We start from the raw sequence: 72,089 nt of genomic DNA, 5'->3' as shown, positions 1-72,089 counted from the left end.
TCTGAACTAAGATGATACCAGGGAGTACTCCTGGCAGATTGTTAACTCTTACACGACAGAATCTTGACCATTCCTTTAAGACCAGATGTTAAAAGTCATTCTAGGGGGCCAAACTTTACCACCCAAAAATGTGTATCTTTGGCATGAAAATTAATTTAGGCTGGTTATACTTAAGAAACAGAAGACTCAGGAATCTCTTTTTGTTACCTCCCTTCTAACAGCCTAAAATAATTTAGATAAAGGTCCTGTTCCCAGAATAGAGCTGTCACCAGAGATCTCTGCAAAGAATATGGGCTGGAAGTGGTGAAGAGAACTAAGGAGGACCTAGGATCAGAGTCCACTGTGTGTCCCAGTTGTGTCTGCATGGTCCAGCAAACAACTGTTTACCAAATATTTGCTTTTCCATCTCCATGTGATTTGCTTTCCTCTCCTTTGATGTCCCAAACCACAACCCCCAACATCCTCTTTTGTCTTTAGCTGAAGATGGTATTTAGATGAGGATTTCAGCCATTTTGGCAAGTTACTAAGTTTTCATGGGTCTCTCCCATGTATACATATTACTAAATTTTGATTGTCTCCTGTTAATCTATCTCATGCCAATTTAATTTTTAGACCAACTAGAGAACCTAGAAGGGTAGAGGAAAATTTCTTCCTCCCTGACATCATCATCACATAGATTTCTTTGGAAACTTGAGTCTCTTTGATTCATGCACATTTACATTCTCCCTTTTGACCTTTGTTTTTCTGTTTTCCTATTTCAGTTCTCTATTTATCTATATCTCCCCCCACCCCTCCATCTCGGTTACCCCACACTCCAAGTGCCAGCTCCTTAAGAAGGGAACCATCCTGCAAATTACTGTATGCAGCTGGGTCAGCATTATCACCCTTTGTGTACTTAGTAAATGGTTAATTAACAAGCACATGCATACATCATTCTGAATGGCAGAATTGGGTCAGGAAATCAGTGGATTTTAATGACTGACATTCAGAATCTAACATGTAAATTATCTCAATTTATATTTAAATGTAAATATGTATGTCTCATATTTAAATATATTTACATAATGTATATTTATTATATTTACATTGACATTCAGCTGGGAGTGAATTCAGAATGCATAAGTTGCTGACATTTTTATTTTCCTGGCTTCTCTGTCTTCTGAAAGAGCTCAATGTCAGTGAAAGAGATTGAATTGTATAAAAAGGTGACCATTTCTGCAAAGGCAGAAACATGCTTACCTGGAAAGTGCTCTTATTAGGATCATAGCTATAGCTTCCTTTTATTATAAATGTGCACATATTTTAGTTAAGAATAAAAAATATTTACGATATCAATCATCTTGTAATTCAGCCTGTAGGCAAGAGACTTAGAAAATGGTACCTGTAACCTCCAGGGACATATTCCATCATTAGATTAACAATCACTGAGGCAAACATACATCATTAAAACAGACAAGTGCTGCATCGGTGATGCAGGAATAATAAGCAGAACAACGTGTGGTATCACTTTATATAGGAAAACTGTAGACATTTTGTAGATGTGAGAATCTTGTTTGCTTTGGATAAAATACAATCACCACTTCTAGAGATAAGAAAAATTAAAGGATGAACCAAAGCTATATCCCAGGGATATACCTTCTTTTATTTTGTTTGTCTGTACCGATAGCACAGAATGGAAATTAAATGCATTGAAGTTAGTGACTAGATTCTGCATAGTCAGTAGTGCAAAAACTGATTTTTCATTCATTTAACCTAAACATTACACTGTTATCAGCATCAAAGAGAGCCTGTCTATAAACCTGATTTCACTTGCAGAAAAAAATAGACTGGGTTAAATAATTTGGATTCTGTTGAAAACCTATTTTTTCCTTCCCCTTATCACATATTTCCATTTCTAAATGAGGATTGTGAACACACATTTCCCATTGCCTGCCCTTATAAACTAAATAATTTACCATAATCTCCCAGAATTGATTTAAAAACTGTGTGCATTTATCTATAAAATCCTGGGAGATGTGGCCACCCATTGGATCTGACCTATAGGTAATTATGATGTGCATAATTATGTTATCTGAAGCAGAGCACTTCTGATGTAATCAAAACTGTTCACCTTTAGGGCTTTCAAATAACTACCCAATTCACCTAGCCATTCACAACACGGTGAAATTCTACAAGCATCAAGTTGTAAAACAGACAGGTTGTTATTAATAAATGAAATTTTTCCATTTTCAATGTTCTGCTGTAAATTGATACATCACAATAGCTAATAGTTGATGTTTGGATGTCAGAAAAACCTGTAGCTTCTCTGTACTTCAATGTCCGGATATTTAAATTGGCAATAAGAAAAGATTAAATTTGTAAAATTTAATTTTAAGTGTTATTGTATCATATTGTGAAGATTATTGTATTATAAATATTACATGTATGTAGATCATTTAGCACAACATAAGTGTTCCTAACTTGATTGCTAAATTCAGTGAAGTTTTGTCTGACTTTAGGACACTGGTAAATATGTCAGATTGTAGTATTTATGTTGTTCAACAGAAGTTAAAGAGATAAGGTACAATGTAAGTAAATAAAACCCAAAACTTTATTAGTTCACTTTTTTCAAGGTTTATATAAATCATCTTGATTTTTCACTCTCAAATTCAATGGCTTAGATTGTTAGCAATTAAGCCAAAACTTCAACTGAAAACCTAACATGGAAATTATATTTGGTCCAGTCCTGATTCCAATCCTTTCCTATTCTATTTCATATTACTCACATCCTTTTCAATTAAAAAAATATATATACTGGATACGTTTTGAAATATTAATCAAATTAATTCACGATCTTTGTTCAAGTGAAATACCAAAGACCAGAGAAATTTAAGTCAAGTGCATTTTATGTGAAGTAAAGTAGTTTTATTTTCAATCTGTATCCAAATTTTCTATCATTTAACTAACATTTTAGCTATTCATTTAAGTAACTATGATCTAACTTTGCCAAATAATAATCATAATTACATTTTACATTTTGATGGAGAATTCCAAGTGCTAATTGCTCCATATTAATGCACTCATTAAATGTATTTTAGTTATAAACACATTTTCATGCTGTCAAATTCAATTTTGTATAAAATAAAAAACTCAGGAATAATACTTAAAAATTCAAATCATAATTTAAATTCAAAGTTAGAACTTGGCAAATTAAAAAATACTGAAACAACATAGTCAGAGAACGTGAAAGGAGAAAGTTTTGAAAAGCATGTAATCAGATTTTAGTTATCTTCTTGAAATCTAAGATTTAAACTTTCATGTCATTCTCCTAAACAGAGATATCAACAAAAATTTCACTTGTATTTACCTTGACATTGGTAAGAATTGATATTTGCTATTAATTTTGATATAATTTGGTCTGATTTCTAACCTCAGCCAAAGAAGTTAAAGATCAGAACAGTGAAAGTCACACCTAAAATCAATAGAGTGAAGTATTTATTTGCACTAAATGCACCATTTTGATTTATTGACAAGCTACATGGAAATTTCTGGAACAGTCTGAATAAAAAAATAAATCCACAAATCAATAAATGAATTAATAAATTAATGAAAGATACATATGTTTGTATTTATTGTGAATAGTTGGCTCTCAGGAGCAGTTATAGCTTTTTGTGTATATCTTTTCGATTTTTGTATATTTAACCCTGAGGGATATAACATATGCTTAATAAATTTTGGTAATTGGGAGATAATAAAGGAGAAAATAAGGGGAAAAAGTAGAAAGGGAGAAATGAGGGGAAAATACAGAATAGTAGATAGGAAAAGGGAAAAGAAAGAAAATTTATCTAGCTGAAATAATTAAAATTACTTATTGTATATTGATATTCAGATCCCCTGTTATTATACTAACTCCCATTTTTATTTTGAAACAAAATAAGGTTGCAAACAGAAAAAATAAAATATTTATAATGTATAAATATTTAAACAACAAAATCTAAAAGTTATGGAACATTAAAACAAAAACCTTGGCTACAAAAAGTGTATAGTTAAAATCATTCATTACATGTATTTTTTCTTCTATTATATTAATTTAAAATCAAAACAAAAATAAGGATAATAAAATGAGACTGGAACACAGAATACGCCTTTCCTGACACCTAATAAAATTTATTTTAAAAAGAAGTAAAGGGGGGGCAGAGTCAACATGGCAGACTAGGAGGACACAGAATTGTCTCCGCACAACTAGGGCACCTACCAGGCACTGGTGGGGGACCATGGGCACCCAAGGGATGGGAGAAACCCCCAGCCACCAGCTTGTGGGATCTTGGTTCCCAGGCTGGAGGTCAGGCCCGAGCTCCTGTGGTGGGAGCTCCAAGTCAAAACCACTGGACTAACCAAAAACCTCAGACCCCAGGGAATATTAATCAGAGTGAAGCCTCCCGGAGGACCTAATCTCAGCACCAAGACCCAGCTCTATCCAACTGCCTGCAAACTCCAGTGCTGGATGCCTCAGGCCAAACAACCAGTAAGACAGGAATACAGCCCCACCCATCAAAAAAAAAAAAAAAAAACCAAACAAACTGAAATGATAAAAAAATATGTTACAGACGAAAGAGCAAGGTAAATACCTACAAGACCAAATAAATGAAGACAAAACAGGCAACCTACCTGAAAAATAATTCAGAGTAATGATAGTAAAGATGATCCAAAGTCTCAGAAACAGAATGGAGAAAATACAAGAAACATTTAACAAGGACCTAGAAAAAATTAAAGAGCAAACAAACAGTGATGAACAACACAATAACTGAAATTAAAAATACTCTAGAAGAAATCAGTAGCAGAATAACTGAGGTAGAAGACAGGATAAGTGAGAAGGAAGATAAAATGGGGAAATAACTGCCAGGGAACAGAATAAAGAAAAAAGAACTGAGGACAGTCTCAGAGCCCTCTGGTACAACATTAAACATATGAAGAATCGAATTATAGGGGAACCAAAAGAAGAAGAGAAAAAGAAAGGGTCTAAGAATATATTTGAAGAGATTACAGTGGAAAACTTCCCTAACATGGGAAAAGAAATAGTCAATCAAGTCCAGGAAGCGCAGAGTCCTATACAGGAAAAACCCAAAAAGAAACATGCCAAGACACATATTAATCAAACTATCACAAATTAAATACAAAGAAAACATATTAAAAGCAGCAAGGGAAAAGCAACAAATAACATACAAGGAAACTCCCATAATGTAAACAGCTGATCTTTCAGCAGAAACTCTGCAAGCCACAAGGCAGTAGCAGGACATATTTAAAGTGATGAAGGGGAAAAACTTACAACCAAGATTACTCTACTCAGCAAGGATTTCATTCAGATTTGATGGAGAAATTAAAATCTTTACAGACAAGGAAAAGTTAAGAGAATTCAGCACCACCAAACCAGCTTTACAACAAATGCTATAGGAACTTCTCTAGGCTGGAAACGCAAGAGAAGGAAAAGACCTACAATAACAAACCCAAAACAATTAAGAAAATGGTAATAGGAACATACATATTGATAACTACCTTAAATTAACTGGATTAAATGCTCCAACCAAAAGACATGGACTGGCTGAATAGATACAAAAACAAGACCCATATATACGTTGTCTACAAGAGACCCACTTCAGACCTAGGGACACATACAAACTGAAAGTGAGGGGATGGAAAAGGATATTCCATGCAAATGGAAATCAAAAGAAAGCTGAGGTAGCAATTCTCATATCAGAAAAAATAAACTTTAAAATAAAGACTATTACAAGAGACAGAGAAGGACATTACATAATGATCAAGGGGTCAATCCAAGAAGAAGATATAACAATCATATATATTTATGCACCTAATATAGGAGGACCTCAATACAAAAGGAAAATGCTAACACCCATAAAGGGAAAATTGACAGCAACACAATAATAGTAGGGGACTTTAACACCCCACTTTCACCAAAAGACATGTCATCCAAAATGAAAATAAATAAGGAAACACAAGTTTTAAATGATACATTAAACATGATGGATTTAATTGATATCTATAGGACCTTCCATCCAAAAACAACAGAATACACTTTCTTCTCAAGTGCTCATGAAACATTCTCCAGGATAGACCATATCTTGGGTCACAGATCAAACCTTGGTAAATTTAAGAAAATTGAAATCATACCAAGTATCTTTTCCGACAACAATGCTATGAGACTAGATATTAATTACAGGAAAAAAACGGTAAAAAATATAAACACATGGAGGCTAAACAATGTGCTACTAAATAACCAAGAGATCACTGAAGAAATCAAAGAGGAAATCAAGAAATACCTAGAAACAAATGACAATGAAAATATGACAACCCAAAACCTATGGGATGCAACAAAAGCAGTTCTAAGAGGGAAGTTTATAGCAATACAATCCTACCTCAGGAAACAAGAAAAATCTCAAATAAACAGCCTAACATTACACCTAAAGCAATTAGAGAAGGAAGAACAAATAAAAAAACCCCAAAGTTAGCAAAGGAAAGAAATCATAAAGATCAGATCAGAAATAAATGAAAAAGAAATGAAGGAAACAATAGCAAAGATCAATAAAACTTAAAGCAGGTTCTTTGAGAACATACACAAAATTGACAAACCATTAGCCAGACTCATCAGGAAAAAAAGGGAGAAGATTCAAATCAACAGAATTAGAAATGAAAAAGAAGGAACAACTGACACTACAAAAATACAAAGGATCATGAGAGATTACTACAAGCAAAAATATGCCAAAGAAAAAAAAAAAGGGCAGCCTGGAAGTGATGGGCAAATTCTTAGAATAGCACAACCTTCTGAGATTGAACCAGGAAGAAATAGAAAATATGAACAGACCAATCACAAGCACTGAAATTGAAACTGATTGAAAATCTTCCAACAAACAAAAGCCCAGGACCAGATGGCTTCACAGGTGATTTCTATCAAATTTTTAGAGAAGAGTTAACACCTACCCTTCTCAAACTCTTCCAAAATATAGCAGAGGTAGGAACACTCCCAAACTCATTCTATGAGGCCATCATCACCCTGATACCAAAACCAGACAAAGATGTCACAAAGAAAGAAAACTACTGGCCAATATCACTGATGAACATAGATGCAAAAATCCTCAACAAAATACTACCAATCAGAATCCAATAGCACATTAAAAAGATCATACACCATGATCAAGTGGGGTTTATCCCAGGAATGCAAGGATTCTTCAATGTAGGCAAATCAATCAATGTGATACACCATATTAAAAAACTGAAGGAGAAAAACCATATGATCATCTCAATAGATGCAGAAAAAGCTTTCAACAAAATTCAACACCCAGTTATGAGAAAACCCTCCAGGAAGTAGGCAAAGAGGGAAATACCTCAACATAGTAAAGGCCATATATGACAAACCCACAGCCAACATCGTTCTCAATGGTGAAAAACTGAAACCATTTCCTCTAAGATCAGGAACAAGACAATGTTGCCCACTCTCACCACTATTATTCGACATAGTTTTGGAAGTTTTAGTCACAGAAATCAGAGAAGAAAAAGCAATAAAAGGAACACAAATTGGAAAAGAAGAGGTAAAGCTGCCACTGTTTGCACATGACATGATACTATACATGGAGAATCCTAAAGATGCTACCAGAAAACTACTAGAGCTAATCAATGAATCTGGTAGAGTAGCAGGATACAAAATTAATGCACAGAAATCACTTGCATTCCTATACAATAATGATGAAAAATCTGAAAGAGAAATTAAGGAAACTCTCCCATTTACCACTGCAACAAAAAGAATAAAATACCTAGGAATAAACCTACCTAAGGAGACAAAAATCCTCTGTGCAGAAAACTGTAAGACTGATGAAAGAAAATAAACATGATACAAACAGATGGAGAGATATACCATATTCTTGGATTGGAAGAATCAACATTTTGAAAATGACTATACTACCCAAAACAATCTACAGATTCAATGCAACCCCTATCAAATTACCAGTGGTATTTTTCACAGAACTAGAACAAAAAATTTCACAATTTGTATGGAAACACAAAAGACCCCTAATAGCCAAAGCAATCTTGAGAAAGAAAAACAAAGCTGGAGGAATCAGGTTCCCTGACTTCAGACTATACTACAAAGCTACAGTAATCAAGACAGTATGGTACTGGCACAAAAACAGAAATATAGATCAATGGAACAGAATAGAAAGCCCAGAGATAAACCCACACACATATGGTCACCTTAACTTTGATAAAGGAGGCAAGAATATACAATGGAGAAAAGATAGCCTCTTCAATAGTGGTGCTAGGAAGACTGGACAGCTACATGTACAAGAATGAAACTAGAACACTCCCTAACACCATACACAAAAATAAACTCAAAATGGATTAAAGACGTAAATGTAAGGACAGACGCTATAAAACTCTTAGAGGAAAATATATGTCACTGTATGACAAAAGTCACAGCAAGATCCTTTTTGATCCACCTCCTAGAGGAATGGAGATAAAAACAAAAATAAACAAATGGGACGTAATGAAACTTAAAAGCTTTTGCACAGCAAAGGGAACCATAAATAAGATGAAAAAACAACCCTCAAAATGGGAGAAAATATTTGCAAAGAAACGACTAACAAAGGATTAATCTCCAAAATATACAAGCAATTCATGCAGCTCAATATAAAAAAAAAAACAAACAACCCAATCCAAAAATGGGCAGAAGACCTAAATAGACATTCCTCCAAAGAAGATATACAGGTTGCCAACAAACACATGAAAGGATGCTCAACATCACTAATCATTAGAGCAATGCAAATCAAAACTATAATGAGGTATCACCTTACACTGGTGAGAATGACCATCTTCAAAAAAATATACAAAAAATAAATGCTGGAGAGGCTGTGAAGAAAAGGTAACCCTCTTGCACTGTTGTTGGGAATGTAAATTGATACAGCCACTATGGAGGTTCCTTAAAAAACTAAAAATAGAACTACCATATGACCCAGCAATCTCACTACTGGGTATATACCCTGAGAAAACCATACTTCAAAACAAGTCATGTACCACAATTTTCATTGCAGCACTATTTACAATAGCCAGGACATGGAAGCAACCTAAATGTCCATTGACAGATGAATGGATAAAGAAGATGTGGATATAGCTGATTCACTTTGTTATACAGCAGAAACTAACACAATATTGTAAAGCAATTATACTCCAATAAAGATGTTAAAAAAATAGAAGTAAAGAATATCTAGAATAATGTAGCTTCTAATTATTCCTCCAACCCACTCACACAAGGGAAATGGCAGAACAAAAGTAAGTAGGAAACATCTTGAATATTACTATGAGCATTAAATTTAGAGAGAAGTTCATGGAGGAAGCAACAGGCAATGTGAAAGAAAAATGTGATGGGGTGGAAAGCAGACTTGAGGAGGAAGGGACAGTGGCCATGCAAATGTGGAATCTCTATCTCTCAGTCCAGTTTTCAAAGAAGTTGGGACCCACCAGCAATGCTCAAAATGTTTATTTTAATTGTGTAGAAAATCTAAAAGAAAGAAAGAAGAATCACAGTATTAGAGTTACCACTTCCCCTGGAAAATGATGGATTCAGCAGACACAAAAACAAAAGATGTATAAAGGAGCAGCAATCCAGGGGAAAATTCACAAAGTAAGTCCATTTGAAGTCTCCTCTATAGCACTGTCTTGCCCATGGAACCAATTAACACCATATCTATGCATTATTCATCACTTGGTTCTCCCTGCTGATTCTAGGAAGAGCAGAATGGAACCGCTAAGTGCATAATCTGACCTGGCTCTTTGGTCTCAGCAACTCTTGGACATGCATGCTGCATTGGAGCAATTGTCTGATGCTCCGAGTTAGTACCTTAGAAGGGAAGATACAATCCTCAAACTACGTGCAATAAATCCTGGTACAGGACATATAACAGAAGGAACAGCAGCAACCAGGACCTTCCACAATGCTAAACCCTCTTTCCCACACTAGCCCTCAGGCTACAGAAAATACAATAGAGGGAAAGACTTAAATCTCAAACTGTAGCTATGAAATAAAGGGTGGGAAGAAACAATTCACATGTCCAATATCAAAACAAGATAGGAGTTTGGCAGTGTCAGATCTTTCTATAAGATTCTTTGTAAATAGTCTGATCTCTTCCTAGATGTACTGCACTTAAAATGTTACTAGTATTTATCAGAAATATATTAGTCAAAACTACTGATTTTTAAAAATTCTTACACTGAAAATCGTTATATTTATCTTCAATTCATTATATCCATCTCCCCTCACCCCCACCTCCACAAGTGTGATTTCACCTCTTTGTATTTTAATTTTTTACATTATTCCTTGACATGCCTTTAATATCTCTTATGAAATAGCTTATCTTTAATTCAGTGAAAGTCAACTGCCAAGATAGCAAATACTATCACAAAAATATTTGAAGTTATAAATCATGCCTTTTTATTTTCTATAATCATATGGAATTTATAACTGATTCATATAAACCCTATTAGCACTTGCAGATTTTGATTACCTTATTCTTAAGAATCAAATTATTATCTAATTGCCATTATATGGTAAAAATGATCTGAATCATTTTGTTAAAAATTGGAAAGATAATATACAACTATATACAAAATTTATAATATGGTAATATTCATAAAAAAATAAAGCTGGTTAAAAGGGATAGAGAATGCAGCTGGGGTGGATCTAGAATCACTGGGGTGGGGCAATGGCAGAGGAGTCAGAGGTACAAGGTGATAGACCAAGGTGAGGAAGAGAAAAGCAGTTCCCAACTTCGGAGCTGAAGAGGCACTCTCAGGTAGGTCATGGTGCTTTCCTGTTGAACATAAACAACTCCACAGGACACTAACATCAGTCAAAGCCACTCTGACCATGCTAAGACAAAAAGACCATTTGGGAATCATTTCTAAACATACAAAACATGAATATGGTTCAAACCACAAAAATATCCAAACATCTCCCTGTCCTGGATAATATGTATGACAGTAGCTCCTTACCAATTATACCTTTAACCTTGTTTAATTCTTCCTGCCTTGTAGATAAGATTGATTTAGATAATCAGTCATAGAATGCCCACACTGCCTGACAGCATCCAAAAGCATAGTAAAGTCCTGCTTCCTAAACCCTTCCTAAAATTACCTAACATGAGACCAACTCCTAAGAATTAGCCTCTTGTAACAGACTTACTCAGATACTAGATGGCTCCCCAGGATGTGCATTGTACTTCCTTGAAAGGAACACTAAACCCAACTTGTTCAACTATAGGTTTATTATTCCTGGTGTTTTATGGCTGAAGGGCATTGACGGTGGGAAGCAAGTGGCAGTGAAAAAGGTGATAGGACCAGTGGATTGAAGGGTCTTAAAGAAAAGAGCTAGAATGAGAGGATGTGAAAATCAGAAAGTGGGGTACTTGAAACTGAGTCTGTGAAGGGGATACAGTTATTCATAATGCCAAGGTCTGGATAATGGCCATGGGAATAGAGAGAGTGAATGTGGAAGGGAGGATACTGAAACGGATCTGGGAACTATGAGATCAGAACATTACAAAGATCATGCACAAGGACATTGCAACCATTAAGACTTAGGACAAGAGTACTGTTAGAGTGACAGGAGCCCAAAGTTAAAATATTTAATTAATGAGTCTGTAGATAAGCATAACATAGAAGTATATTATAGACTGGGAGCAGAATCTTCAAAGATAAGAAATTTTAGGGAAGAGAGAAAGAAAATTAGTTTGAAATTAGCAAGAAAGAGTAGGGAAGACATCAACTCCACCTACAAGCCACGTACAGTGTGGAGAGACAAGAGCTATTGGTTGAAAGGGTCACAGGGAAAAAGAATCCTTCTGAGGAATTCACATTTCAATATAGACTGAGAAGGTGAAGAGGACATTTAGGGAAGAGGAGGGTATAGAGGATTTTCAAATGATGGACCAGAAGTTCAGAAGTCACTATGAAAGAATCACAGATTAGAAGACATATGAACCCTCTTACACTGTTGGTAAGAATGTAAATTGGTGAAGCCACTATAGAGAACAGTATGGAGGTTCCTCAAAAAACTAAAAACAGAATTACCATATGATCCCACAACCCCACTCCTGGGCACATACCCAGACAAAACTATAATTCAAAAAGAACAAACACCACTATGTTTTTAGCAGCACTATTTACAGTAGCCAAGACATGGACACAACCTAAATATCCATTGACAGATGAATGAATAAAGTGATGTGGTACATATATACAATGGAATATTACTCAGCCATCAAAAAGAATGAAATAATGCCACTTTCAGCAACATGGATGGACCTAGAGATACTAAGTAAAGTAAGTCAGAAAGAGAAAGACAAATACCATATGATATCACTTATATGTGGAATCTAAAATACAATACAAATCAACATATCTATGAAACAAAACCAGACTCACAGATATAGAGAACAAACTTGTGACTGCCAAGGGGAAAGGGGGCTGGGGGAGGGAAGGAATGGGAGTTTGGGATTAGCAGAGGCTAACTGTTATGTATGGGATGGATAAACAACAAGGTCCTACTGTATGGCACAGAGAATTAATTCAATAACCTGTGACAAACCATAATGGAAAAGAATATATATATATATATGTATAACTGAGTCACTTTGCTGTACAGAAGAAATTAATACAACATTGTAAATCAACTATACTTCAATAAAAAATTTTTTAAAAGAACACATATGAAATCATATGGGGATGTGAATCTCTATGATGAGTACTAGACTATAGTTGTGGAAGAGAATGACATTTTCTAAATATTAAATATTTCATAATACTCATGTCAAAAATGTGAAATACTTCATTTAAAAATCATATTTTTATAATAGAGATAATGTCCCACTAATTGACTTTTAGTCATGAAATAGCCTTTCCTCTGAAGTATTATTACTATGTTCTTTTCTGCACGTAAATTATCATGGGGAGATGAAAGAGGCTTATATTCTAAAGGTTTTTTTTTTTTGTCTGTGTCCCTTAAGTGAGGGCTTCCCTTAGTGTGCAGGGAAGGAAAATTTTTCCTTTTTATTTTTCTAGGTTCTGTGGCTGGTCTGAGGATCAAATCTGATGTAGGACAGATTAACAGCAGAAAAAAAAATGTAATTGCATGCATACACACAGGAACGCCACAATGATATGAGACTGAAAATGTGGCCAGGCAATTAAGACTTTTATGCCATCCTAAGCTGAGGAAAAGGATAGGGCTTTGGGGTTTCACGTGGGGGATTGTTGGGGGAGGTTACTAACGAGGGAAGGTAAGAGGAGGAAATTACGGTAAAGTTTGCCCAGCCATGCAGGTAAGTTTTTCAGGTATAAAACTGATCTCTGGGGATAGCTCTCTCCCTATGCCAAACATGTAAATTTCCTCTATAAATGTATATATCTCCCACAAATAGAGAAATGTATACTTTCTTTTAGGCAGTTAATGGGGAGGTAAAGAGCTTTTCCTGAGTCTGCCGGATCTCGATTGCCTTCAACTCAAAATAACCATCATGCCAAAGTAGCATATTTTGGAGTGGTATATTCTGTACCCCTTTAAGTGCTATTTCCTCAACATTATTAAATCTGAGTTTCCAGTTACCATTTGAAATTACATTCAATTTTGCAAACAGATTCTTACAGACTATTTTCAATAAAGATTCATTTTCTACCTTTCATAATTTAATAAGCAACAGTGAATTTGCCAAGAATTTCCTTTACACTTGGAAAGAAATCAACTTTGAAAAAAGTTTAGCAGCTGTCACTAATGAAATAAAATTGAATTAACTCAATGAGATTGAATATATTCAATAAAAATAGGGCTACACAATAGCACCAGTGGTCTCCTTACAGAAGTAATGTAATTTTGAAAATATGTTCCACTTTTTTTTTTAATCCTCAAACATCAAATTGCATCTTTTTGTTTTTTTAATCCTCAAACACCAAATTCCACTGAAAAACTAGCATCTCAATTTTTCAGAGAAAATAAACCTTGGACGAAAGAGTATACTGCTAGTTTCAGGAATGCTCTAAGCTATGTATTGGTTTATACTTTCATCTCATGTCATTTTACTGAAATGCCCTGCCACATATTTGGCATGCAGTACCCGTCAGGCAGTAGGTACTAATAGCTTACATTATTGTAAGCTATTAATATTACAATGTAATAGCTTACATTATTGGCTTACATTATGCCAGCGAACAACCAGGTATTTGTTTGGTTATGGTTCAAGATGTCTTTTTTTTTTTTTTTTTTTTTTTTTGCGGTATGCGGGCCTCTCACTGCTGTGGCCTCTCCCGTTGCGGAGCACAGGCTCCGGACGCGCAGGCTCAGCGGCCACGGCTCACAGGCCCAGCCGCTCCGTGGCATGTGGGATCCTCCCGGACAAGGGCACGAACCCGCGTCCCCTGCATCGGCAGGAGGACTCTCAACCACTGCACCACCAGGGAAGCCCTCAAGATGTCTCCTTATACCAAAGAGTCCATAGTTGTAGGACTCTGGAAAGTCAGTTCCATTTTTTCTCAAGACCATCAGATGTACACTGAAAATTTTTAAAGATTGAAATTTTTAAGAAATAAGACTTCTGCTTTATTCACTTTCATTCATCACTTACATTCAAAGCACTATATCTAAAGTAAACAGATATGTCCAGCATCCTTGAAGAGATGGAGCTAATTTCACTTTAATAAGAAATCATCCAGTCAGAATCCTGGGAAGAGTCATCATCTCCAAAAGGTGGAACAAAATGAACAGCTTAGCGCTATAGGAATTTTACTTTTAAGCCAAATTTCTCTGTCTTTTTTTTTTCATTTTGGATGAATTCTTGAATAATTCTGGAATTTGGGCAAGTTCAGCGAGGAAACTCTTCTCTGCCCTATGCAGCATCCACTGGGTGACTCAACTGGGGGTTGGAGGATCCACTTACAAGTTGACTCACTCACATGGCTGATCAGGTAGGTGCTGTTGTCAGGGAGGTGCTCAGATGGGGCCAGAGGCCTCAGTTCCTATCCAGGGACCTCTCCCTGAGCTGCTTGGCTTTCTCAGCGGCAAGATGGTTGCATTCCCAGAGAAAGTGTCCCAAAAGAACCAGGCAGAAGCAGGATCACATTTCATGACCCAGCCTTAGGAGTTACAAAGTGTCATGTTCACCACAGTATGCAACCCATCCCAATCCAAGGACATAGAACATGGAGCCCCGAATTCAACAGAAGAAGTATCAGACTCGCACTGTAATAGGAACATGTGGTCAGGGAGATATTTTGATAGCCATTTTTGGAAAATACAACCTCAGAGTTTGTCTTCTGACCACAAAAATTCAGTCCCCTCCTACTTGCAAAATATATTCTCCTCTTCCCCAAGACCCATCCCATTACAGAATCAGCTTGAAGTCCAGAATCTTTTATCTCCATCAAGCCCAGGTGTGGATGATGATTTGGGGTAAGGTTTCTCAAATATAATTTCTTAATTCCCTTTCTTTTGATCTAAAGAACTGAGAACTGAAATAATACATGATTTACCCTCCATGCACATACAGTGGTGAGATAGGCAACAGGGATAGGATAACTGCTACAGACACTCTCATTCAGGAACGGGGGAAATTTGAAGGACACAGCAGCTATTCGTCTATAAAAATTCTGAAATACAAAGGGGTGTGGGTTGTCAGTTCCTTGATTAGGGCTAAGATTTACTGCCTGGAACTTCTTTTCTGTAGCCCTTATCTCCACCCTTTGGACTACTGATTTTGTTCTCTGAGTCTCCCATCCTTTTCCACAAAAAACAATCTGTGTTTACACTAGTTTTCTGGGTCGGCTTCCTGCCCACAGTCATTTGGGAGTTCAAGGCATCTTTTTATCATGTACTTTTTCTGATATTTCCAGTCTAAGCTGGTAAATTTCTACAAGAACTTTGAGGCTTCTTGCCCATCAATTTATAATCCACGTTATTAGACAGAAACCGTACCCATACTTTAAGGTAAGTCCTTCTCTATATTCTGCTCCACGTGAAATTTCTGTGGGACAATGGCTTTAAGATTCCTAGAACACCTATTGTTTAATAGCATTTGTGAGACATACTATTAAATCTTTCTGAGGGACTCTTTGAAAGGGTTTATGATGGAACATTCTGGATGTTTTCTTCTGAGGTCTTCCAGGATCTCATACGTCTACTCTGAATGAGATTTTTACCTGGAAGCCATTTCTTAATTTCAGAACAATTTGCCATCTGGAGCATCTGGAAATGAAAAACAGTTTTCTGATTTAATTTCAAAATCATTAAGTCCCAGTTCATTTTATTTCCTTGAAATTTTCCTTAAAATTTAACAGTTTTTTTTTTAAGTTCATCTCTCTCTTCTCGCATTTTCCTATGTACAGCCATAAGCAACAAGTCAGCACTCCAATATTCTGTCTCAAATGTTTCTTACCTACATCACTGAAGTCACTAAGTACATTTTCCAGTCTCCCCTACTGCAGGTGACAGTGTTGCCAAACTCTCCACCACCACATGAGAAGGGTCCTTTTTCTTTTGGACTCCAATAACATTTTCTGTACATTCTTTTAAGCTCTCACTGCAAACACTGCACGGAAGTCTCATTAGGCTTTTATTAATAATTTATTAGAAATTCTGTTGGGCATCACTTACCAGTTACAAAGCCAATGCCATTTCCTTAAGTTGTCATGGCAGTATGCCACTGCCAGTACCAAAATCTGTTTCATTTATTTATTTCTGTGAAACTAACTGCACCCAAATCTTAACAGCTTAAAGAAACAATAATTCTTTGTTTTGCTTACAAACAGGCAATTGGGCAAAGCTTGGTGGGAATAGCAACCAGGTGCTAGCAGACAGCTGGGAGCTTACTCAGGGCTATAAGACTTGGACCGATGTTCCTTTCTATGCATATTTCTCCCAGACTGCTTGGGCTTCCTCACCGCCTGGTGACTGAGTTTAAAGAATGAACGTATCAAATCAGGAAGAGAAATGATTGCATTTTATGATCCAGTCTGAAAAAATCATACCGCATCACTTCCGTTGTTTTCACTAGCTCACCATTGTTCAAGGGTAGGAAACATAAATCCAACCTCTTGAAAAAAGATGTGTCAAATTCACTTAAAAAAAAAAAAAGGCATGTGCAATGGGAGATATTGTTGCAGTCACATTTGGCAAATATGTCTGCACATTGCGTGAAATTGTTTTATCTACCACAAATGGTATATTAGAATGATCAGTATGTTATAGATATAATTACACAATAATAATTGTTAATGCCCTTCTGAGTAGAAAATAGTATTTTTCTTCAAATCTATTTATTTTGGCCAAGTTATGGGCCTACTTTTTCTGTGGGTTTTCCCCTTTCCACTAAAGAATATCAACTTTAACTTATGTCAAGAGTTTAGGTAGAAGAAACTTTAGTTTCCCCCTTATAAAAAAATGATTTTACTTGATTTTTTTAACACTTGTCTAAGAAGACCTAAAAGTGTTATCACAAATTTCTACTCTACAAGATGCTAAATTAGGAGAATGGTATTTGATACATGGTATCTGCAAGGGTTCCTTCTCTCTACTTAAAACTGCAAATGATTTTTATCAACCTTCCTCTAAAAAAAAAATAGGTATTTAAGCTTAGCATATTTCTTGGAATTTATCTCATTCTTTCTTTTTTATAAGTTTTAAAACCCATAATTCAAACCTAATAAATTCCTGTTAAATAGCTGGGTTAAGCCAAAATTAGACTTAATTTCTTTAAATTGATTTCTCTAAGCATGGTACATTTAATTTAAAGAAAAAATTTAAACTGATTTTAATTAAAGATATTCCAACATGAAATTTTTTTTTTTTTTTTTGCCGTACGCGGGCCTCTCACTGCTGTGGCCTCTCCGGTTGCAGAGCACAGGCTCCGGACGCGCAGGCTCAGCGGCCATGACTCACGGGCCCAGCCACTCCGCGGCATGTGGGATCCTCCCGGACCAGGGCACAAACCCGTGTCCCCTGCATCGAAAGGCGGACTCTCAACCACTGCGCCACCAGGGAAGCCCTAAAAAGTGTTTTCTTGAACTAAAAATAAAGAATGGAATTTTCTTCAAAATACAAGCTAGGTGAGAACCTAGATTGTATTTTGCAGCACTAGCCCTCAATTCAGGATTAAATTTGATATAAGCACAGAGATATTTTCAACTGAAAGCGTTTGATTCTCGAGGCTTGTTAAGCATGGAAGACCTCGCTGGTACATGGAAGAAGTTGAAAACAAAATGTACACTAAGTAGTGAATGGCAGGATACTTGTCTTTTATATAATTCTGAGTTTTTCTATAGGAAGAATAGAATATATCTCATCTTGAGTACATGATCAGACTGTAGCTCATAAATTCTACTCTTTTCTCCCCAAAGCCAAATTCTCAAGTTTAACAGAAAATTCAGAGAAAAGACCACTTATCCAATCTCATATCTGTGTGGAAAAGAAAAAAAAATACTATTTAATTTTGATCTGTAGTTCTTCAAGGAGACTTTTGATGTCTTAATAGTCTCCCTTACTCTCAAGACCAACCAGCAATAAAGATATTTCGAGATTTTCTTCTGCAACATGATTTTTCCAGAGATTCTGCTTTCTTTTAAAACCAAGAGTCTTCTCACTTGAACTGAGCAGACATGGAGAATTTCAAGAAGACAGCTCACATTTTCTCCAGTCTTGCAACTGGTTCATGGGAGGAAACTTTCTAACAAGTAGGCTATTCTCTGCATCCATTCTTCACCTTCAAAGCATGAAGCAATAGCTGCATTTCTCCTGTCTTGACAGCTCCCCTACAATTCACCTGTTGGTTCAGATTCCCTGTTGAGAACTCATCCTCTGGTAAGCCACCAAGTTTCTGGACAAAACAGAAAATTTATGTGGTCCTCGTCCAAAGTTTTCCCACAGATTTTAAACATTTTTGAATGCGTGTAGTGGTCTTTTTAAACTAATGGTGATCATGTTTGTAGCAGTAACTAGAATGTTTTTCCCTTCATCTTCAAGAATTTTTGAGACCAGCATATATCTGTGAAGAAAGCAGTTCATTGTGACAATGTCAGAAATGTTTTTTGTTACAAGAGAAGCAAACTTTTCATAGAGCCAACAACTGATGAGACACCACTAGTACAGGTGCCAACACAGTTCCTCCAAAACAAGCTTTTTTGGTTTCCAGATAGGAAGACAAAACATTAAGCCTTTTCTTTTCCAGGCAGCTCTTTGCAGAAGGTAAACATTTCTTGAATTTCACCGTCACTTACAAATTATACAAATACTATGACATAGCATTTACTAGGGAAAACTGATGACTCATTAACCTGGATAGAAAAGCTCTCTTTGACATGTCATCAATGTGTCAGCTTCTGGAGCTGTTTGAGAGTGGAATTGTATAAGTTCTTGTACAAAAATTGCTTGAGCATTTTACACACTCTAATGCAATATGCTGGGTTATTGGGTCCTTGCCATTTGTGTGCCTTTTTCTTTTCTGGGCAATAAGTTCTGCTACTAAATAATTAGCTTCTTAAGTCTTTTCCATGATTGTGAGTATTTAAACAGAAGTTCAACTCTATTTTGAGGTTCCAGTAACTATTTAACATAATCAGCATCATTGCTTGTCAAACGACTGTGATTTTCAGTAAGTGACTTTCCAGTTTTGCTGGAGCCTTTGGTGTATTTGTAAGTTGTCTTCCACTGGTGATGTGCAATGGAATAAGCCAATTTGGACTATCAGTCCCATTGGTAAGTACCCTTCAGTGTGAAGACAGGCTTTTTTGTGTGTCCCTTGTTATACGACTACCTGAAATGACTCAAAACATTGTAATTTTTCATCAGTAACATTACCTGAATTGTCAGTAGTCCCGGGTATAGAGGCCTCCTCTTTCATCTCACCCTTTTCTTTCAAAAGCTGTCACATTGGATGGGCTTCCCTGGTGGTGCAGTGGTTGAGAGTCTGCTTGCCGATGCAGGGGACACGGCTTCGTGCCCCAGTCCGGGAAGATCCCACATGCCGCGGAGCAGCTGGGCCCGTGAGCCATGGCCACTGAGCCTGCGCGTCGGGAGCCTGTGCTCCGCAACGGGAGAGGCCACAACAGTGAGAGGCCTGCGTACCGCAAAAAAAAAAAAAAAAAAGTTGTCACATTGGATCATCGACAGGTGTGTAAAGCAATAAAATTAATAAACAGAGGGCATAATAAATAGCTAAATGAGAAAATTGAAAAACACATAAATAGTCATAGTATAATTTATTTCTCACCTATATAATCTATACTTTGCAATGTTTACAATAGCAAAGCATACAGGGGGAAGCTGAGCCATGGTCAGTGAAAATGTCTTCTTTAGAATGGACACTTCCCTCTGATTTTCTATTATCCTGGTAAAGTCTGTTACTCCTTTAAGTTCAGGCTACCCAAGGAAGTAAATCAGGCTGATGTCATCAGCTTCTGTCCTGTCCTTTTTAGCAATTGTCAATGGCATCTCCTATCACAGCAAAAAATGAGAACTTAACCAAAGGAACTCCATCTTACCACTCACTGCCAAACAGGACTGAAGGACCTCTAACGAAATTGCTAACGAGGCAGCTGGATCACTGTTCACGAGCACGTGGAGGTGTGAAGACTGTGTAGAATGTGAAGTTCAAACACATACGGTTTTGTTTGTTTTTGTTTTGCTTTTTTAGTCATGTTCTCTCATTGAACCCCTAGCAATAAATCATGAAACCCCAGAATTCCACAGAATCCTGGTTGAGAAACATGTTCTAGAACAAGTTTAAATCCTGTTGTGAAGAGGCATTGCCATGCTTTCTGGGTGTCTTGCTTATATTTGCATATCTATCCGCTCTATGTCTCTATGTAAGTATATGCATACTTGTTAAATAATTATTTGGTGAGTGAGAATGAAACGGAAGATGAAGAGAAATAACAAAAGACAATCTTTGCTCTTAATAAGACTAAAATCTAACTGAAGAAAAGATGAACATAGTCAGAAATATTAAAGAGCTAAATGTAGCAATGAGAGAATGCCCTGTGAAAGAAATACTTAGGAAGAACATTGCAGAAATTAAAACAAGGAAACAAGCAATCAAACAAACATTATCAGACTTTACAAATATCCTAACACCAACAATCTGACGATGTTGAACTTTATCAGAGTCTTGTGCTCCTGGAAAATAGTGAAATATAAGAAATCTTCCCACCCTTTTGTGTTACTCTAAGCAACCCCCTTGCCCATGTGATTTAGATAAGACAAGGCAGACAAGGATCCTCCAAATTCCTATTTTTAGTCACATAAATGATGAGCTGAACTATTGATTCTTATTGTTCAATCTGGACAAAATGTCTACTTATGTGCAAACTTTAGTCAGGTTTCTCACAAGCCTTGGTCCTTGAATTATCTTTGAACTTAAGCAAGCACTGGGATGCAAAACCACCCTTTTTAATGGCCTTTCCTGAGAATCCACTTATCTCAGGAAAAGACCTTCCCTAATCATCTTTCTCTTGACTCCCCCTGCCTGCTCATCCCACTTCCCCACAACCAATTCTTTCTAGCCTTGTTTGCTCCTCTTATCAAAGAAAAGCCCTTTTGTAACTGAGCAGGACCCTATGGGCCTTCCCGGGACAGACCCCTCCCCAATATCCTCAGCTGTAGCTCTTCTCTGAAGTACCTACATAATAATATCTGATGCTCATTTCCTGAGTTGTTTTACAGATGCTAAAACCATAACCCAATGGAAGAAATTAATTACATGATGATCATGAGTACATAGCCCTCAGACCTACTGGTGCCTAAGGATTGACAATGTTAACCCCTATGACACCACCTTGTTACCTCACCATCAACCAATCAGAGAATTAAGAATGAGCTGATCACATACCCTGTGACCCCCACTCCCTCACCTTCCCTTTAAAAACTCCTTGCTGAAACACTTCTGGGTGTTGTTTGGATTTTTTCAGCACTAGGTGTCCTAGACTACTTGCTTGGCGCCCTGCAATGAATACTGCTCTTTCCTTCACCACAGCCTGCTGTCAGTAGAATTGGCTTTACTGTGCAGGCGAGTGGACCCAAGTTTGGGTGGGTAATACTTTCCGTCTGATCTTTGAGACACTCGTACATCTTCTGGTTGCAACTTCCTATGGCAATATCCTCTCCCCCATTGCAATAGCCCCCTTCCTTCTATTGCAAAAGTTTTTTTTATTTTATTCAAAAAAAATCTATTCAAGTCTAAGTCCAGATTTTTTTCATTATTTGACAAATTCTACTAATCTAGCATACAAAAGGAATAATTGAAATCTAGAAAGATTTATGTGCAAAATATTCCTACTCAATATTTTATGTAATAGCAAAACAGTGAAACAACCTCAAATTCTACAAAAAGATTGATCTAAAAAATTATGATAGATCTGTGTAATTGGGAAAAACATGAGAAAGACCTACATGTATTGATAAGGAAAATATCTCATATATTATTAAAGAAAAAGCATAACACGCATAAGAATGAATTAGCTGTGTAGATATTCATACACATATTCTGACATAATGATGCTTTATATTATAGAGGAGGGGAAAAAAATCTTTTTCTTTTACCCATCTTAGGTTCTCCAGCTGAGGCTCTGTAAATTACACCAACAAAATGATCTCAGGCGGCCTCAGCCTGCAGCGGCTTGAAGCAGGTTCTTAGTTCCCCATCCAGAGATTGAAGCCAGGCCATGTCAGTGAGAGCACTGGATCCTAACCACTAGACCACGAGGGCCAGTGGCTAATGACAAGGCCCTGGCTTGTCTGCTTTGTAGAAATGAATTCCAACAGAGACGGAAAGAAGTGAAACAAGTAATGTGTTTATTAGGAGGAAAAATTACCTGTGAATAGACACACACGGGCGGGCTCAGAGAGAGAGTCACGATTTGTGGTAGTTTCAGTCACTTATATGGGGTATTTCTGGTGGGTTTCCTCTGGCCAATCATCTTGCTTTGCCTGGCTCTGAGTCCATATTTGGTTTATCTCAGGGTCCCCCCACCCCATGCACACACATCTCTTAGCCAAGATGGATTCCAGTGCAGAGGCCTGTGGGAAGGTTGACGCCACCTATTACGGACTTTTTGGCCCCCGAGGAGCCTTTCTGCACATCTATAGTCAGGAGGTCTCCTTGACCTCAAGAAAAAGAAATATGTGGTCTGTTTATCTTTTATCTGGCCAGGGCTCATCTCCTCCTCGCTGCTGCTATTATCTTTATCTTGGAGTATCTGTCCACAGGGGACAGACTTGAGCTGCTCAGCCTGGGGCCCATTTACCTCCTGCCTCAAGAAGACTAATAAACAAGAGAAAAATAAACAGAAGTTTATTAACATGTGCGTAGCTCATGTACATATGGGAGCACCCAATGATGAATAACCAAAATAGGTGGTTAGAAATTGGACTTATATATTATCTTAGGTTGAACTAAGGAAGAGGGGTTTGGGGACTTCTAGGTAGAAGAGGAAAGTTTTGCGAAGATGACCAGGTAGAGTGTGGTAAACACGGGTTTTTTTAGTAAGGTTTGTTATGCAGATTTAAGTCAGTGCCTTCCCCATCGATAAGAGTTGTTCAGAGTCCTCCCTTCTTGGTACAAGAGGGAGGCACCTTTACATACGGAAATTTTGTGCCCGGGTTTTAGAGGTTTTCTTGCATCTGCTGTTTCTCAACTGCCTTTAGCTCAAAATAATCCATATGCCAAAAAGGCATACTTGGGGGTGGCATATTCTGGTGTAAATACTTGTACCTGTGATGACCAGTTCTAAAATAATAGGCAAATAAAGATGTCATAATAATTGTTGCTTCTGGGAATAGGATTAAGGTTTGGGTACAATAAAAATTTATTTTAATTCTATAATTTTGTAGTGATAGAATGCTTTAAGTATGCATGTATTATTCTTTTTCAATAAAATAATAGTTAAAAATGAATGCACTATAATAGAACAATTTTTAATAATAAAAATAACAGTTCTGTCTGGCTCCAAAACCCTTATTATTTTCATTATTCCACAGTGAGAACTGGAAATTGAAAACCTTAATCTTCCTCTCTGATCCCTCAGATCCTCCTGCTATTAAGAACGACTACAAAGATTGGAGAAAACTGCAGTCCTAGAGTGTAGAATCCAGTCTCACACTTCTTTTTGGTCCATCTCAGAGTTTTCTGTATACCTAGTAGGTACCCAAGAGTAATTTGGCAATGCTATGAAAATAACAGTATGTGAAATATATATACAGAATTATAGAATGGTTCCATTTATATAGTTGAAATAATTTTATTTAAATAAATTATTATTATTGCCCAACAAACAGAGTTTTCTTGAAAATCAATTGCTTTGTTGATGGTAGGGCAGGAATAAAGACGCAGACATAGAGAATGGACTTGAGGACACAGGAGGGGGAAGCTGGGGTGAAGTGAGAGAAGCATCGACATATATACACTACCAAATGTAAAATAGATAGCTAGTGGGAAGCAGCAGCATAGCACAGGGAGATCAGCTCGGTGCTTTGTGACCTCCTAGAGGGGTGGGATAGGAAGGGTGGAAGGGAGGCTCAAGAGGGAGAGGATGTGGCGATATATGTATACATAGAGCTGATTCACTTTGTTATATAACAGAAACTAACACAGCATTGTGAAGCAATTATACCCAAACAAAGATGTATAAAAAAAAAGAAAAAAAATCACTCATTATTCTATTTGCTTGATTAAAAAAAATTAAAAAAAATAAAATAAATATTTTTCTAATAGCCCCAATTACCTTAGCGTTTGCAGTTCTATGGACAAAATATAGTTTGATTTTTTTTTTTGACATTTACAGGCCAGCTAAGCTCCCTGGAGGGACATTGTCTCTTTCCAGAGATTTATGTGGTCTGAATGGTAGGGATGATAAGCACTTTCTGTTCAATAGTGTAGTTAATACTCAGCCCCAGGATAAGAGAGCAGTGAAGCATTCCCCATGCTGAGGTACAGTGGTTCAGTAGCAATCAGCAGCACTGTTACTTTATGTGAGGAAATTTGCATCAAAATGCTGAGTCCACAGGGAGCTCAACATTCACTCACTTCTCACTGCCCAAGGAAAATAGCTATTATGGTCATTTCCCAGTCTTTCAATGCAGAACAAAAAGCAAAGCAAAGCAAAGAAAAAGAAACACTATTGTAACAAGAATGGCTAGAGGAACAGAGCTGTCTTAATAGGAATATAATTCTGCCTTAAGGTGTACTTAACTTGAAACATATTAATATCTACCAATGATTATGAATTATTACTTTTCTCATAGGTGCCATATTTATGGTAATGTTAAATAAGAGTGAGGAAGACAAATCTATCTTTTTTTGTTTTGTATTTCATCAAGTATCTTATTTTGGGTCTTATTTATTTTCATTTATTCAATAAAGAGAATTTGAAAACTTTCAGGATTTGTTACAAGAAATGAATGAATAAATGAAAAGGAGGGAAGGAAGGATTAGTTAAGATGATTTGGACTTTTCTTGCAAAAACATTTAGGTTAATGCTGAAAACTGTACTATTTATGTTTAGACATCATAGAGGTAACATTTTCTTGGCTGCAATGCAATTTCCTCTTTCAAACAAACACATCAACAAGAATTAAAACAAGAAGACAAAATAACGTATTTGACTGGACTAGAAACAGCTCCAATATAGCATCCTACCCCATGGGGCTATTCATAACAATGAAAATAGAATCAAGTGAAATAACGTTGCCTGTAGGGGCCGCTGCAGTTATTAAGTAACAGGCCTTATTCCCAAGTAGGTGGCGTGTCCAGAAGACCCAAACCAGTATGTTGCCTTATGCTGCTGAGTGCAAGGTGGGTAGAGATGAACAAGGAAACTTTCAGACATGTCAATTATAAAAGAATATGACTTTCTTTTTGCAAGATAAAGGAGAAAATGGGGAATTCTGCAAAAAAAAGAAAGGAATTCTGCAAGTGATTTAGGACAGCTGAAGAGTCTCCCTGGTTTGTAAACCTGGAGAGACTTCTTGTTAGTTGGGTATCATTTCAGTCAGCCTGGAGGGAGGCATGAAAAAGCAGAGGATGCATGAGAATGGTTTTGGTCATAGATCAGACCCAGGTTCTCTGCTGATTAGACTCTGCCTCACTCCCTTCTCCTCTGATTTCTTTCAGTCCCCTGTTGGACAATTCAAATACCTACTGGAAACAAGAATGAGAGCTAAATCAAGATGGAGGAAGGAAAGAGATGTAAGGATATGTATTATAGAAAGAAACATCACAAAAATCTAAGCCACAAAGAAATTTTAAAATATGACACTATTCAATTATGTTATAGAATTTAGAGAAAAACTATTCTATCTAAAAAAATATCTCAACTAAAAGAGTAGTGGACTCATTTAAGGAATAGTAAAACAACAGATGGGGTGACATAATTTAGTTGGGCCAGAGATAATATAGAAGGAAAAAAGTAAACTATTATGGAGTTATAGTTAGAGCAAAAGACATGATCGACACAGCCAAAACAAAATCAGGCAGTAATATTGATGTCCAGATATTCTGAACACCTTCTTACTATAACTCATTTATAACATTATATATTTAAATTAAAGCATCATATATTTTAAAATAATAGCTAAAATATTTCAAATGCATAACTGAGTTTGACAAACAGAAAACTAAATTTTCATACCTGGAAAAAAAAAATTAAGCAATGCAATGACCCCAGGTAGTAAGTGTTTCATAGGCTTTTCAGGAGTTTTAAATCCAAATTCTTCTTTCTACCTGCTTTTTCCCCATAGCCCTTAAAAAAATACCCAACATCTGCTGTACTAATATTTTAAACTTACCTAGAAATTCTCTTTAGCTCCTCTTGTCTTTTTCCTCCAAATTTCACCAAAAAAGTTTTCTATATTTCCACCTCTCTCTCCATCTTCAAAATCCAAGTTCAATCTGATAACTTATTTTACTGGATCACTGAAATTGTCTGTTATCAAGTCTCCTTGTATTTATTGTTACTCCAATGCATTTCCCACACTGAATGCTTTAAAAAAAAAAAAAACATTTTGAGCATGTAGTTATGTTATTTCTGTTTCTCATTGTCTCGAAGTCTCAAATTCTTAACATGGCTTATGCAGCCCCTACTTATCTTTATATCCACAGCTTACACCATTATCCCACTCATTTCCTACCTTTTAGTTCTTCCAAAACTGTGATGCTTCCCAACTCAAACCTTTGGCACATGCTGTTCTCTTTGGATTCTCTTCTCCTCCCTCTATACATGATTAATTCCTGATCTTTACTAAGAGGCCAGCTCACTTGTCATTTTCCTCCGAGTACCCTGCTCTGATAACCCCTGACTAAGACATGGCCTTTTATTCATTCTTTGGATTGGTCCCTTTTTCCTTGATCGTGCTTATAACAACTGCTATTAAAAATTAACTCAATATGTATTATTAAAACCTTCTTCCACACCAAAATTAGGTTTAGAAACCTTGAGTTAGTTGTTCCCCATAATATCCCTAGTTTCTCTACATGATGTCTTATAATGAGTAGACCCAGAAGAAATATTTTTGAATAAATGAATAATACCATTTACTTGCTGTACCCTGCCTCTTCTTCATCTTCAGTGTTCAATACAGTTCAAAGTTCTGTTTCTTCCTAACCATCTTCTGGAATTGCTCTCACTTAAGTCATCTGTTATCTACTTGTGTCTGCATATATGAGACTTTGTAACTCTGGTGTAACTGAACCACTCTGATGTATGTTTTTGTGGCCACACTTCTCTTGAAAACCAAATGTGAAGGCATCATATACAAGGGAAAATAGCCAAATGGGAAACAAGGTACCAATAATAATTGGACAAAAAATAATCTCCACAATCCAGATCTCACTGATATTTGAAAACACGACTTAGACCTAAAGGCCTAAACAAGTCCTCCTAAATCTAGAATGTTTCAATCTGCAAAAGAAGCCAGGGGATAAATTTGATCCACTTAGTGTCCATGTAGGGTTACAGAAATGGAAATAAGAAACCCAAAAGTTAGGCAGCTTTTTAACACCCTCCCAATGATCCATGCCCTTGTATATAATCCCTTTTCTTTAGGGGTAGGCTGGACCTCGTAAGTAGCTTCCATCAAATGGAATGCAGATAGGATACAGCCAAAATGATGGTATGACATTTCCAAGATTAAGTTAAAAAAGACTGTGACTTCCTACTTGCTGGAGCTCTCTTACCCTCTCTTTTGCTCACTTTGATGAAGCCAGCTGCCATGTTGTGAACTGTACTATAGAGAGGTCCACATGGCAAGGAGCTAAGGGTGGGTTTCGTCCAACAGCCAGTGATATACTGAGGCTCTCAGTTCAACAGACCATAAGGAACTGAATCCTGCCAACAACAACTGAATGAGCTTGGAAGCAGATCCTGCCTCAAGCAAATCTTGGGTAGACTGCAGCTATAGATGACATCTGGATCAGAGACTTGTGAGAGACTGAGCTAAGCAAAGACCAAGTTCCTGATCCACAGAAACTGTAGGATGGGTTGTTTTAAGGGACTAAATTTGGCAATTTGGTACACAGCAATAGGTGCTAATACACAGGCTATTTCTCAGAGGCAGACCTTGCTATTTAAAACATGCAAGCAGGAATGGGAAAAGTGGGCATCTCTCATGGATGCTGACATTTAAGGTCCAGGAGCCTATCTTCCTTATAACCAATCCTCTTATATATTCAGCCCACTGAATACTCAACTATAAACAATCAGGTGAGTAAACTCCATGTTGTCCGACATAATTCACAGAGATTTTACAATAGACCTACTAAGACAACAAATGCCCCAAACTTAAATTAAAACCATCTTTAATTATTGAACTCCCAGAGAGACATTAAAATCCCCAAATCAAGTCATATCCCTTTATAGAATTCAATGACAAATACATTAATATACAATATTTTCTTCTCCAAAATTTTATATTTTGCTCAGTTTAAGCCAAAATTAGCAGTAGTCTGATGACTGAGTACAAGTATGGCTCTTTATTCAGCAGTGAAACCCAAGGCAACCTTTACTGAATTATATATAAAATTCCTTCAGCATCTCCAAATTAAATCTGTCTTGATCTGTCTCTATGTATCTGTATTAGATTTCTAGGGCTGCCCTAATAAAATACCACAGACTGTGTGACTTAAATAACAGAAAATTATTTTCTTACAATTCTGGAGGCTCAAAGTCCAGGATCAAGGTGTTGGTAAGTTTGGTTTCTCCGTGGCCTCTCTCCTTGGTTTGTAGATGGCTACCTTTTCCCTGTGTTTTCACATGGTCTTCCCTATATGTGTGCCTGTGTCCTAATCTCCTCTTCTTATAAGGACATCAATCATATGGGATTAAGGCCCACCCATATGGCCTCATTTTGCCTTAATTACCCCTTAAAAGGTCCTATCTCCAAATACAGTCATATTCTGAGGTACTGAGGGTTGGGAATATATTATATGAATTTTGATGGGACATAATTCAGTCTATCAGTGTAATAGTACCCAACCTTTCCACACTTCCAATTGGACAATAGTACACAAGAACATATCACAACAGCTCTTATCACTATATCTATAATACCTAAAACTAAACACAACCACTGCAGCCATCACATTTTCCAAGAAAAGGATTTCTGTTATTTCCATGATCTTTGTTATTTCCATGGGCCACAGGAGAGATTTAAGAATACATAAAGAGGATCTAAACTAGACAGGGGAAATTAAAATTACAGCTTGGTTTGAATCTCACTAAGATGTCAATCTTTTGTTGCCAATCTTCGTTTCCATTAACTATGAATTTAATCTCTATCAGGAGAAATTCCTACCAAGACATTACTTTTGCCTGCTATTTTCCACAATCTTGCAAAAAATCAAAAGTTTGCTAGCCCTATGCTTTTTCTTCGACCCTCCCTGATCTCATTCCCTTAGTGCCCTAAGATGAAATGATAACTGTTGCAACATGCTTTACTCAATTCTTATCTTCCCGGGCTACTAAAATTCTTAAGGCTTGGTTTTGTTTTACTAAGCCACTGAAAACATCCATATTTCTTCCCACACCTCCATTCCAGAAACAGCAAGATCTGACTTTCCCTGAAGAAGCACAACAGACTTCATACCAGGTGTGGAAACAAAATCTGAAGAGGTCAATTTTGTTTTTTTAATTCTGGGAAATCCTCTTTTCAAAAGACCTTCCACAGAAAGCTTTCCCTTTCCACATTTAAATGTGAATTTATAGAGAATCAAAACCACCTCTGCAATCAAAGTTTCCTGAAGAAGGTCTCCTTTTTCTACAAATAAACCTTTAGTTTCAACTCAGATCAGATGCTTGCTGAGTATGAGATCTTGAACCTAAAACATGCTCTCTTGATTGCAATTGTTGAACCCAGCCATACCTGTTCAAACCAGCTGCCCAAATCATGAGATTCAACCTCCCCATGTGAAATTTTGCCCTGCAACATAAGTTCCTCCTCTCTTCCCCATGAAACAAACATATCAGTTTCTGCAGATTTGACTCTGAACTAGTTTACTTGCACCATTACAGTAACAAGGTGGCAGAGAGCAGAAACAGAGAAAACAGGTAAGTTGCTTAGGCCTTCTAGAACACAAGGTATGACCCTCAGAGATTTTAAACTTTAAGGAATACCAACTCCACACCAAACGATAGGCGAAGCTAAGTAAAGATTATACGGAGCTGTGCCTTGATTACCCTCTCCCCTTCCCATGGATCTAAGTAATAAAGCTTGATAAAAAGGTAGACAGAGTGACAACCTCATGTGGAAGGTGGTAAAGCTTGGGGCAAGGAGGTTGAAATGTCCCTCTGCCCCATCACCTGTACAGAGGTAGAAGAACAGGGAGCAGATGGATTCCATAAACCAGTGCTGTTCAAAGTGGGGTCCATGGTTGGTGCTGGTCTGCCTCATGTTACCAGTCAGTGAAATGAGTTCAGAAATTGAGAGTAAGCGGTTAGACTTTTATAGGCCCCTGAAAGGGTAGTGTTTTGTCTACTAAATCTAATTTTTAAAATATGGACTTAACATTATAATTTATCACAGGATATTGAATATAGTTCTCTGTGCTATACACTTTGCTGTACAGCTGAAATTAACACAACATTGCCAATCAACTATACTTCAATAAAATAAATTTTAAAAATAAAATAATAAAACAGAAAATATTGCATTTTTGTTTGTCTATTTTTATTTAATTTTTCAAATATTTTATTTTTACTGTAATTTACTAAAGCATCAATCTATGACAAATTGGAAATACAAAGGACTGGTCTTTTACCACGGATAGCACTGTTCTATACTCTAATGCATCCACGCTCCCAAGCACTGGACATGAATGTCCTTTCAGCTTACAAGGACACTTCAGGGAATATGTTATCTTTAGCAAACCTTTAAGAGCAGAGGTTAAGAAATATTTATTCCCTCTAGTGATTTGCTACTCTCTGCTGTATGAATCTACTTCTATGTTTTCTGAAGCAATTAACCAACTCACTGTCTTCTCTGTTTAACTCTTTTCTATCTCTTGGCTTGAGCTTCTTCGGTTCACTTATGGACCATTATACTCATGGTCATCTTTCCTGAATTCTTTATCATCTGCATTCTTGACAGCTGACCGATATCATATTGCCCAGTTCAAGTCTAAGATAGAGTCTCTAACTGGCCTTGATAAAACGCATGTTTCTCTGGTGTGGAAATTTTACAATGGGCCACGTTACAATGTGAAGATTAGCTGATGCAATAGCTATTCTTGAGGCCAGTATTAGCAACTATGGTCAAGTGGTGTTACAGAGTACAGAGCAAGCCTACTACTGTGTAAGGAATAAACCAGATGAGGCAATGGCAAGCATTCTGACTGAGTTACTCAATAATATTAACTGTGAGTAAACCATTTTAGATAAAAAAGAAACTCGTGTACACAGATATCGCAATCTTCTTCAATACTGCTCCGAATGAATTATTTCTGAATAATAATTTTTAAAAATTAACAAAAGAACTCACATTTCTAGAAATGTACACCTGAGACAATTTCTAGGTAAAATACAAGTTAAAATGCTGAGTATGATTTTTTGAAATTATTTAAAGCTGAGAAGAAAGCATGACTTTGCAGAGCAAAGCAGGACAGAAGCTAGAAGCTGCACTAATTCCCTGTGGCCCAGGGCTTTGAATTTCATCCATCACGAGAAGGGCAGGCAGGCAGCAGGCAAGGAGTAGACCCTGGACAGTGTGAAGTTTGGTTAGTGATTCTCAAATAAAGCAGTTCCCAAGGTGATGGCTGCAGTCAAGTGAACTAGAAAATAAAATGCCTCCAAAACGTGAACACAAGAGGGACAGCTGGACAGACAGACAGAGACAGGGACATAGAGAGAGTAAAACTTAGTATAAATTTCTGAAGTGACAACTATGCAAATTATAAAGAAATTTAACTACATTCAAATTAAGAGCTTTCACTGAACAAAAGAATATTATAAAGAAGTAAAAAGATAAGCCATAAAAGAGAGATGTTCACAACACCTACAACAGGCAAAGGGTGACTATTTAAAATATTTTTAAAATTTGTGAGTTCAATAACAATATAGTAATAATAGCCCAATAGTAATTGTTTTTTAAATTGAGATATTTCACAGAAGTAGTAAGCAGGGGAAAATAAATTAAAATCATGAGATAAAAATTCTGTACTCATTAGATACCAAGAATTAAACGGTCATGGAAAAGTTCTTAATATGGATGTGGAACAACTGAAATATTTACAAACTTCTGCTTACATTTATTTATACAACCACCATGGAAATCAATTTTTCATTATTTAGTAGATTTAAAGATGTGAATACCATATGGCCCAGCAATTCCATCCCTAGTGGTTTGCCCTGGAGAAAATTGAAGGGTGTTCACAGCAGCACCATTTAGAAGGACTAACACTTCAAATAACCCGATCTTCCATTGACAGAAAAATAGGTAAGTAAAATGTGGTAGAGTTCATAATGGGATACTATACAGCAATGCATCTTAGATTAGGACCTCATCCTTTAATAACAATCAAAAATGCAATATTGAGCAAAAAGAGAAACATATTAGATGGTAATACTTAAAGTACTAGTCTACTTCTGTAAGGTTTATAAAGTAGGCAAGTAAGTAGTATAGTGTTAGGGATACACTGATACATGTAAAACTATTTTTTAAAAAAACCAAGAGAAGGGCTTCCCTGGTGGCACAGTGGTTGAGAGTCCGCCTGCCGATGCAGGGGACACGGGTTCGTGCCCTGGTCCGGGAAGATCCCACATGCTGCGGAGCGTCTGGGCCCGTGAGCCGTGGCCGCTGAGCCTGCACGTCCGGAGCCTGTGCTCCGCAACGGGAGAGGCCACAGCGGTGAGAGGCCCGCGTACGGCAAAAAAAAAAAAAAAAAAAAAAAAAAAAACAAACCAAGATAATGATAAACAAAATTCAGGAACCGTAGGAGGAAGGAATGCAGACAGAATGGAGAGGGGCAAACAGAGGATTCATAGATATATCATGTTCTATTTTTTTGGCCGGGTGGTAAATATAAGGATGTTCTTTTATTATTATTTTTAAACTATAAACACATACTATGTATATTTTTGTATCTTTGATATAGCTTATAACAACTTAAAACTATAAAAGATGTACATCTTTAGTTTTAAACAACTAGTATATATATGATAATTTATTTGTAATGTAAGCATAAACTCAAAGTCTGCCTTGAAGCAAAGTTCTTGCCTTATCTGCAAAAACAGTATCAAAGAAATAACTTGTTCAACTATATTTTATAATTAGACAAAGTCTGTGCATTGGATTATAGTGAAAATGTTTAAAGAATTTTAGAATTAAACAAATGAAACCATTCACCTTTGCAAACAAATATACATAGCTGTTTTTTAGAATTTACTAATTTTCTGTTTTGATAATATCTATGTTTGTAACAATTCCATACTTTGCCAATTTTCAGGCTGCTTTTGTTAATCATCTTTCCATGTATTTGAATATTCTAATAGATGAGAAAATAAAAGAAGCAGTCAGTATTAAATCAAGAGAATGAAAAGTAGATAAACAAATACAAGCTCATTTGAATAAGAAAAATAATTTAAAACGTATTCTAGAAGACAAAATTTGTTACAAAATATTACTGGATTCTTCCATTAGAAATAGTTGATTAGGGCTTCCTTGGTGGCACAGTGGTTAAGAATCCACCTGCCAGTGCAGGGGACACAGGTTTGAGCCCTGGTCCGGGAATATCCCACATGCCGCAGAGCAACTAAGCCCGTGTGCCACAACTACTGAGCCTGTGCTCTAGAGCCCATGAGCCACAATTACTGAGCCCGCGTGCCACAACTACTGAAGCCCGCGAGCCTAGAGCCTGTGCTCCAAAGCAAGAGAAGCCACTGCAATGAGAAGCCCACACACCACAACAAAGAGTACCCCCGCTCACCACAACTAGAGAAAGCACACGTGCAGCGACAAAGACCCAACGCAGCCAAAAATAAATAAATAAATTTATATATTAAAAAAAAGAAAAAAGTTGATTATACAACAATAACTTCCTTAAGTGTGTTCTAACTGAAATTTTGCTTTTGTACTTTTTTTAATGTTTGTTTTAATTTATAGCACTGTGGAAAGAAGAATAACTTATTTGAATAAGTTTGGTTTTTCCCTGTTTCAGGAATGGACATATCACTATGAGATCCTTAGAAAGACTAGACTATTCATGTAATGAGTATTTTGTATGCAGGTAATGAGTATGTGTAGATACAAAATACTTTTATTTGACCCATCTAATCAAAAATTATACTAGCATAAATTTTGAAGGAAAAAAGTTAAAATGGGGCTATGATATTAAAGGATTGTAGGAATAAGAATATTGGGGAAAAATTAAAGACTTAAGGAAAATTTTTTTCTTGTCATAGGATACATATGAACTTGTAGATTGCTAATATGATTATAAGATTAACAAATTTTAACCTTCAAGATCTGAAAATAAAGATAAATGCTAAAGATAAATTTTCTTCCTCTCATGAGATGAATTACAAAAATTAAGAAAACCACAGATATATCATTTTGGAACATGTCGCTGAAATTAAATAATTCAGTATTCTCATTTTTAAAATTTTTTTATTATATATATATTGAAGTATGGTTAATTTACAATGTTGTGTTAGTTTCAAGTGTATAGCAAAGTGATATATATATATATATATATATACTTTTTCAGATTATTTTCCATCATAGGTTATTAGAAGATATTGAGTATAGTTCCCTGTGCTATACAGTAGGTCCTAGTTGTTCACCTATTTTATATATAGTAGTGTGTATATGTTAGTCCCAAACTCTTAATTTATCTCCCTCTATCCCCTTTGGTAACCATAAGTTTGTTTTCTATATCTGTGAGTCTATTTCAGTTTTGTAAATAAGTTCATTTTTTAAGATTCCACGTATAAGTGATATTATATGATATTTGTCTTTGTCTTACTTCAGTTAGTATGATAATCTCTAGGTCCAATATTGTTGCAAGTGACATTATTTCATTCTTTTTCATGACTAATATTCCATTGCCTATATATATACCACATCTTCTTTATCCATTCATCTGTAGATGGACATTTAGGTTGCTTCCATGTCTTGGCTATTGTACATAGTGCTGCAATGAACATTGGGGTGCATGTACGTTTTCCAATTATGGTTTTCTCAGGGTATATGCCCAGGAGTGGGATTGCTGGATCATATGGTAACTCTATTTTTAGTTTTTTAAGGAACCTCCATCCTGTTCTCCATACTGTTCTCCATAGTGGCTGCACCAATTTACATTCCCACCAGCAGTGTAAAGTAAGCACCTAAAACTCAAAGAAGGGAACTGAATTTTGTAACAGATTTAGTTTCAAGTTTTGTAACAGGCAACAAGTTTTTTAACAGGTTTAGTTTCAGGTTTAGTTTCAAGTGTCTTGACATCCAGGTCACAGTTCTCTGTCACCCTACCATTTAGCCACGAGTTTTTCAGTCGTATGGTTCTCTATGCCTTATGTCCCTGTTGCTACAATCAACAGCAATAGTAATGCTTGATTAAAAGAATTTTTATCAATACAATCTCCAAACAGGAGTTCTACAACTTCTAGAAACAAACTTCCTCAAATGTTTACTCATATTGTAAAGCCACGTCCAGAACAATTATTTACAACTTTAGATAAAATGCTATTTAAATTAAATTTAAGATAAAGCTAAACTTAAGACAAAATACGTAAGGGAGATTTAGCGAATGAAAAACAGTGCATAGCATAAAGCATCACTACATAACTCAAATTTTAAGAGTGCCATATTAGATAAACATGGAATAGTTTTGTGAGACTATATTAAAATGTAATGATTTTAAACATGCATACAGTTACAAATTTTTCTGTATGTTACTCCCAGTTGCTATAAATCAAGCCAATATTTATGGCAATTTTACCATGTATAGTTGAATCTATATACAGTAAATTTATTTCATTTATTATTTGTTCTGATTTATCTATTCTGATCTGATACAGATTAATTTACACATATACTTAATTTTAAATAGCTAACTAATACTACAATAAAATATGCAAATGTTTTATTTCTTCAGTTATTAACCATGACCCTGAAACAATTTTTCAATATGGACTAAATAGGTTGTAAATAATTACATTATAAGTCACTACATTCTTAAACAAGTACCATTATAGATTTTTAAGGTTGGAAGAAACCTTAGCATAGTTACGTAGATTTAGCAGGATACTGAACTTATTTGCTTAAGGAAAACAAAAATTGCCTCCTGGTGTGTAATAACCACTCATCCCATCACTATTGGGTTGTATCAGATCTGTCAGAGCTCAAACTAGATATCATGGATTAACACATCCAAAGGAGAATGTCATTAGAAGAACTGTTTAGAAGCTATGAAAATGGGCGGGAAAAGCCATTGATGACAGTTGTCATGCAAGCACTATCTGGGGAAAAGAACCAGTGGTCCCCTTTGCAGGCGATCCTAGTCAAATGTCCTCGAGGATTCTGGTCCCTTTGCCAAGAGCATTCTCAAGAGTCTAGGGTCTATAATCACACTACTTGGCCTTGAAATTTTAAAAATATCTTTTTGTTCTCTGTATGTTACATAGGTACAATTTTAAAAATAAAAGACATGCTACTTCTTAAGTATTATTGCCTAATGGTAGAATAGTAAATGTGGAAGTAATACAGGGCAACTGTAGTCACTTTTATTACTGTTCCAAAATATTTGCTTTCCCTTCCAGGAAGAGGTTATATAACCCTACTACTGCCACGTGACATCCAGGACCTCCTGTGGAATTACAAGCCCTCACCCTCATTGTTTTGACCAACAGCATTGGAGCAATGTGACACATTCCACATCTGAGCAGAATCCTTAAGAACTATTGTGCATTTCTGCCTGTTCTCGTGCTCTTTTCCCTTGCCATAAAAGCAAGCATATCTTGGTAAGTGACAGCTCCCTCAGCCTGGACTCTGTAACAAGAAGACAAGAGGAATAGGGCCACAGCCAATTCATAGCAATGAACCCCTAACATGAGCAAGAAATACACCACTGTTTTGTAGGTTGCTGAGATTCGGGGCATGTGTGTCAGTGTAGCTTAATGAGCAAAAACTGACATCTAAGAGCTACTGCAGATCCTTCAGCAAGGAAAGGTACAGGGTCTTCATCTCTTATCATCCCTGCTGAAAGGCAGGCAGGGCCACAGAGGCTTACAGTATGGTTTGTCTTCTAAGAGAGGGACATGATCCTATAAAAGTTTAGAGCATCAGAAACGAAAGCATGATAAAGAAGGCTTATTCATCAGAAAAGAGCAAGCAGATTGGTGATGCGGGCTTTAGGTTCCAGCCATTTGTTTGTAGGAGTTGCCTTAGAATTCCAGAGGCCCCATGAGGATCTTGGGGTCCAGAGATAGCAGAATGTGGGTACAAACCCCTTCTGCTAGGAGAAGGGGTCGTGGTTCCCAGCTGGCACATAGTCCAAGCAACTTAGAATGAGAGCCCAAGGTCACTGTCAGGCAATTCTGCACATTACTCCAGAGGAGGCCGGAAAGGTAAGTAGGAACAAATTCCAAACAAGCAGTTTCCACTGTACCTTGAAGAAAACGGAGAATCAATAAAGGATTTTAAGCAGGTGAGTTATACAACCTGATTTGTATTTCAGGAAGTTAACCTAGCAGGAAGGTAGAGGAGGATTTGAATCAGAGACAAACTGTAAATAGGGAGAGTAATTAGGATGCCAATTTCACAGCTAATAAGACATGTTGAATACCTGAAGTATGGGAGTGATTTTTTTCAGTGACAACCACAAAACCACAGTATACTTCCACAAAGGAACTTCCTTCTCAAGAATTGCCCTGCTTAGAAGCCGTTTTAACCCCCTCTTAGTTCCTCTGACACTATGTCTACAATTTAAATTGCACACGCAGTGTCTCAAAAGTTTGGGGTCTTCTTTGTCTATCCGCCATTGCAGATTGAAAGCATCTTTGGTACAATGTCTGTGTCCTCCGGAGCACCCGGCATAGGTCATTTCAAATGGAAGGGATTTCTTATATCTTTACTAAGTAATGGAATATAAAATATAGTAGGGTCTATTCGTAAATGTTGACTCCAGAGCCACATCAAAGGTTTATGAACTTAGGGTGTCGCACATATGCACCCAGCAGCAGGACTTGAAGTCAGCGCTGTGTGGGCCGAGGTCCAGCCGGAACGCTAAGCCTTGCAACCCAGAGAAAGTAATGCTTGTAAAAAGTCACTTGAAAGCAATGGATTACTGGGGATAGCTCTGAATTAGGCCCCCCCAAAAAGAAAAAAACTCAACAAATAGACCAAACAATTATTTTCCCAAAGACAAGATAATATTTTTGAGGGGATGTGGGTTAAGGAGAATGTGGAAAATGGTCTTCCAGTCCTTACAGCGTTTCCATACGTTTCACTGAACAAAGGCTTTTCAACTTGTAGTAAGCTTTTTGGTCAATCCCTAAAAACTTGGAATGATTGTCTTTGTTAATTTTGACCAGCTTAATATGTATCCCTTTGGGGGATAGAATTCCAGAGTTCCTCACACATTCTTTCTGATAGTCTTACCCTGTTTTACTTTTTTAATCTTCTTTTTCTGATGCCTGAGAAACCCAGAGGATTATTTTAGTAGGTTAACTATCCCACATCATTTATGTCATTTGACAAAATGTTAGCCGTGTGTATTGTTAGATCACCAGAACCCTGCATTCATTAAAAAAACTGTTGCCATAAAAATTTGTACATTTGACATTTGCCTCAAGAACTATTCAATTTTGTCTCAATTATATTCAAACACCATATGTTCAATAGTAATAACAAAGATGAAAATGATTGCTACAGAAATATTGTGTTGACATTTCTATTTCTCTTGCCAGAAAAGTTTCCAATTAAACCAATGATATATAGTCAATTAAATATGAATTGTTAAAACAAAAGTGTCAGTTACAAAATAGAAAAGATATTTTTGGGGTCCATTACCATTATTCTGTATTTTTAGGACATATTTTCACTATGTATTTAATAGCTTCAGTTTTCTAAATAGTAAAATTTAGGGAGGGAAATAATATAGGAAGATGAGTAGGTGCTTCACTTTTCAGGAATATTGCAGATAATATAATGTTTGAATTTCAGGGGGAACTAAAAGATCTAGAAATGCTGGGTTAATATGTATGATTATTTGTTTTTTTGTTTATATAAATGCATCACTGAGTATGCAAAAACGAAGGGAAATCCCCAGAGGTCGAAGATGAAGAAGGGGGCTTCCCTGGTGGCGCAGTGGTTGAGAGTCCGCCTGCCGATGCAGGGGACACGGGTTCGTGTCCCGGTCTGGGAAGATCCCACATGCCGCAGAGCGGCTGGGCCCGTGAGCCATGGCCGCTGAGCCTGTGCGTCTGGAACCTGTGCTCCGCTCCGCAATGGGAGAGGCCACAACAGTGAGAGGCCCGCGTACCGCAAAAAAAAAAAAAAAAAAAAAAAAAAAAGATGAAGAAGGGCCTGAAAACAGGAACATAGCAACATCAATAACACTGGACAACTTCTCTGGCAGATGGTTGTATACCTAACGTATCAATTTGCAAGGTAAGGTGTATGTGTGTGTAAACCCTGAGAAACTAGCACAAGACTGGGGAGCTTCAGCAAAGTATTAAATTCACTCATTTAAAATATTTTTCTTATTTTCTAATATCAGAACATTCGATATATTAGTACTGCATACTTACAATTAGAAATGAATATTGCATAGTTTGGGAGTGCATCTCATATATTCTGTTACAGATAAGAATGCAGCTTGGAAACCACTAACACAGGGACTTTGGTTGCAAGGAAAGGAAAAAATGCCCTGGTCTTGTTTTGACACTATTAAAGGGCCACACTATTGAAAAATAAGGATAAGAATAAAATCTGCCACTAAAAATAGTAAAAGCTTACCTACAGCAGATAATGAGAGATAGAAAAAGCAGGACGGATATGAATGAATAGATATTAAAGAAAGAAAAGAAAAACAAATAGATAATACAAAATCAGATGTCAGAAATGAACTTAAATATATAGTGAATCAATAAATATAAACATATAAATGTTTCCAGTTGACAGACTAAAAAATTGGTTAAAAAGCCAAATTGGGGCATTTGCCTTTCATAATATGCTCATATAAAACATGAGGCAGGGAAATGTAAAAATTAAGTGATAGAAATTTCATAGCAAGCATTAACAATAATAACAATGACAAAAGTCTTTTTAAAGTAAGATCAAACAGACATTTTGTCAAAAGACAGTATTTGGGGTTAAAGATAATATAGTAAGATAAATTATTCACCAAGAACACATAGCCATAATATATGTGCATGTGTTTAATAATATTGTCTCAATTTATAAAGCAAAAACTAACACAAATAGAAGAAAACATTGAAAACAGTATTATCATTGTAAGAAAACTGAAACACAAGTCTCTCAGTAACTAATGGATCAAGCAAATTTTAAACACTGTAAGAACAGAGATTTTAATACACAATTAGCAAGCTTGATCTAATGGACATATGCAACCTTATACTCCAAGACTATAGATTTACCTTTTTGATCAAGCACCCATGAAACCTTTCCAAACAGCAGTGATATAAAGTGATGGTGGTGGGGAGAGTGTTTTGTTATTTCCTATGCTTATCACCAGACCAAAGATCTTAAGTTTTTCCATGTTTCTAGAAACATCCATGATTTTAGAAAGGAGCCTAGGGATGCCTTTCTTATGGCCCTAATTACCACAGGAAGAGGAACTGGCAGGATCTTGCTTGCAGGCAGCTTCCAGACTGAGGATAAGCTTAATTGGAAATTGACTGCAAAAGTTTCAACCATTAATTTGAAGCCCAGGTGGTAATTGGGGGATATCTAGGAAAAGAATCTCTGCATCTCCTTAAACCATACTTAATCTCCAAATAAAGACAATAACAAGGTCATAATTCCATCTAACATGTTACAACTATCCTGTGTACAACCAAAAAAGCAACTTTTCCAGAAGAGGAGGTAAAGACTTTGAGTGATGTTTACTCTTCACCTGATATCCCTTATCTTAAATACTATGATGTAAAATTAATAATACTTAAATACTGATATAAACTCTCAATACATCTTACATTACATGAAAAGAGAATAAAGAAGAAAGGAGACAAAGATATTTGTTTAATATGTGCATATATATACACAAACATATTCATAATAAAATATTAGCCCTCATTTCAGTACCTGTCATGTGGTCATGGCTGGTATTTATAACTAAATTCTTTAACTATCCATTCTGTATTCCCTTTGCCTTCATAAAGCACCTCACTGGTTGTGGTTCTTTACCTGGTGGGATGAATTGAAACTTTATTCATGTAGGATCTGGACCACTAGCAGTGTGCCTGGGTTGGGTTGTTGTAGTTTTCCATTGACCTTAACACAGGGCATGGTAATGCTAAGAGATGTCCTAAAGGATCTCCCATATTCCAGACATACTCTTTCTTCCTTACCTCCATTGTGAAATAGCAGTCTAATTTCCCCTCGGTAGTCTGGATCAATCACCCCAGTCAACACAATAACTTCCTTCTCTGCCAGTTGATATAGAGGCATGAGGAGCCCAAAGTGGCTGAGGTCAGTTTTAACTTCCAGTTCAGTGGAATCATTGCTGTGTCTCCCGGTGGAAGCATTTCTCTGGAACAAAAGTCTCTAGGCCAGCAGAGCATGAAGTTATGGGAACAGGAAGCAAACATTTTGCTAGTGGGTCACTAGGAGTAATAGTGAGTGATGTCATTCTCATTTCCATCTTTTGATTCCTGGATGGACCCGTGAATCCTGGCTATCAGACAAAACATATTGGATGCTTATTCAGAGCTTACACAGCCTTCTGGAGAACCTTATCTCAGCCTTGAAAGGTTCTGCCCCCGACTGGCACTGTAACCATGTTTTCAGAAGTCCATTCCTCTGTTCTATCAAAACAGCCACTTCAGGATGATGGGGAACATGGTAACACCACTGAATTCCATGAACACGGGCCCATTACTGCACTGCTTGTCCTGTGAGGCGAGTTCCTGGATCAGAAGCAATGTTGCATGGAATACCAGGACAGTGAAGGCATTCTTTAAGTCTATGAATTGGTAGTTTTTGACAGAAACATTACATACGGGGAAGGCATATCAGTATCCAGAGTAAGTGTATATTCCAGTAAGGACAAAACGCTGCCCCTTCCATGAGAGAAGCTGTCTAATATAATCAACCTTCCACCAGGTAGCTGGCTGATCACCCCAGAAACAGAGCCATTTCTGGGGCTTAACATTGGTCTCTGCTGCCAGCAATCTGGTCACTCAGCAGTGGATACAGCCAGGTCAGCCTCGGTGAGTGGAAGTCCATGTTGACGAGCCCATGCAGAACCTCCATCCCTGCCACTGTGCCACTTTGTTCAGGAGCCCATTGCGTGATGACAGGGGTGGCTGCAGAAAGAGGCAGACTGCATTCTCATAACTAGGGTGAGCAAAGCCTTTTATTTTATTTTGTTGCCCCCCACTTCATCCCCAAGCCATATTCCCTTTCCACTCTACATAGCATTTCTTTTCATGTGTTTCATAGACCTCCTGATATATGTATTGTTTTGTTAATGTATAGTGCTGTTTTGTGGGCATGCTTTTAATTTGCATAAATAATATTGGACCATAGTTTGTATTCTGTTTCTTACTTTTGAGAGATAAGAGAATTTAGTGTCAAAGAGGTCAAGTAATTTTTCCAGGGTTACGAAGCCTGCATATTTATACCTAGAATTCAAACCAAAATGTGCTTAATTCCGAAAGCCCTTGCTATTTGCAATATGCCACTCTATTTCCATTGACTCCCAGTATAACCAAATTCCACGCATATGGAAAAGTTATTTTATAGGAGTTTGGCTACATTTAATTCTCCACATATATGGAAGGCAAAACTCAACTGTTTTTGAGATTGTAGCAAGAAATATGCCATTTGTTCACTTCCTATTTGTACTTAATATCTACTCACACTGCAACTCATTGTGACTCTAACATAATAGCAATAGCAATATCTTCAGGTTCCATTTGTTTCAATAAACCTAAGTTCGTAAAATATGGAAATTTTATCTTATGGAGGAAGAACTAGATGAAACACGTGTCAATGATAAAGAATAATATAAAACTGAGTCTGTTCCCTCACTTTCAAGAAACATCAGGCTAGTGGATTTTTTACAGTTTAAAACAATAACTTTTCATTATATTTTTGCCCTCCTTTTAGAAAATTAAAAATTAAAAATAAATAGAAAAACCCATTTTTCCATAGGATTATAATTTGTAGCTTTTAAAAAGAAAGTAAATAGATTATAAAGTTTGGCTTGAAACTTTTCATGGGCTGAGTGCTCTCTCTAACTAAAGAAGCCATTTTACAAAAGAGTAAGAAAAAAGAAAATGGGTTACAGTCAAAACAAGGAAAACATCAACAGGAATACGTCCACAGCCGACTTGCCCAGGGCTCTGTGACCTCAACTCTCTCCTCTCCTGCTTCTCCTCGGATGCAGTTATTTGGCTCCCTCACAGAAGCGTGTCTCCCAGAGCACAGGGCTAATTACTTCAATTTGAAGGCACCGGTGATGATTTGCTGTAGGCTATTCGTCTCCTTCCTGCTGCTGGAAGCAAAGGCTTTGGAGCTGGGGGCCCTGTGATAGTTAGAGAGATTAAGGTGCAGCTTGTACAAAATGAGCATCCTAGCTCTGGATAATGAGGTGTAGGAGAGTGTCAGAAGGTGGGGACCGTGTCAATCACTGAGAAGTTTTAGCATTCAATGGAGAAAAGGGCAGTATGTATTCTTGGACTTAGGGTGTTTTTCTCTCTGAGGAGATTCTGAGCATGCTTGATTTCTAGGTGTGATTGGACACTCATATGTATTCAGTTATATTTGTTATGTGCTATAAGAAGAGAACTATCACACAGGGTATTTTATGAGAAAAATCAATTGATCATTTTATCCATATAGGAGTCAACATGTATCAAATTTTTAAGCTGTATTTCAAATATAGGCATTCTTATTTACATTTAATTTCTCACATACATTTTTTGCATTTTCCTGTTCAAGCATATAATTACCAACAGTCAACAATAAATTGGAAGAGTTTGCCTAAGGAGAAGTTTCCCCATCTTTAATACGTTCTTTAAGTAAGGCTATACAAGATATATTTAATGTAACTGTATAGTGCCTCTCATGCAGACTTCCTTTGCCAACTGGTTAGGAGAATTTACCAAATAACATGCATTTTGGCTTGACTAGTCACATCAACATGAAATAACCTCGAGCTTTTATTAAATTTTCCAGGGCAGGGCAGGCAAATTCCATTAGCATCTGTCAGAGTTCACTGGTTAGTACAGGCAGAAAGGTCAACGAATCTTTGATGCTATAATTTATTTCTCCTATATCTGATCTGTTTCAAACAACATATTCCCAATTGAGCAACCCACCAGCAGTGGGTAGAAATGTATTGGTAAGTGACCAGAATGGAGAAAACAGCACGTGGAAGATTGGAAAGGAAATAACAATTATTGAGTAACTTTTGTGAACACAGGTACTATGCTAGGTGATTCACATATGCTTTCCAGGTAAGTTTTCCTAAAAATTTGTGATTCAATTAATCCATTTACTATTGACAAATGTGGCTCAGTACACGATTCAGCTTTCTGAAAACCTGAAAAACGGTCTTAAAATCAGTAAAAGACAGAGCCTGAACTGGAACCCAGATATTTCTGACCAATAATCTGTGAAATTTTTAGTACTAAAAAAGTAAATGAGGCAAATCAAGGGTCAGAAAGCAGGTAAGCCAACAGGAATAAAGAAGATATATCAAAGCTTAGCTAAAGTTGAAATAATATGAGCAAGTTTTTATTTATTTATTTATAGTCTTTGGAGAAGTTTAAATGTTAATTAGAGATAGTGACAGGGTCAGGCCAAGCAGTTAACACCCTGGAGACCCACCAGAGCTAAGGAAAGAACATGGCCGGGCAGGAAACCTGAAAGGATACTTTTGGCTTGAAACCTGGTAGGGGGTCAGCTTGTAATTCCAACTGTAGTTACTCTAAAATTTAAGACAAGTTATTCAATAAAAGAAAGCCTGGTTACAGTTACTCAATTAAAAATTACATAAAACCAATAGATCATGGATGTGTCCAAGAATTACCTCTCAAGCAATTAGTAAACAGACAAGAGCTATTGCAGATGGAGAGAGGAGAGAGAGAGAGAGAGAGAGAGAGAGAGAGAGAGAGAGAGAATAGAAGCCTAAACTAAGGCAACTTTGAGGGTAAAAGGTGAAAAATCAGACTCGAAAAACAAAGAGAACATGGTGACCTATGGGTTTGGGATATCAGGGACAAAAGGACATAAAATGATGTCAATTACTGAGAACAAAAATGCAGAAAAAAGGAGGGGTTGGGCTGAGAAAACATTCTGCCATTGAATTTATCTGCATATTTAATTCTTGAGACAACGTGTTTTGTCCCTTCTCCAAGATTCAAAAGTCATTTATAAAATTGCCTTATAATAATAAAACAGCATAATAGAATTCACAAAGTTTTTGAAAGCTTATGTTTTTGAAAACAACTCCTATATGACTTTCAAAGGCATTAAAGAAAAATTTACAATTCCTAGTTTTAAATAATGGTTGAGATTTCATTTTCTTTATATTGTTAGTTATGTGTTTAGAACAAGAAGAATATAGTGAATGTACATTGAACTGAAACATTCTGTATAGAATTCTAGCATTATTTTACAATGAGAGAATTATTTAGGAAAGTGAATCAATGTGTAAAATTTCAATAGGTTATGTACATTTAATAGCAGAAACACTATAATTAAAGAGGTTTTATAGAAACAAAAATCAAGCAGAGTATTTTTTTAAAGAGCATGTTGAGGCATGATTATTTATATTCTATTAGAGACTAAAAAGTCATTTATCTCTTTGATCTTGAGATAATACAAAGCCAGGTTAACTAACTACTATTTCATAAAGCAGAATGAAAGTTCATACTTTCAAAATAGAATTCATTATTCTGTTTCAAAAAGTTCTATGGAAGTTTCTGTGTCAAATAAGGAAATAAGCAACAAAAGCTTAATGTGTTGGTCTGAGAATGCTATATTTTTTAAATAGCATGCAATTTATTTTAAAATTTATCCATAAAATAGGGGTGATACCTATATTTGCTCATAAGACTTTCTAGGCTCATAACTCATAGAAAATATTCCAAATTTTTCCTTTAGAGTAGCAGTCAGTAAGTGACTTGAAGCAAAAATTACTGTTAGAGGTCACTGAGGTTATTTAAAAGAAATATTCTTTCTATTAGGAAGAATCAGCAAAAAAATAAATAAGTAAAAAGCATATTTTACTGGGGAAAAATAACTGAACAAAAATAGTAGAGAGGGTACCTTCAGGATGGTAGAGGAGTAAGATGTGGAGATCACCTTCCTCCCCACAAATACATAAAAAATACATCTACATGTGGAACAACTCCTACAGAACACCTACTGAACACTGACAGAAAACCTCAGACTTCCCAAAAGGCAAGAAACTCTCCACGTACCTGGGTAGGACAAAAGAAAAAACAGAGACAAAAGAATAGGGACGGGACCTGCACCAGTGGGAGGGAGCTGTGAAGTAGGAAAAGTTTCCACACACTAGGAAGCCCCTTCACTGGCAGAGACAGGGGGTGGGCAGGGTGGAAGCTTCAGAGCCACGGAGGACAGAACAGCAACAGGGGTGCAGAAGGCAACGCGGAGAGATTCCTGCACAGAGGTTCGGTACGAGCAAGCACTCACCAGCCTGAGACGCTTGCCTGCTCACCCGCCGGGGCAGGCGGGGCTGGGGGCTGAGGCTTGGACTTCGGAGGTCGGATCCCAGGGAGAGGACGGGGGTTGGCGGCTTGAACACAGCCTGAAGGAGGCTAGTGAACCACAGCTAGCCAAGAGGGAGTCTGGAAAAAATTCTGGAAGTGCCTAAGAGGAAAGAGACCATTGTTTCAGGGTGCTGAAGCAGAGTGGCTTCAGATCACCACCTAAACTAGTGCCAGAGATGGACACAAGCCATGGCTATCAGCTCGGACTCCAGAGAGAGGCATAAAAAGCTAACGCTGCTGCTGCAGCCACCAAGAACCCTGTGCAAAAGCACAGGTCACTATCCACACCCCCCTGCCTGGGAGCCAGGGTCCCGTGATCCAGGGACAAGTTCCCTGGGAGAACACATGGTGCACTTCAGGCTGTTGCAACGTTGCGCTGGCATCTGCCTCAGCAGGCTCGCCCCACTTTCTAATTATGACTACCGTACCCCTCCCTCCACCCCAGCCTGAATGAGCAAGAGCCCCCTAATCAGCCACTGCTTTAACCCCCTCCTGTCTGGGTGGGAACAGGTAGATGCCTGAGGGTGACCTACACACAGAGGTGGGGCCAAAACCAAAACTGAAACCCAAAAGCTGTGTAAACAAAGAAGAGAAAGGGAAATTTCTCCCAGCAGCCTCAGGAGCAGAGGATTAAACTCCACAATCAGCTTGATGTACCCTGCATCTGTGGTATACCTGAATAGACAACGAATCATCCCAAATTGAGAAGGTGGACTTGGGGAGCAACTGTAGACTTGGGGTTTGCTCTCTGCAACTGATTTATTTCTGATTTTTATGTTTATCTTAGTTTTTAGCACTTCTTATAATTGGTGGATTTGTTTATTGCTTGGTTGTGCTCTTCTTTTATTATTATTATTATTTAATATTTTTTAATTTACTTTTTTTTTTTTTTTTTTTGGTACGCGGGCCTCTCACTGCTGTGGCCTTTCCCATTGTGGAGCACAGGCTCCGGACGCGCAGGCTCAACAGCCATGGCTCATGGGCCCAGCCGCTCCACGGCATGTGGGATCTTCCCAGACCGGGGCACAAACTCATGTCCCCTGCATCGGCAGGTGGACTCTCAACCACTACGCCACAAGGGAAGCTCTACTATTTTTCTTATTTCTATTTTTCTCCCTTTTCTTCTGAACAGTGTGGCTGACAGGGTCTTGGTGCTCCGGCCTGATGTCAGACCTGAGCCTCTGAGGTGGGAGAGCCGAATTCAGGACAGTGGACCACCAGAGACCTCCCAGCCCAATGTAATATCAATCTGTGAGAGCTCTCCCAGAGATCTCTGTCTCAATGCTAAGACCCAGCTCCACCCAACAGCCAGCAGGCTCCAGTGCTGGATGCCCCATGCCAAACCACTAGCAAGACAGGAACACAACCTTACCCACTAGCAGAAAATCTGCCTACAATCATAATAAGTTCACAGAAACCCCAAAACACACCACCAGAGGTGGCCTTTCCCACCAGAAAGATAAGATCCAACCCCACTCACCAGAAAACAGGCACCAGTCCCCTCCACCAGGAAGCCTACACAAGCCCCTGAACCAACCTCACCCACTGAGGGGAGACACCAAAAACAATGGGAAGTATGAACCTGCAGCCTGAAAAACGGAGATCCCAAATACAGTAAGTTTAACAAAATGAGAAGACAGAGAAACATGCAGCAGATGAAGGAGCAAGCGCAAAACCCACCAGAACAAACAAATGAAGAGGAAATAGGCAGTCTACCTGAAAAAGAATTCAGAGTAATGATACTAAAGATGAAAAAAATCTTGGAAATAGAATGGAGAAAATACAAGGAACGTTTAACAAGGACCTAGAAGAACTAAAGAGCAAACAGTGATGAACAACACAACAAATGAAATTTAAAATTATCTAGAAGGAATCAATAGCAGAATAACTGAGGCAGAGGAATGGATAAGTGACCTGGAAGATAAAATAAGGGAAATAATTACCACAGAGCAAAATGAAAAAGGAATAATGAAAAGAATTGAGGACAGTCTCAGAGACCTCTGGGACAACATTAAACGCACCAACATTCGAATTATAGGGGTCCCAGAAAAAGAAGAGAAAAAGAATGGGTCTGAGGAAATATTTGAAGAGATTACAGCCAAAAACATCCCTAACATGAGAAAGAAAATAGTCAATCAAGTGCAAGAATGGCAGAGAGTCCCACAGGATAAATCCAAGGAGAAACATGCCAAGACACATATTAATCAAACTATCAAAAAATAAATACAAAGAAAAAAATATTAAAACAGCAAGGCAAAAGACGAAAATAACATACAAGGGAATCCCCGTAAGGTTAACAGCTGATCTTTCAGCAGAAACTCTGCAAGCCAGAAGGCAGTGGCAGGACATATTTAAAGTGATGAAAGGGAAAAAGCTACAACCAAGATTATTTGACCCGGCAAGGATCTCATTCAGATTCAATGGAGAAATTAAAATCTTTACAGACAAGCAAAAGCTTAGAGAATTCAGCACCACCAAACCAGCTTTACAACAAATGCTAAAGGAAATTCTCTAGGCTGGGAACACAAGAGAAAGAAAGACCTACAAAAACAAACCCAAAACAATTAAGAAAATGGTAACAGGAACATACATATCAATAATTACCTTAAATGAACTGGTTTAAATGCTCCAAGCAAAAGACATAGATTGGCTGAATGGATACAAAAACAATACCCACATATATGCTGTCTACAAGAGACCCACTTCAGACCTAGGGACACATACAGACTGAAAGTGAGGGAATGGAAAAAGATATTCCATGCAAATGGAAATCAAAAGAAAGCTGGAGTAACAATTCTCATATCAGACAAAATAGACTTTAAAATAAAGACTATTACAAGAGACAAAGAAGGACACTACCTAATGACCAAGGGATTAATCCAAGAAGAAGATATAACAATTGTAAATATTTATGAACCCAACATAGGAACACCTCAATACATAAGACAATGCTAACAGCCATAAAAAGGGGAAATCAACAGTAACACAGAATTATTCTAGGGGAATTTAAAAGCCCACTTTCATCCAGTGGACAGATCATCCAAAATGAAAATAAGTAAGGAAGCACAAGCTTCACATGACACATTAAACAAGATGGACTCTACTGGTGTTTATAGAACATTCCATCCCAAAACAACAGAATACTCTTTCTTTTCAAGTGCTCATGGAACATTCCCGAGGATAGATCATATCTTGGGTCACAAATCAAGCCTTGGTAAATTTTTAAAAATTGAAATCATACCAAGTATCTTTTCTGGCCACAACACTATGAGACTAGGTATGAATTACAGGAAACAAATGGTAAAAAATACAAACACATAGAAGCTAAACAATATGCTACTAAATAACCAAGAGACCACTGAAGAAATCACAGAGGAAATCAAAAAATAACTAGAAACAAATGACAATGAAAACACAACAACTCAAAACTTATGGGATGCAGCAAAAGCAGTTCTAAGAGGGAAGTTTATAGCAATACAATCCTACCTCAGGAAACAAGAGAAATCTCAAATAAACAACCTAACCTTACACCTACAGCAATTAGAGAAAGAAGAACAAAACCCCCCACAAAGTTAGCAGAAGGAAAGAAATCATAAAGATCAGATCAGAAATAAATGAAAAAGAAATGAAGAAAACAATAGCAAAGATCAATAAAACTTAAAGCAGGTTCATTGAGAAGATATACAAAATTGATAAGCCATTAGCCATACTCATCAAGAAAAAAAGCGAGAAGACTCAAATCAACAGAATTAGAAATGAAAAAGAAGGAACAACTGACACTGCAGAAATACAAAGGATCATGAGAGATTACTACAAGCAACTATATGCCAATAAAATGGACAACCTGAAAGAAATGGACACATTCTTAGAAAAGTACAACGTTCTGAGAATGAACCAGGAAGAAATAGAAAATATAAACAGACTAATCACAAGCACTGAAATTGAAACTGTGATTAAAAATCTTCCAACAAACAAAAGCCCAGGACCAGATGGCTTCACAGACGATTTCTATCAAATATTTAGCGAAGAGCTAACACCTATACTTCTCAAACTCTTCCAAAATAGAGCAGAGGGAGGAACACTCCCAATCTCATTCTACAAAGCCACCATCACTGTGATATCAAAACCAGACAAAGATGTCAGAAGAAAATAAAACTACAGGCCAATATCACTGATGAACATAGATGCAAAAATCCTCAACAAAATATTACCAAACAGAATCCAATAGCACATTAAAAAGATCATGGTGTCATGATCAAGTGGGTTTATCCCAGGAATGCAAGGATTCTTCAATGTATGCAAAATCAATCAATGTGATACACCATATTAACAAACTGAAGGAGAAAAACCATATGATCATTTCAATAGATGCAGGAAAAGCTTGCAACAAAATTCAACACCCAGTTATGATAAAAATCCTCCAGAAAATAGGCAAAGAGGGAAATACCTCAACATAATAAAGGCCATATGTGACAAACCCCCAGCCAACATCATTCTCAATGGTGAAAATCTGAAACCATTTCCACTAAGATCAGGAGCAAGACAATGTTGCCCACTCTCACCACTGTTATTCAACATAGTTTTGGAAGTTTAAGCCACAGAAATCAGAGAAGAAAAAGAAATAAAAGGATTACAAATTGGAAAAGAAGAACTAAAGCTGCCACTGTTTGCAGATTACATGATACTATACATGGAGAAACCTAAAGACGCTACCAGAAAACTACTAGAGCTAATCAATGAATTTGGTAAAGTAGCAGGATACAAAATTAATGCACAGAAATCTCTGGGATTCCTATACACTAATGATGAAAAATCTGAAAGAGAAATTAAGGAAACACTCCCATTTACCATGGCAACAAAAAGAATAAAGTACCTAGGAATAAACCTACTGAAGGAGACAGAAGACCTGTATGCAGAAAACTATAAGACACTGATGAAAGAAATTAAAGATGATACAAATAGATGGAGAGATATACCATGTTCTTGGATTAGAAGAAGCAACATTGTGAAAATGACTATACTACCCAAAGCAATCTACAGATTCAGTGCAATCTCTATCAAACTACCAATGGCATTTTTCACAGAACTAGAACAAAAATTTTCACAATTTGTATGAAAACACAAAAGACCCCAAATAGCCAAAGCAATTTTGAGAAAGAAAAATGGAGCTGGAGGAATTAGGTTCCCTGACTTCAGACTATACTACAAAGTTACAGTAATCAAGAGAGTATGCTACTGGCACAAAAACAGAAATATAGATCAATGGGGGGCTTCCCTGGTGGTGCAGTGGTTGAGAGTCTGCCTGCCGATGCAGGGGACACGGTTTCGTGCCCTGGTCTGGGAAGATCCCACATGCTGTGGAGCGGCTGGGCCCGTGAGCCATGGCTGTTGAGCCTGCGCATCCGGAGCCTGTGGTCCGCAACAGGAGAGGCCACAACAGTGAGAGGCCCACATACCACCAAAAAAAAAAGAAAGAGAACAAAGAAATATAGATCAATGGAAAGCCCAGAGATAAACCCATGCACATATGGTCACCTTATCTCTGATAAGGAGGCAAGAATATACAATGGAGAAAAGACAGCCTCTTCAATAATTGGTGCTGGGAAAACTGGACAGGTACATGTAAATGGATGAAATTAGAACACTTCTTAACACCACACACAAAAATAAACTCAAAATGGATTAAAGACCTAAATGTAAGGACAGACAGTATAAAACTCTTAGAGGAAAACATAGGAAGAACACTCTATGACATAAATCACAGCAAGATCCTTTTTGACTCACCTCCTAGAGAAATGGAAATAAAAACAAAAATAAACAAATGGAACCTAATGAAACTTAAAAGCTTTTGCACAGCAAAGGAAACCATAAAGAAGACAAAAAGACAACCCTCAGAATGGGAGAAAATACTTGCAAATGAAGCAACTGACAAAGGATTAATCTCTAAATTTATAAACAGCTCATGCAGCTTCATTTCAAAAAATCCAAAAAACCCAATCCAGCAATGGACAGAAGACTTAAATAGACATTTCTCCAAAGAAGATATACAGAGTGCCAACAAACACATGAAAGAATGCTCAACATCACTAATCATTAGAGAAATACAAATCAAAACTACAATGAGATATCATCTCACACCGGTCAGAATGGTCATCATCAAAAAATCTAGAAACAATAAATGCTGGAGAGGGTGTGGAGAAAAGGGAACCCTCTTACACTGTTGGTGGGAATGTAAATTGATACAGCCACTGTGGAGAACAGTATGGAGGTTCCTTAAAAAACTACAAATAGAACTACCATATGACCCAGCAATCCCACTACTGGGCATATACCCTGAGAAAACCATAATTCCAAAAGAGTCATGTACCAAAATGTTCATTGCAGCTCTATTTACAATAGCCCAGAGATGGAAACAACCTAAGTGTCCATCATTGGATGAATGGATGAAGAAGATGTGGCACATATACAATGGAATATTACTCAGCCATAAAAAGAAACGAAATTGAGCTATTTGTAATGAGGTGGATAGACCTAGAGTCTGTCATACAGAGTGAAGTAAGTCAGAAAGAGAGAGACAAATACCGTATGCTAACACATATATATGGAATTTAAGAAAAAAAAAATGTCATGAAAAACCTAGGGGTGAAACAGGAATAAAGACACAGACTTACTAGAGAATGGACTTGAGGCTATGGGGAGGGCGAAGGGTAAACGGTGACAAAGTGAGAGAGAGGCCTGGACATATATACACTACCAAACGTAAGGTAGATAGCTAGTGGGAAGCAGCCACATAGCAAAGGGAGATCAACTCGGTGCTTTGTGACCGCCTGGAGGGGTGGGATATGGAGGGTGGAAGGGAGGGAGACGCAAGCGGGAAGAGATATGGGAACATATGTATATATATAACTGATTCATTTTGTTGTGAAGCTGAAACTAACAAAGCATTGTAAAGCAATTATACTCCAATAAAGATGTTAAAATGAAAAAAAAAAGAAATTAAAATTGTAAATGTGTCATTAAAACAAAGAAACTCCTAAATTATAGAAATAACATTGTTCAATACCTACACATATATACTTTAAAAAATAATTACCCTTAGTTTCATTTAGATATGTCATACTTTAATGGTTTTATTTTAAACAATGAAAAAAATATAACTGGGGATGTGCAAAGAATGTATAAATGATGCAGTAGTTCATCATTTGCCACCATGTTAAATCTGTTCTGAAGATTGTCATATATAATTCCCGACTTGACTTTATTGGGGAACATTTTATCAAACTAAGACTAAAATTTAACGGGCATTGTAAGTTCCAATAAAAGAATGGAGTTTTAAGAGTTATTATGTATGGAAAAGGAATTTATTTTCCATGAAAATCTATTATATCATTAGTTTCATACCATATTAAAAATGTTTATCTGCATAAAATGGACCTTTCATCTCTATAAAAAAAAGATTCTTTAAATTTTTCATGATTTATTTGTGATTTTGTCCCCCCCTTCATGAAATAGTCATGGCAGTAAATCTTCAATATTTTAATATGTATTAAACAAAAATTTAGGACAATTTCAAGCCTGTGGCTATAAAGCAATAAAATGGATCCCTCTAGAGGACATTCTTATAATTATTCTTGTTTGAAAAAATATTTTTTTCTACATTCAACTATCTAATATAAATATAGCCATATATTTAAACAGAAAACACCTAGAGTGGCCACTGTGACTGTATTATTATTTCTTTGCTGATTCATAAAAGATAACTAGTATTTAAAATTACTTAAGTTTCACATAAGCTCAAAAAACAAACAAAAAAACCCCTAAAGTCATGGAAATGAAACAGAAAATAAAATTACAATGTTTATTATAATCAATTCAATTATAATAATTACTTGAGTGTAAGTTTAGCCTATCAATCCCTTCATTTTACAGAGGAAAAACCTGATGCCCAAGTAGTTATAGTAACTCATTAGATTAAGCAGTGGTGTGGGTATTCAAAGAAGAGTCTTCCTCATTGCTATTATTTTACCTAACAGCTGAATGCTTTAATATAGAAGCAGTAAATCTTTTACATGTCCATATCACAGAAAAAGCAAACTCTAAACTCCAAGAATGATTAGCTGATCCCCAAATTTATAAATAGAGATGTATTATGATTGATTTCTCACCTTATGGGTTTGTATTTACAAAACTAAAAAATAAATGCTTCGCAAAAAAGTCACATTGATTTGCAATACCCACTCTTCTCCTTACTGTATACCAGATCCCTTTAACTCTTAAATTCGAGGGATTTATACTTTCCTCATGCACAGTGCATTTCAGGTTTGGTGTATACATCTTATTTTATTCCATTTTAAGAATAGACTCAAGAGATAACTCTTCTACGAGAGAAAAAATTTATGCCTAGATCACTTCAGATTGAATATAAATAAGAGATGTGTAAATAGAATAAGAGTGGGATTAGCCAGTAAATCTCTGGGGATGTGAAGGCCTCAGTAAAGTCAATTCTTTTAGATATGAAAAATTTTATGGCTTTTGTTTTTATTACTTTAAATAGATTTAGGGAGTAACAGAGCTTAAAAAGCTCTCAAGGCATTACATGGTTCAGATTTCTGCACTCTGATCAAACGTAGGGGAAAAAACCCCCACCCATATCAAGACCACTTTTAAAGATTTCTGTGGTGGTATTTAATGCACTACAGACCTATTTCACAGGTAGCTAATTAAACAAATTTTCAGAAAAAGTTTTGGAATCATAGAAATCAAATTTCTCAACACAATAAACCAGTCTATCCACAAGTACCCACTAAAACAATCATTTCTTCCTTTCTTTAAAACCATAGTCAGTTGTTAACCTTCCTAAGTTTCTTATAATTTTTATCACTTGAAGGATATCAAATCAGAACTTTGAGGACCACAAAGGACCTCACGGTATCACTTCAATTCAGGAGAGTATAATCTCATGATATAAATGCATCCACAAACAACCAGAGAGGCTAAATAATTTACAGAAGGTCACACAAATACTAAATGTCCCCAGAGGGGCTAGAGGGTAGGGGCTTTAACCCAGTCTGCTTAGTTCTTTTTGTCACACAGCATTGCTTTATCAAAAAAATTCTCAAAATATCTTGGCATCAAAAATTTCCCAACCAATAAAATACTCCACAAGTTCTCCATAATCAGCAACGTGAATAACTGATTAACTTACTGATTTGTTTGAACTAAGAGTGGAACTGCCCAAAAGTAAATAATGAACTGGTTTTTGAGAATCAGAGCATGGCATTAAAGCATAAAATCTTCTAACTGAAATATGTAGCTATTCTGTTTCTTCTGCTTATATACAACCCTATCCATGAAGTAAACATGTGTATTTCTTTCAGTTTAAATACAAGTGTAAACAGAGAATTTTTATTAGTTTTTAGAGCTCTAGGAAAAGTAGAAACTGTACAAACAACAGGAAGGACTGATCTGACCCAGAAAGAGGGTCCAACTGTCTTGTAAAATGTTAGGTCAGCCAAAATTTCAAGAGGGAAACTGCCTGTACTGATTCAGTTTCAATCTCCTGTGAGATGTAGCCTCTAGGTGAACTTACCAATTCAAATGTGATGGTAATGAAGGAGAGTGAAGAAAATAGTAAGACTAAGTTGAGACATCAAGCATATAGGACATGATGGATTTGAGGGTAGAGAGAGATGGAGAAGGAGTGGAGGAGGAGAGCCGGGGAAAGTTGAAAGAACCAGGTCTCAGTATTCTGTATAAACCAGACATCCCCCCGCCCCGCCCCCGTCTATTAGGGTATATTGCCTACTCTTCCTTGTAAACTGACTAGCAAGTAAAATTGGTCACATTTTCTCCAAAGTTTTAGGTAGCTGTCTGCATGAGAAATGTGTCATCCCCTCAAACCCTTAACTAATTCTGTGATGTAAAATTAAATTTACTTCTAAAGTTATTAAAATATTTTTCACAAAATAAACCACATATGACAAAAGACTGATGAATGATGATAAAATTTCAGGACAAAGATAATACTACAAAATCTTCCAGAGATAAGGAGAAAAACAACACATCACATCCAAAGATCTGAAATCTGAAAATCATTGGATTTATTTAAACCACGTTGGAAATTTGACAATGGCACAATACCTCCAAAATGGGGAGGGGAACCAACTCCAACCCAGATTTTTATAACCACCAAAATTTTTAATCGAACCTGAATTTAAAATATAGACATGTTCAAGAGTGTATAATCTTAAGCATTTTTACCTCCTATGCACACTTTCCCATGGAGCTAGGTTAGTTTTTGCATCATTAAACAGTCAAGTAAAATAAGAAAGAGAAAGAGAAAGGGTCTAGGAACCAGTGGATCTCACACAAGTATGGTACAAGGAGCTCACAAAACGATAGTGAAGCGAGTCCTGGGTGCAGAGCTGTACAACAGGCATAGAGAACAATCAGTAGAGATTAAAGAAAAACAGAGAGCTTCAGATAGATGTCTTCAAGTTAAAAGGGATCAATAATCCAATGTGTTTAAAATCACTGAGAAGGACCTCTATCATTCATGTGTTATTGACATATAACTGACTTACATCATTGTAAAAGTTTACATATATTGTGAAATGATTACCTCAGTACATTTAGTTAGCATCCATCATCTCATATAGACACAACAAAAAGAAAAAGAAAATTTTTTTCCTTGTGATGAGAACTCTTAGAATTTACTCTCTGGACAATTCTCACATATAACACACAGCAGTCATCATATTGTACATTACATCCTAGTAATTATCTCTTTATTTTACAACTGCAAGTTTGTACCTTTTGACGACATTCCTTCAATTACTCCTCCTTCCTACTCCTCACCTCTGGTAACCACAAGTCTGATCTCTTTTTCTATAAGTTTTTTTTTTCTTTCTTTTTCTTTTTTTAAGATTTCATATATAAATGTCTTTGTCTTTCTCTGTCTCACTTATTTCACTTAGCATAATGCCCTCAGGTTCCATCCATAGTGTTGCAAATGGCAAGATTTCATTCTTTGTTATAGCTGAATAATATTCCATTGTGTGTGTGTGTGTGTGTATATATATATATATATATATATATATATATATATATACACACCACAACTTCTTTATCCATCTGTTCATTGATGGACACACTGTTTTCCATAGTGGCTGTTTTGATTTACATTCCAACCAACAGTGCACAAAGCTTCTCTTTTCCCCACTTCTTTGCTACCATTTGCTATCTCTTGGCTTTTTGACGGTTGGCCTTCTAACAGGCATGAGGGAACATTTCATTGTAGTTTTGATTTGCATTTTCCCAATGACTGGTGATGCTGAGCATATTTTCATGTGTCTGTTGTCTATTCATATATCTCCTTTGGAAAAATGTCTATTCAGGTCATTTGCCCATTAATAGTATAAAATCAATAAGTAATGCATTAAATGGAAAAACTGAGAATAATAGCTTTTATAAAGACAAATATAAGAAGAAACAACAATAATTCAAAAGTATTTTTCTCTGAAAATGGGAATAAGGAGTGGGGAGTTTAGATAAAGAATGACTGTGTTTTGTTACAAGTCTTTCACATTATATATTTTTTATTTATATTATCATATAAATTATATATATTTATAAAGCATATGTATATGAAGAAAAGCAGGAATTCAATTGGCAAAAATTTGTTGAGATATCTGAAAATGTTACTCTTGAACTTGCTGAGATGGAAGACAGTCTGTCATTGGCAAAAGTGGTTTCAGTGAGGAGTGTAAATGGAAACCTTATTGTAGTGGGCTATAGAAAGAACAGGAGATAAGAAAGCAGAGAGATAGAAATGTAAAATATTCTTTGTTTTACTATAATTGGATTGCAGGGAAATGGGGTGATGCCAAAAGAGGCATATGTGTTAAAAGAATCTGTTTTTAAAAGTTTGGATGATAGAAAAAAATATGAATATTTTTCTATGCACTTCAGAGTAGAAAAGAAATAAAACTTCATATAAGATTGTTGCTTTTTTCTTCTTTCCAGAATGTTGAAAATACCTATATTACATGGCTAAAATTTTCTCACATTCATAACATCTACGTTTTCCTTCAACATAGAAATAACCCCGGGAAGTGTTCTATTGGATACCAAGCACACTTTGTGAATAAAACTGACTTCTGATAGATATGGCCATCCTTGTTGGCTCCACATAAATGGTATTTCTTCAGTGTTAATGCCAGTACACCTTTTCCAAGCTTCATTCAGGTTCACAAAGTAATCATTACCAAAGTTAAAAATGACATCTTCTATAACATGGGGGTTTCATAATAAAGAAAACATGATCTCATAGAACACTTACCTCTCACATGCCAGGAACTCATTCGTTCTCTGCATATCAAGGATTTGTCCCACTGTAAGGTTATCTATCTGAGAGAGTAATTCTTGACAGTCAGCGCCTTAATATAAGTTGATGCCCATAGTGCTATTTAATAAAATAAATTTTAACAATTGCTTCTGTTCCATTCTTTCTGAAGTTAAGGTTTATCCATAACTTTGCCCTTTTTTTAAATTTTGGAGGGAAATATTATGATTCTTGTTCAAGGACTCAAACTTTGGATCAGTTTCTATGTTTTGAAACTAAATTCACCAATTTCACGCGAGAAAGCAATGTTTTTCACTTCTTGTAAAAACAACTAATTTGGTTGACTAGCGAGATCACTGTGCTTTTTGTTTGACAATTATGCGGTAGCTTCAATGATTTCATGATGTTATTTGACAAATTTCCAATACAAACAATGTTCCAAAAGTAGAGACAGATGAACCACTGGTCCAATAAAATCCAGTTTTCATATATACAGTTCTTCCTGTCAGCACTGTTTTTGATTGCTTGTTTAAAAGCATCATGCCAGATTTATTTGCTGTGGCCATCCAATTAATTCTGTACTTAAAATGTAATATATTTGTATTTATAATGTTGAATTGCAGCATTTATGTTGTGATGCCTCTCTTTATATTTATGATTTAGTAGATAACCTTTGAACCATTGATCCATTTCAGTTATTCAAGGATAGAATATATCATTATAGCAAAAACCAAAACTTCAAATGTAGAATGTGTAGAAATTTACACATAAATGACTTTATAATGTGTCAGCCAAAATAAACCATAACTTTTTAGCTAAAATGAAGGGCCACAATCTTATAGCTGGTATAACTTTTAAGGCTATAATGTTGTTTGACTTATATAGCAAGATATGTTTGGAGGGAATAAAGAATCATCTATTTCAAATTTGTAAACAGTCAAGGGACTACCGTTATGAGAAGCACATTGTTAGAGGCTAGATTCCCCCAGAAATAGCTTCAGATGGAGACTAGCATGTCAGATGTTGATTAGAGATCTTGGGATCAATACCTGTGGAAGACAGGAGAGTGAGGGGAGGCCAGATTGTGTAGAGGGAGAAGTCATCCTTCATTGCAGTTTCAAGGGTCATCCCAAAAAGGAGTATTGGAAATGAGGATTACCTTGTGAACTGTGACCTCTCACACAGCACAAAGGTTGCTCAAAGCTTTGGCCTGGCTTCTACCTGTACTAGGCCATGACTCTAAAGGTGTTCCCAATACCTGCACTGAGTCTTTGCTCAAGAAAATGCAGTGTTGACAGACCACAAAACGCACACCATCCTTACCCAAATTGCCAAACCATTTTCAGCAATTTTCCACTTACCTCCCTTTTTTAACTTTTATTTCCCTGTAGCCCCCCATTCACATTTTGGTTCCCCTTTTTTTTCACTTCCTCTAGCCCATTTTCATTCTCTCCCTGTTCTCCATTTTAAAATCTTAGTTACCTTTTTCTTAGTTGGAACTGAGCTTCATTTATACTGGAGTTAATCTCCTCTAGTGCAGTAGTCTGAATAAAATCTGTCTTGCTACATTTAACATGTGTCTGGTACTATTTCTCTTTGACACATTTCCATGCCATTTCGAATTGGGGCAAGAAGGCCAGGCCTTTATACAACCCTATTTATTGGCTACTGGATGTGGGCTGCCCCCAGGACCAGGTATAATATTAAATGAGGCAGTTTTCCTTAGCCACAGCAATTCCAACTCTCCCAGCAGCTAGGGGAATAAGTACTTTGATTCTTACAACTCCTGTAAGAATTCTGTTTTCTGTGTTTAAATTTATGCCAGCACCTTCTTATGTATTCCTGATTCTTCATTCACTGGGTCAGTCTTTATTCTAATAGTTCAAAAAATAGTTATTTTTCCCCAAATGGAATAAAGAAACCATTCCCAAAATGTGATTTCATACTGATGTAAGATGTTTACATAAACTGTAAAGTATCTTGAAATTCAAGTGACCTAAATATACTCTTGAAAACAGCCAACTGAACTAATTGACTTCTCAAAATTTCTCCTAAACCTCAAATGTATAAAATAAAGAATGGCTGAAGAAAAAAAATCCACAAATTTTCTTTCCCTGGATGTTTTTTTTTACACTTGCAAATTCAAATGGATCCTAAACCATATGTTATATAGTCTTTGTAAGAAGTGTTTGGAGTTTTGTTCACAAGGCATTATATAAAATCTATTGTAGTTTTCTTAACCTCACAGAGCTGTAGTCTTTACTTCAGGTAATGCAATTAGTGCCTATCCCACTTTGCATACATTAAGAACAACAAACTTGTATGTAACCCACAATACAAAGAAAAACACAAATGATATCTGCACAGAGAGATACAAGCTTTATTTTATAATGATAGCAGCTCATTAGCTCCTAAGTTCAAATGAGTCCAAAATTCACAGACAGTAGCATACTGCCCATAAGGAATCAGACACTAAAAAAGGCAGAAAATGTAGGTGCACACACACTGAAGCAGGATTCAGAGAATCTAATTTTGAGTCCCAGTTTCACCAGCACCTATTTCTGTGACCTTGAGAAAGCAACTTTATTAGTTTGAATCTATTTCTACATCTGTCCTGCTTACATTATAAGCTTTTGTAAGGATAAAATTGGAAATATAAGTAAACATGTATTGAAAAGACTGTTGCAAAAACTGGTAGTATGCTGCCGTAGAAGTAAGACAAGCAATAATAAAAGCCATCTTTTTTTTGAATACTTGCTATGATCCAAGTGCTTTGCATATTATGTCACTTAATCCTTACAAAACCCCTGTGGAGAGATATCCTGATCCCCACTTGACAGATGAGGAAACTGAGTTTGAGAGAAACTTTGCAACTTGTGCAGAAACTCTGCAACTATAAACCTCAAAGCCCATTGATTTACCCTACTGCACAGGGCCTCAGAAAGCCAGTAGGCAGAGGGAATGGAAGGCTAGGTGGATGAGTGATACCACAAGTTCACTGAGAATATGGGAGGACTGGGGAAAGTGTCATCTAGAACAGCTAGACTAAGACCTCTGCCACCGAAGGAGGAGGGGATAAGGAAGAACTGAACAGATGCTGATACATTTGTAGGTGATGTAGGTGTCAGCAAGATTGGGGAAGAACAACCAGGTGGTCTCTATTTCTGCCTGTAACGAGAAGGTAGCTCTTCTCCTGAGAGGAAGGTTGTGATAAGGTCTGATGAGGTCATCAGTTGCGGAGAGAAGCCAAGGTTAAAAATTGGATATAGAATTGACTAGAAACATAGTGAGAATTTTCCAGGGTATTCTGAGGACCATTTTCCAGGCTATTTTGAGGACCATGAATTTGTCATATTCCCATTCGCCTAAAAGTATGTGATTTTTCCTGAGCATGCATAGCAGCCTGGGTATAAATGTTGAGAAGGCAGAAGCTTTGACTGACTCAAAGTTGGGGTTTGCCTTGGGAGAGGCAGAGGGATGAAAGGCAGTCAATGTCCTGGCTGTGTCTTCCATCTTTCTGCTCATAATGGATTCTCATTTTCTAACCATATTTCTTTCTACTGATCAATGCTATTGAATAAATTCAACTGAGTTTTCTCTTTCTTGGTTTAACACACCTGGAAACAGAAATTATTCATTCTGTTGCTCTGAGATTTGGCTCATATGAGCTCCACACAAGTAATCTCTCTCTTCTGACATGGTCAGGGTGGGCCATAGCTACCTGGGTGGTCTTAGGACAGGGGCCAGAAACAGGGGTAAAGCTGAAAGCCATCCTTATCCATTGTGCAGATGTGTCCACATTAAGAACGGGATTGTAATAACACGGTTTCAGATTTTGAAATGCAATGTGCAAACAGCTGTGACCTTGTATCATTTTTACAGTGCTCTGTTCCACTAGCTTTGTGACAAACAATTCTGATTTTTCAAAGAGAAAGAAAGAAAAAGAGCTTGGTCTTAAAAACAACTTCAAATGTAGCTCTGATGCAAAGCAAAGATTGATGCATTTATTTTGAATGTAAATGTTTTTCTAAAAACATGCCTTGCACCTCCACAGGCAGATATGTCTCTCATTTCATTCCTCACCTGTGGGTTGCCTACCCCTGCCTCAGCTTTGTGCTCTGACTTCTGATTGGGACTTATTATTATTCTCATCACTGTGGGAGAACTTTGAGGTCTTCTGCTAGAGGCAAAATTATGTAGATGTAGTTGGTACATTTCCTAAAGTGCAGCTGTGTTATGAAACAGATGTTGTATCCTTTTTGCTTATGTTAGTGCATGCTTTCAAAGGATGGGAAGGAAAAACCCCCACAAAGTACAGATCAGCCTATAAAAAACAGAAGCTCTCAACCCCCTCTGCATTTGCTTCTTCTGCTATCTTGCTTCTATTTTCATTCCCCATAATGCTTATCACCACCTGACTTACTATGTATACACCTGTCTTTGTCTTCTTTCTCTCTCCATCTTCATCTCTCTTCATCTCTGTCTCTATCCCTCTCCCACACCCTAATAGGTAACCCATGAGGGAAGGAGCTTTGTTTGGTTCACACCTATATCACAGACATCTAGAGTATCTCCAGCCAGAAGGGGCATTCAATAAATATTTGCTGAATAAACGAATTAATGAAAGAAAACCTAAACACCTAACAGTGGTCTAAAGGTCAGATAAGACAAGTTGAGGTAGCATTATTGCTCTGCCTCACCAGTGACATGACACGGCTTGAGCAACTGTGAATTCTGAGGTCAGCATCGCATGCACTTTAATCCCAGCAGTCATCAGCAGGGGATGCTATAGTCATATGTCCATAAAAGTAAATCAGAGCTTTTTCAGTATTTTCCCCAAAACTGTCTGAAAAGCATTTTCTACTCCAAGCACAGGAAAAAAAAAAAAAAATTCCTTATGGGCCAGAAAAAGAAAACCTTAACTACACTTGTAGTTGTTACCAGTGTGTCTCATGGGGAAAGTACTTGATGTGAGGTTCAGGGCTGCTGCTCCATTATGTTGTTTTCAAAACAGATTTATAGTAAGAGCTGCAAAGTAAACAGTTTCTGTGTTAAACCATTAATGCTAATGTTTAGCTTCATTTTATACCCAATAGTGTAAAGTATTTGAATGTCCAGTGTGTAAGGGAAGCACATTATTAAAAATTCATTTTATTGTGTTATAAGCTGCAGAGATGTCATGTATAGTCTCCCAGGTCTGTAGACCCGCCAGTGTTCAGCCGTCTCAGAATTCATCAGCTTTAACCACACTTCCAATATAGAAACGACTTCTGCAATACCTTTACCCTGTTCCTGCTAGAAAATTTACAGAGGCAATTTACCAAAATACTATTTTGGTAAATATATATATAAATATATTTATAAATATATATATAAATATATATATATAGGTAAATATATATATAATTTTTTTATTTATTTTATATAAATATAAAAATAAATATATATATATATTCGTTATATTTGTATCTAATATCAATAGCACACTTCTTTATTTTAGAGTTAATTAGAAAACCTATATACTATGAGAGACCATTGGTTCATTTTGTTCAAAGGAGGAGGAGGTCATTTAGATATTTGTTTTTTTCAGAAACTATACAGACATCCTAGTAATTTGGAAGAGTGAGTAAATACAAATGGAGACTGACAGCATGTTAGTTAAGAGCACAAATTATTGGCATCTTATCACCTAGGGTTTAAATATCAGCTCTTCCATTTATTACTTTAGGCAAGATACTTAAGCTAATGGTTCTCTAACTTTGGTGGCATTCAGAAGCATCTGGAGAACTTGGTAAAAATGCAAAGTCCAGGCCTTCCTCTATTTCAAGAAGCCTAGACCTCATATCCTTTAATAGTTCTCGTGGTGACTGTGATACACACCAAAGTTTGAGAACTATTGACTTAAGCACTAAGACTGGATTTCCTTATCCATTAAAATAAAGATGTTAATAGAAGCACCTGCTGTTGTCATGTTGGTTAAATGACTTACCTGTCTGAACCCAGTGCCTAAGGTTGTAAACTCTCAATAAATATTAACTATAATTAGTTCCCAAAGTCCTTATTTTGTAGTCTATCTCTGCTGGTGTGACAGAAATTTACCCTATTAAACTTCGGTGAGGTTGAGATAATATTCCCTTCCACTTACTACCCAAGTGACAAAAAATTCTGTGAAATCCAGCCATCTAAAAATTAAATTGAGAAAGATAGAAAACAGTGAGATTTGTCAATATAAGTTTTAGAAAAGATTGGGTTTTCTAAGTTTACTGTAAGAATAAATGTTTGAGTTAACAGTTTTCTTTCTTTTTTTAATCCAGCTCTTTAAAGTTGTCATAACAGTAAAGTCTTTACAGGTGTATGTGTCTTAGGAGACTACTTTAAAACGACTAAACTATAAACAAGGAAAACAAGTTTACGCATATTACAGCTTATGCTATAATGCAGAAAAGCTAAGGTGGCAGTCTTATTAAAATCAATGTTTTCTTGCAGATTGATTATATATTAAAAAATTTTTTAGATCCATCTTACTTTCAGAACATAAATTTGTGTTGAATTAAGATTTTTATAAGATGGATAGTCAGATGGGAAACGTTTCCAATCACAAGTGATGAAAAGTTTCATTTAGTCTCTGCCCTTTCCTGCTAATTTTGGACCTTGACTCATCTAAAATCTATGATTTCAGGAAGACAGAGATTATAAGTTTCAAAGAGAAAAATGTCAGAAAGCCACCACACAGACAATAGAAGAAAATCACAGTTATTCTAAAGTAGTAAGTGATAGTCTTTCCCGGCCCAGTCCCCTAAATTTCTTTGCAATTCTCCTGAAACCCGCTGAAGAATTATGTGTATCATTCTCACAGTTTGGATCTGATGGCTTGATATTAAAAATAATCTTATATGACCAACAAATATAACTTGCCCTATTAACATCATCAAGGTTTAGGTTAAATTTCAAATTTTAAACCTAGACATTTTGGGCTTTTTAGTTTTATTGACCCCATCTGACTGGACTCAAATTTTCTTTGTGCTTAAATGATTAAGCAACAAAATTAAAATGTATATTTCTGTCACCTGAACTAGTAATGTCCTAAAAGTCTATTTTCTGTGGTCAAGTAGATGTCATTATAGATAATCAGGAGACATACATTCCCTCTTGGGTGTTTTCATTCAGCTTCGTGACTTTACACTAAAGTATCTCCACTTGGTGGATGTTACACACACACACACACACACACACACACGTGCATGGACTCGCACACACGCACAAATCACTCTAAACAAAAATAGAATATCTGTCTCTGCAACACAATTGATCCATCATTTGCCTTGATAGGCTAATAGGCTCAAAATGACATAATCATATCTCCTTCTTCACTCCCCCGTGTATATTTAGCTATCAAACCTGATATTATTTTCTCTGTGATAGTTCTGTCTTCTTTTATATTCCTAGTATCATTACCTTGAAAGTAATCAGCAATATCTCTCCTAGAATATTGTAAAACATTGCTAATTTCTATACATTAATTGTCGCTATTTCAAAACATTCAGCTCTGAGATTACAGATTAATTTTCCTAAAACAATACAGTGTCCATGCTTAACAACTTTCAGTATTTCCTCGGTTCCTCTAGAATGAACCCTAAAACTTCTGAAATTTGGCCACAATGTTCCTCTCCAACATTTTCCCATCACTCTTTTCCTATTTTGCTGCATTCATTTTTTCCCAACCATGTGATAAACATCTTCGAATTATGTTCATAAATATTATTTGACAACTGTTTTAAACTTAAACACAGACAACTTATCAAGCACTATTACTTACCATCCTCCTTCACAGATGAGAACCTGAAGATGATGAGCAAGGATAAGTGACTTGCCAGAGATGACACAGGTAGAAAGAAGCACTGAGTTTCCAGCTCTCGGGATTTTCTCACTCAGTTTCCGCTGTCATGAGTGTCTTTTTTTGTTTGTTTGTTTGTTTGTTTTTGCGGTACGCGGGCCTCTCACTGTTGTGGCCTCTCCCGTTGTGGAGCACAGGCTCCGGACGCGCAGGCTCAGTGGCCATGGCCCACGGGCCCAGCTGCTCCACGGCATGTGGGATCCTCCCGGACCGGGGCACGAACCCGTGTCCCCTGCATTGGAAGGTGGACTCTCAACCACTGCGCCACCAGGGAAGCCCATGAGTGTCTTTTCTTCTGTATTTCTACCATTGCTTGGAGGTCTGGTTCAAGTCTCAATTCCTCCTTGAACATTTTTCAGACCTAGGAAAACCCTCCCTACAATTGTTAGTTGACCACTCATTTGTATATTATACTCAAGAACTAAGACAATGCTCAATAACTCTTTGGATCCCCAAACTCTACCCAAAGGCCCTAAGTGAATCCTATCATTGACAAGGATGTGGAAGGCACCTTCCTCATCAGATGGGATAGATGATTAACATTAAGCAAAAAATACATTGCAAGGCATTAGGTAGATGGTAATAGCTGTATTAATCTGGGTGGGCTGCCATAACAAAATAACAAAAATTGAGTGGCTTAAACATAGAAACTTATTTCCTTAGAATTCCAGAGGCTATATGTCCAATATCAAGGCACCATCAAAGTTGGTTTCTGGGTGGGCCCTCCTTGGTTTATAGACAGCCAGATTCTTGCCATTTCTCACATGGTCTTTTCTCTGCAAAAACACAGAGAAAGAAATCTTTGCTGTCCCTTCTTTATTATATAAGGACACTAGCCCTATTGGACTAGGCCCCCACTCTTATGACCTCATTTAATTACCTCCCTAAGGTCCTTGTCTCCAGATCCTGTCACACTGAGGATTAGGGATTCAATCTGCACATTCTGAGGAGGCACTACTCAGGCCGTAACTTGGACAGTGTTTCCTATTGCCAAGCATTTTTCTAAGTTCTTTGAATACATTAATTCTTGTAATCTTTACAATAACTCTGTGAAGTAAATGCTATTATGATAACCACTTTACACAGAAAAAAATTGAGGCACCATGGGGCTTAGGTGATTTGCTTACAATTACACAGGATTCGAGTCTAAGCAGATTGTCTTGTCCATGTGTGTAATTTGTCATTATGTTATATACAGCATCATGAATCAAAGCTGAGCCTTAGAACAGCTGACGTGAATTCTGGCACATTACCAAATCCAGCAGCAGCATTGCAAGGCACATATATAATAGATTAAGTCACAGTGTATTTGTGATAGAGCATTGAGCCCCGCGTCAAAACTCCAGGCCAATGAACATGTGACCCTAGATGCAGTAATCAACTTCCTTTGGATTGTAACTTTTTCAACACAAAGATTTTCTCCAGAATCCTCTCCCTGACTTGGAGCTCCTTAGGGGAAGGAGACTGTACTGGTTCATCCTTCTATTCCCCAGAAACCAGCACAGGACATGGAACAGAAAAGGTGCTTAGTAAAAGTTTTTAAATGGGTAAGCCAAGGCTTTATAGCCTCCATGTAGTTATGCACACAGATCGTAACACTGTTAATATTATTTTAAAATGAAACATTCACCCTCAAGGGATCAAATGTGCTGATTTAATGGAAACTTCTCTTGTTTCATTATGAGACTCAGCAAATATTTAGAATACGTCTAAATAAATAAAATTAAAATGGATAAAACATGGGGAAAGCTGTCCTGGGGATATGTTTAAAAGAACATAGTATAGATTCGTATAATAATTCTTATAAAGTCAACATATTTGAATCATGAAAATACAGCAGAGTATTTGTCTAGATATACATGGCAAATAAACACTTTTATTCTCTCCCTACAATCCAATACAGCAACAGTGAAAGAAATGTTATGGAAATAAATCCACAGGAATGGAAAGAGAGGAGATAGCAGCAATAGATTTCTTATAAGGCCAGAGAGCAGGTGACGATAATGATAAGGAGGGGGGAGGAAGAAGAGGAGAAGTAGAAGAAGAAGACGGGAAAAGAAAAGGATGACCTGCATCCATTGCTGAAGTCAGTAATGGTGAAAAATCAAGAACTAAATCAAGACCTTTAGAGAGAAAGAGAAAATATTGCACTATTAAAAGGAACATTCAGCAAAAATCTCTTGCAAATTAAAACTTTTACTGCAGATTTCAAAAAATCAACAGGAGTTTTGGAAATACAGTTGCTAAGGATTCTCTGAAAATAATACAAAGTATAAAAGATGTATAGTGAAAAAGATAAGAAAACTAGACAACAGTCCAGTTGATCTAATATTTGAGTAATATGAGTTCCAGAAAGAAAGAGATCATAAATGAGAAAAGTAAAGCTTCAAACAAAGAAACATATGAAAACCAAGAGACACACATGTTCGTGGTGAAGAGTCCTATTAATGCCCACATAATGATGATGAAATAATATAACTGCATATTTGCAATTTCAGACCACTCTGGATAGGATGCTCCTAGCAGCTTCCAAAGGTTTAGAGGAAAAACTGGAAAGGACATAAACAAAAGATCAGCAATCAGAATGCATCATATTTCTCAAAGGACAATGCAAAAGCCAGAAACAACGGACCAATGCCTTCAACGTCATAAAGGATAATAATTCCCAACGCAGAATTCTATGTCTAATCCGATGATCCAGCTGATGTGAGTGGAGAATAAGGGCATCCACCCATTTTAGCATCCATCTTTTCTCAGGATGCCTTTGGAGGATATGTTCCACGTAACAGGGGAGAGTAAACCAAGAAAGGGGAGAGACGTAACTAACAGGAGATCCAACATCAGAAACAAGACAAAGATATGCTCAGGGAATGTTAAAAGGAGCTCCCAGGGGAGCATAAAGTTAACCAGCCCAAAGTTGAGCATACAGAAGATACTTAAACATAACTCCAAGAAAGATAAAGTGCATATAATACATGATATATCTGGATACCTAAAGAGCAGAATTAGACAACTGGTAAAGAATTTACGTTAGTGAGAAATATTTAGAAAAGTAAGCAAACAGAAAAAAAAAAGACAATAATTCCATGGACACCAAAAAGTTGAGAAGAAAAAAGAAAAATCATGGTGTTTTATATAGCTCAGCTAAAAACAGTGTTCATATCAACGTAAAATTGGAAAACTGAATATTGATATAACCAAAGGTGTTATATAACTTTACCAAGAGAATTGGTTACTGTTTGGTGGAAAGTGATGAAAGGAAGAAAGAAGCAAGGAAGGAAGGAAGGAAGGAAGGGAGGGAGTCCAAAAATAACACCTATTGAGCCAAGAGGGGGGACTACAAGAACGTGATTAGTTGTGGAGGGAATGTCACAGAGTTTGCTAAACAAGTTTTAAGTGGATGATCTGAAAAGGGAAAAACTATTTTTTTTAAAATAAACATTATATAATACTTTGACTCTTAAAGTCATGTGTAAATTTGATAAAAACAAAAACTATAGTAAAAAAAGAAAGAAAAATATTGAACACAACACAGAATAGATTTTAAAATCATCCATAACCCTAACCACTAAAAGAAACTTCACTGTTATTTTTATATAAATCAAAAAACACAGACTACGTTATACATACAGATTTATAACCTGAATTTTATTTTCATTAACTTTATAATTTGACCAGTTTCTAAGATACTAGATACTCTTCTACAGCATGGTTTTAATGACTACCTAGTAGTCTCAGTTATATAGTATATGTATATATAGTATATAGTATATATAATTTAAATGTTAGGTTATTTCAATTCAATAACAATTTTTATATCAACAGTTCTACTGAATGAAGGTCCCTAGGCTACCTAATTAAATCAATCCTCACTGAGTGGAAACAATTCATCATTAGTGTCCAAAAAAAAAAAAAATAACACTCTTAAATGAGTTTTTTTTTACAAAGAAAAACAAGAATTTACACTAATGGATAATTTCTGTACAGCCGTGAAGAAAAGCAGTCCCTTCCCCTCAGGATTCTCCACAATTATAAGCTTTAAGTACTCTTCAGAGCACTTTTAGTAGAAAACAAGTGTATAATATTGGAGAACTTATGAGATCCTATAAGCAACAGGACCATACTACTCCATGTCTAACATATGAATAGTATGTTAACATTACGAATAGTATATACTATCCTGTGTGTGTGCATATATATTTATACTTGTATTTATACTTATTTTTGATTTTCTAAATGAACTTACATAAATTAATTCAGATCAAGGGTAATTCTGCAGATTAATTTGACCCAGGATTGTCTTCTGTTGGAATAGAGTATGTAACTAAACTTTGTGATGTCATTTCAGAGATGGGCTCAGGTCCCCAC

This window comes from Stenella coeruleoalba, assembly GCF_951394435.1.
Source record: "Stenella coeruleoalba genome assembly, chromosome: 5".
Lineage (NCBI taxonomy): Eukaryota > Metazoa > Chordata > Mammalia > Artiodactyla > Delphinidae > Stenella > Stenella coeruleoalba.
The sequence above is the reverse complement of the archived record's forward strand: the minus strand, read 5'-3'. Positions refer to the sequence as shown.